Source organism: Acipenser ruthenus, chromosome 6, assembly GCF_902713425.1.
Source record: "Acipenser ruthenus chromosome 6, fAciRut3.2 maternal haplotype, whole genome shotgun sequence".
In the NCBI taxonomy this organism is placed as follows: Eukaryota; Metazoa; Chordata; class Actinopteri; order Acipenseriformes; family Acipenseridae; genus Acipenser; species Acipenser ruthenus.
The window spans coordinates 21,867,323-21,928,270 of NC_081194.1; the positions used below are offsets into that span (position 1 = coordinate 21,867,323).

The following is a 60,948-nucleotide window of genomic DNA, read 5'->3' on the forward strand; positions in this document are numbered from 1 at the left end:
GCAAATAGAACCTCAGAGTTACAAACCCCTTGGGAATGGAGGTTGTTCGTAAGTCTGAAATGTCTAACTCTGAAAATCAGTTTTCAATGGTTTAACACCCTCAATCTGGTGAATAATAAAAGGATACAGCACAGTAATGCAATACTCATGTTATTATTATTCTTTATTTCTTAGCAGACGTCCTTATCCAGGACGACTTACAATTGTTACAAGATATCACATTATTTTTACATACAATTACATTATATATATATATTTTTTTTTTACACATTATTTTTACATACAATTACCCATTTATACAGTTGGGTTTTTACTGGAGCAATCTAGGTACCTTGCTCAAGGGTACAGCAGCAGTGTCCCCCACCTGGGATTGAACCCACAACCCTCCGGTCAAGAGTCCAGAGCCCTAACCACTACTCCACACTGCTGTTATGGTTCTAGTCTATAAAACTGTACTATAAATGGAAAAAGGCTAAATTGAAGTTGTATTAAGATTGTAATTTGGAAATTTTAAACCCTACCGTCTCCGATTTTCACCAGACTTGGTTCTTATGGTTGTTTCAGCAAACAAGCTCAAATTAACATTTTTAGACTGATCAGGTCAAGGGGTCAAACGTTACAGAGAGGTCAAAATGTGGTTGATGGGTACCTCTCCCTCCCCCCCCCCCCCACCTCCCTCCTTTTCTAAGAAACCTGAATAATCTTCAGGTATCAAACTTTTAATTTGAATCAGATGACATGAGTAATGAATAACACATCATTAGTGGGGAGAAAAAGTCAACCTTTTTTGAATTTGTTGTGCAATTTCCAATAAAACGACACCTCCCACAAGTTTGTAAAGACTGAACATCAGCATTACCCCTTGTCTTGAAAGATTACTGAACATATGACTGTAACAAAACCCTTGTCCCACATGTAATCTACAACTTTATTAAGGAAATTGCCCTGATCTAAATACAGCAGTACATCGTCACATATCAAATACACTTTGCTCAACAACATGCACGATACATAATAAACCACTGCTCTAGCGTCAGTAGAATAAGAACATAAGAACATAAGAAAGTTTACAAACGAGAGGAGGCCATTCAGCCCATCTTGCTCGTTTGGTTGTTAGTAGCTTATTGATCCCAGAATCTCATCAAGCAGCTTCTTGAAGGATCCCAGGGTGTCAGCTTCAATAACATTACTGGGGAGTTGGTTCCAGACCCTCACAATTCGCTGTGTAAAAAAGTGCCTCCTATTTTCTGTTCTGAATGCCCCTTTATCTAATCTCCATTTATGACCCCTGGTCCTTTTTTCTTTTTTCAAGTCAAAGAAGTCCCCCGGGTTGACATTATCTATACCTTTTAGGATTTTGAATGTTTGAATCAGAGCATTAACAATAATAATCACAATAGCAGGCATTAAAATATTACAGTGAGGGTCTCACCCTCACATGGTGCATCAATGATCTTAATATTTGTGGATGAAAACAGTATTTTTATGTGTGTGTAAAAGCAAGCAGCTAAAGAAATGATCGACATTTTTATGTAGACGCACACTTCCATAGCTATGTATACATACATTGCATACATTACTGAGATCCACAATCCTGCAGTTTTTATATTTGTCGCTTAGTTACTAAATAACAGGAAGAAAATGTAACTGTGACAAATTAAGCATAATTATGAATGCACTGCAGATTGTATATTATGTGACAGAAACAACCTGAACGTTTAACCCGCTACATTTTTTTAAATTTAATATTTTTATAATTAAAGTTGTATGATGTAGAAATAATTACCATTCAATATTGATCCACTGCCGTCTTGCCTAGCACAGATTCAGCTTTCTATTTACCTTTCGCACATGCGGGAGTATGGGAGTGTCTACTGAACTACATAACCACACTGGTAATGTGATACGAAAAGCCGACCCTAAATCGGATTTGCATTCATATATATATGTAAAGGCCGGCCCTGGTCCTGGATTGCAGGCTCTGGGCCGCATCGAAACATCGGCCCTGGGCTGCCTTTTCTTTTTTGGAGTGTTCACATATGAGAAAAGGCGGCCCTGGGCCGCCTCAAATCGCAAGTGTGAATGGGGTCTAAATTTTTGTGAACGACAGCCACAAAACTGGTACATCATCTCTGTGAAAGCACAGGTGTAGCTACCTTTCAACTGGTGGCACAAAAGGGATAGTCAGGTATTTTATAGTAAAGTAAGTAGAGAGAGTTAATATGTTACTGTGTTAAAATATATGCATACATGTACAGACCTGTAATTGGAAACAGAAGACAGAATATATTTCCTTGATGATTTTCAGGCAAAAGACGCTTTAGACAATGGTGAAGTACCTGTTGGATGTCTCATGGTTTACAACAATGAGATTCTGGGAAGAGGAAGAAATGAAGTAAATGAAACAAAAAATGTATGTATTTATCTATTTATTTCATTTTCCAAGTGATACCTTTTAATGTTTACATTTTTGGTTGGTTAAACATGATTCTTTTGAGAACTAAGGCTACTAGAATTGTGTTTCTGAAGAATGCATTTGGAAGGAATAATCCATTTTTGTAACATTTGAATTAATATCTGACTAAAAACATTTAACAGTTTTAAGTATTTAAACCCCCAAAAGGCAATTCGGTGGCCACCGTCCCTTGTATGGCAGCTGTTTTCACCAATGTTTTTTTTTTTTTTTTTTTTTGGGTCAGACAGTCACATTTTTGACTATAATGTAATGATGAAGGCTGTTCAGTACAGGTACTTAGGATTTCCAATGAAGCCCAAAACCAACTCCAAACCAAGTAAAAGGACATTCACTGAAAAAATAATAATAATTAATGCAAGCATACATGTAACAATGGCTGGGGTCCATATTTAATCAACTGTTCTTATGTAATCTAATAAAGAAGGACAAATTAATCAAAATCAGTGGCATCACATTAAAAAAACAGCTATTGTCCATGGTTACAAACTACTTTATCCAAACTTTTTTCCATGTAAATAATGGCTTTTTAAGCCCAATTCTCTTTCTAAGCCCTGATGTTAATAAGTAAAAACATAAACCAGAAACTATTATATCAGGTATTGGAGATGTGAACCATCATAATATTGGCTGTCTCTGAAATCAGCTACAGTAAACAGCTGTGAATATGGAATCCATTATGTGCTGTTTAAAAAAAATGTTTGCAGACCACCAGATGTCTGAAAACCAGTTCATAACAAATGTTCTCCAGAAAAAAAAAAAACTGTAATTATTGTTGAGCTGATTAACATTTTTGCCTACAGTAATGTAATGGCAAATTTTCTAGATGTAAGATTTAGATTTATTTTCAAATTCACAATCTTAATTAATTAAAATAGTTAGACACGTAATGGAGTAGCACCAACTAAAGCAATGAAAAAAATACATAGGAGAACGAGCAATGTTATTGAGATGTTCTGTTTTCTGTTAAAGGCCACCCGACATGCAGAGATGGTGGCTATTGACCAGGTTCTGGAGTGGTGTCATTGCAATGACAAGGACCCTGGAGATGTGTTTGAGCGCACTGTTCTCTATGTAACCGTGGAGCCATGTATTATGTGTGCAGGAGCACTGCGCTTATTGAGTATCCTGAACACCCCAGTATTTTGCTTGTATGACATTATGTTTTTTCCAGCATTGCATTCTGTGAACCCATACACCTGATTCACATCTTAATACTTTATCATAAGAACAGGGCTGTTTGTGAACTAAGTTTATGAAAACCAAAGTATTGTGGCCAAAATAGAGAGGAAACCATGACCTGTGGTTATTCCTTGAATGAGAATAGTTGAGTGGATTGTTTGAAGCCATCCTCAAACGCTGCAGTCAATTCTAGGAGTATGCTGTTTTATATATAACTATTGCAATGTATGGAAAATTAAGTTTAAACCTAAATGTATACAGCTGCATTTGAGTTTTCTGAGGTCTGCTTAGCGTCACAGTGAAATCTGTATTTATAAAACAGTTTAGGACATTGAGAAATACTTCTTTTAGAAACGTTTATCAAGGAATTTTATTAGTTTCTTTTAAGGTTTGAATGAATTCAAGTAGAGATTCCAAAATCAGATCTGGTAAGAACATTATTCATTCGATAGTGTTGAACACAATACGTTATTAAGTGCTAGATCTTTCAACACTTGTATAAAAAACAAACAAAAAAAAAATGCTGGTTTCTTAGTCTAGTTTATAAGGTATGTCATAGAGATTTTATTGTATATCAGGTTACTTTGAAGGAGGTATTTCTCATAAAATGCCTTGCATGAAACTTCTAAATTCCAAGTACAGTCGTCATTTAAAGTGCAGTGTCTAGCAAAACAGACAGTTTGAAAAATAATTTGTAAAGGCTGCATTATCTGGAAACAAAGTACTATCTAGTTTTGCTCCAAATCGTAGTAAATACTGTAGTACTGAATACTTTTTTGTTACCATTTGGTTGGATAGAAGAGGGCTACAAGAACTGAGGCTTTAACAAAAGTAAATCCAGCAACATCTTGAAAGAATTTAGTTTGGACTGATGATCCGAGAAGGAACATTCTTCTTACAGAACATCTTATTACCTTAACTGTTTATTAATAATTCTGCTGTATATTTATGTCAATAAAATGACAGGTATGGAGTTTGTGGGTAGGGGTGTTTTTTACAATGTTACAGGGAGGAACATTCTTTAGAAGAACATCTTATTACCTTAACCCTTTAACAGGAATTCCACTGGTTGTTTATGGCTGTAAGAATGACAGGTTTGGAGGCTGTGGGTCTGTGCTGGACATCCCTGCTGATAATTTGCCACAGACTGGAGCACCATTTAAGGTAACTCCCCTTCATTTTAAGGTCTACTTATGTTCTCATGGAAAATGAGGTTTGATGGAAAAAATGCAGGGGAATTTGGCAGGGCTCAGATTCCCTGGTATGCCTCGCATACCAAAGTGTGGCCACCGTATCTATAATTATTTGCTGGGATTTTCCTTCAATTAACCAATTTCCCAAATTCTTAGTAATCTGGTCCGGTCTAGTATTTGATAAGTACATGTTGTTTAATACTCTTGTTTAATGAATCACATCAGCTTTTGTATTCCAGCCAGTGCCAGTATGATATATATGTATAGACTAACAACAATAACTTTATAATATTAAATGTGTGTTAAATACATGTTCACAATGATGAACTGCAACTATATCTATGTCTATATCTATATCTATAGATATAGATCTATCTATCTATCTATCTATCTATCTATCTATCTATCTATCTATCTATCTATATATATATACACACACATATACATTAAAGATGTGAACTGTACCATAAAATACTGATTTTGTTTAACATTAAAATGACACACTGTAGCAGTTTTATTCCAGTGGTCTTTAAAGTATCTGCTATATTTTATTTTATTTCAAATTGTTTTCCGTAACAGTGTATTTCAGGATATAGAGCCGAAGAAGCTGTGGAAATGTTAAAAATGTTTTATAAGCAGGAGAACCCAAATGGTAAGTATAATTGCTGTCATTGTATACATATTGATTTTATATTTCTATAGACATATGGCTTTATTTCATTTTGTTTTTTTATAGCTCCTAAATCTAAAGCAAGAAAGAAGGACTAATACAAGCACTCTCAGCACAGAGTCATCAAACAGACCTGTTTAACCAGCAGGGGGCTCCATCTGCTTGGGAATATAGCAGTTTTGTGAGGGAAATCGAGAGTAGCATAAAGAAAACATGTATACTATTGATCTAAACTTTATCAAGCAAAGGTTGATGCAGAGGCTTTTTTGCAACTAGGAATTCCTCCTAGATAATCCCTCCTGTTTCTCAAGTTTCATGACGTGCAACTACTTATGTTTTGTAAATGGGGTTGGAATTTTACTTTTTGAAAGCAACATCACATTTATTTTTTTAACATAGATTAATTCAACAAGAAAAAAAAATACTTTTATGTAATGGGTGTGTTTCAAAGAACCACTGCATTTATTTGTTGTGATTTTTATAGCTTATTATGGTCTTAAAAAGCCTGTGACAATTGAGAGTTGTTTACACTTGTGTACTTGCCCACTGCATCTTTTTAAAACAAATAAAATATATATTTTTTTGTCATTGAAGCTGGTTCAGATCTATCACATTACAAAGGCTTAGCTTTTCTCTTTTACATACCCTTATTTTGTACTTGTTTCCTTGTTCTTTGTGCAAAGAAACCAAAACAGCACCACATGTGCCAGTATTGCCCCCCACACCCCACATCACTTGCAGTGTCTGTGTGTCACCCGGTAAGGCAATTGCTGTGGCAACAATGTGGGTGTGTTTTGTGTAGATGTCTTTTGGGACACTTGGAATCACAGAGCAAGTGCAGTTCATTTTAAATGTGCATGCTATTGTTGGAGTATGGCCCATTACATTACTTCTTCAGAACCAGATCTCTGTGAAATAATCAGCAGCACTAGAATTGTAAACTGGAGAGGGGGGAACCATTAAGTAAAAGAAAAGAACAAGCAGGGGAAATTGACCAGATACACCCCAGGCTGTGTCTGGACAGCTACTGCCAAAAGTTTTGCATCACCTAGAATTTTAGGATTGATAAAAAAAAATTGATGAACATAATTTAGATATTTTATTTAACATCATGTAATCAAAGAAACTACTAAATTATATTGCAAAAGTCTACCGGAAACCATAATAGTAGTACAGTATTACATTTTGGATTTTGAAATGTCACATTTTTCAGTTTGTCAGTTTTTCGTTAAGTATATGGAAAACTACAGTGCAGTATGTAATTCTATATGCTAACGCAGCATTATTCAGCAGGTTTCATTCGACGTTATGAAGCAAAATTAGTTATTTGTATAGGATAATTGCAAAACTTTTGGCCATAGCTGTATTCTGATACAGTAGTTTGTATTTGGAAATCCTGTCACATTAAGATAAGCTATGTTATTTAACTCTTCAATTGCACATAGGAAACAACTGGATTTTTACTGCACACCTATTATGATATATTTTACAATCAGATGTCTGATTGTAGTAAACCTTGTAGTTAACGCTCTGGGCTAATTTAAGACAATGAATGTTATACAGAAGCAACCTAATCAAGACCTTACTGTAATTTGAGTAAGAATTCCAGATGCTGTAACTGTCATATATGTACGACCAAGGAACAATAAAATGAGACGGGGCTCAGTAATCCCTTGCAGATGGAAAGAACTGGGTTTATTAACTAAGTATATGCTTCAAGTATTAGGGCACCGTTTATACACTGTAGAACCATGAATATCAATTCAAACTTCAACTTGTGGTCAACCCAATTAACATTGCTTCATTGTTGCCATTTATTTGAGAAAGCTGTAGCACAAGATTTCATATTAGCTAGGCATTAAGAGCATTGCGATTCCTCCAGGGTTGAGGGTTTCAAAAAAAGGAGAAATAAACTAAAGTATAGGCATACGTGGGAAATGTAATATATTACAACTGATCATTTCCCAACAGTATTTAGATCACAAATATGATCATTTTGGATAAAATTGCAAATGACTTCTGAGCAAAGAAAAAAACATCCTGTTGAGTTATGAACTTTATAGATAATGAATTAAACAGTAATATATTTGGTAGACACTTGATTTAAGTAAATGTACTTTTCTTTTGATACAGAATTTAGAAACAGTAAAGATGTATTTATGGTTATGTAGCTTAACATTTAAGTGAAAGGTAAAACACATTCAAATGTATAGGCCTATACCAGTTGAAATAATAATTCTATATATTTTGTGTATTGTATGACTGACATGTACATTTGTAGTTTCCAAAGAGTATAGTGGCCTGTAACATTTGTGTGATGCTGCATCTAAAAAAGCTACATGTTTAAACATTATGGTAAACTATTCAATCAGAATGATTTCGGCCTCATTGGAAAACAATGATGTTGTAATAACAGTGCTAATTGGTAAGGTTGCTAAAATCTAGTTTTCAGCATTGGAGGTAAAATACCAGAAATGGACGACAAAGCAAAAAAAAGCATAAAGTATATTTCGGCAAATGATTGTGTCAAGATAGTTCTCAAAAAAAACTACATGCAGATGGAGGTAATTGTTTTGCACATCTTGTAATATGTCTTTGAAGAAAATATGATCGATCGCTATTTAGCTTCAGAATCACACATTAAATGATGGCTACTACAGAGGCTGCTGAACAGAACGTAAAATAAACAGCTTTCAGAAAACAAACTGGGAAGTCAGCACAGACAAAAAGTATTCCTGTCGGTTGTATCCAAGTTAAATCAGTACTACAGGTGCGATCTAGCACAGCCACCTCGCTTCAAACAACCTGCTGCTTACCTTTTAAACACAGTTAGAATTTTAGACCCAAATAGCCATGTTTTCTTTGTTTTGACTCAGTACTAATAAAATAAATTTATTAGATGGGACAAATAACACAACAACGACCGTGCTGCATATATTGACTTTATTACCAAATGACAGCACTCTGTTTTAGTAAGAAGCAAGTACCACTATTTTTAGGCTTTTATATTGCTCTGACATATAGTCTACTTAGGTTTATTTAATGTTTAAACAGGTCCGTGAAATCCTAATTTTATTCCATAACCTACCCGCGAAAAATACATACATTTAGCGTGATTTAAGTAGACCCCTAAGTATGGTGTATTAAATGTACTCTGCACAAAAAGATTCAATTAAAAAAATATGATCTCTTTAATTGAAATACTGTAGCAAAGAGATGTAAATATATATAGTTTTTTCCCCTAATGAATCCAAATAAGATAAAAGTGCTTTCCTGTAATCCCTCATTGTATACAAAGTTTATACAATGCACTCTGGCTGGTACTTTTGGGTTAGGTAAGTACAGTATGAAAGAACAAGTTTATCTTCGATGATATCTCTTGCTTGGGACTGTAATGTATTTACATATTCAGACCCATAGTATCACAAAACTACATGTACCCTGACTGGCTGAAAAAATATTTTGGCCAATCAGTCTATAAATAAACAATACAAAATAAACTTAAATAAAGTGTTACTGTTTGTGTTCCTTAAACCATGCTATTGCTCAAAAATTCTAAAATAATGTTCTTTGTTAAGCACAGGACAGATTCATAACCTAGATAAAAAAAACAAGGGCATTGTGCCAATACAGCACAACAATTTTAAAAAGAAATAGCCCAGCTAATTGTTGTTTTGTGTGTGGTGGTCCATCACATGATGATGTAGTTTGTAGTATTAAAGCTGCATCTCCCTGTTGAAGCCTCTTTAAGGCAAGAGAGTAAATCTGACAACCTTTGACAGAGGGCTGATAGTACTGTATGCAATCGGTTGGCAGGTATTTCCATGTCCAAGACTGCACACATTTCTGATATTTCATGGGGGAAAAGTCTTGAAAGTTTTTAATTATAGGAGACATTGTGATGAAAAGACTTTCCAGAAGGAATTAGATAGATTTACAGTTACAGATTTACAGCGTGTATTATTTTCTTTTTTCTTTGCTAGGTTTAGACAGTTTTACCTCAGGGAGATTAGGTATGATGTTTAGACTATAATTTAAAACCAAGCAATGCCCCTGCTGTAAATGACACTCTTGTAAAAAGATAATACTTCTGAAGTACTTTGGCAACATGGACTACCAGACACAACCCTTGCCAGAACAATAAAAGTAAAATCTCATAAAATAACTAAACCCAAGGTTAATAGACACTAATACAGTGATATATGGGAGTGATATTATAAATAATTCTTGGCTGTCATCTCAGTTTATCTTACCTAGACGTGGAAAATTCAGACCTTAGCCATTAATCGTAGTCGGCAATGTGCTTTTTCACTTTTATATCAATGAAAGTGATGTAACTTAGACATAATTTTATTGTCGAAATTATATAGCACCAATTATTTATTCAGAGCTACATTTCACAGTATGTGTGAGCTCCCTTTATCTATACATCTTGAGTAAGACATTTTTTTTATGTAGTTTGTCATTTTATTAAATGTAGGGGTTAGTATTGACAGTGGTGCATTTTAATTTATTGTATTTTATTTATGTGGGCCATTCCTGCTGAAGAGGGCCAAGGGGGTCGTTCGACCCTTTACATCAGTGACTTGCCTCAATTCATTATTTTTTGTTGGAAAACACTTGAAGCAAGCTTTAAAATGATACTATCATCATTTGACTAGGTCATCTCACGTGGATAAAAATCAGGCAAAGAAATTGCATTTTTGCAATCAAGTGTGTCATGAATTACACAGCTCTTCTTTTGCATGCACAGCAAGAATCTGGTCCAAAGTGACCAAAGCGATCAGTTATTTTAAATGCCACTAGTAAAACAAAGTAACACTGGTTTGGGGATCTGTTCTAAAAATAAATTACACATTTATTTTGTAATAGGTATTATACTATAACAAGCTGTTATCCCTAGTTCATATTTCTTATTTTAAATCAAACCAGACCAATCAATCAGTGTTTTGTTAGTTACAGTACATATTTTCCTGTGTACAGAATACTGTCCCATGCACAGAGCACATGGCATTGTTACATTTGTTTAATAGTAGTTCATGAGTACAATTTTCATTCGTGAGATCATTTCTCAGTGTAAGCTTGAGCTAATAACTTACTAGTATGGTTATAATACGTGTCCCTACAACTAATGAAAATGTATACCAGGAAGATAAAAGCCTAGAATCATAGTGATAGAATTAAAAATAAAGTTTGTGGAAAGTACTGTAGTAACAACTGGTCAAATGTGTCTTCAGCAGTTATGAATTCAATGGCACATTAGGTTGCTAGCTTCATTTTTAGCATTGACTTAGACATAGTCATCAAGAATGAAGTGTGGATTCACATGCAGCAGACAAGAAAAAAGGGTTGTCTGAAAAAGCTGTCAGTAATACCAGCTCAAGCATCAGACGCAGCATTATAATTTAGTTCATTAAGTAAATAATTCTGCAAGATGTTAATATTGCATAAGCTGCTTTTCATACCGTTTTGGTGCTCTGTTGGGTTTAGCTTTACATACAGTGGAGAAAGTTGAGGCATTTATCTAAAACCGTTAATAGATGCTCCCATTTTGTCAGGAGCTCTTTAATGACACCGTGTAACAATTATTATTTTTTTTTTTTTGGTTCCTAGGTAGTAAGTGTTATTTCCTAATTGCTTATGCCTCAAAAGTATAGAAAATGGCTATTATTCCCCACAAACTTTGCTTTTCTGACCAGGACAGTGATATTTTGAAATTTACCTATTTTCCAGAACATTCCAGATAGATTCAGTGCTGAGTAAACTTGGAGTAACTTCTAGAACTTTCCAGTAATATAAATAGTAGTATAAATACAGGGGCCTTAAGCCCACCAGTTCAGTTTCGTTCCAGCTGCCTAAGTGGATACATATCTGCATTTTTCTGAGATGGCATCAAGGTCATAGGAGACTTCAAAATGGTGGCATTCCTGATGGGTCCCCAAGGCGGTTTTACCAAGTTTCCCTGCTATCTTTGCCTTTGGGACAGCAGGGACACCAAGGTGCACTACCACAGGCGGGACTGGCCACAGCGGACCGAGTTCTCTGTGGGGAGGAACAACGTCAAGTGGGAGCCACTGGTGGACCCCCGGAAGGTGCTGATGCCACCACTGCACATCAAATTGGGCCTTATGAAACAATTTGTCAGAGCTCTAGATAAGGAGTCGGCAGCCTTCAAGTACCTTCATACTCGGAGGAGCAAGGCGAGCGCTTCCACCAGCATATACTGGACCTTGAATGCCGCTACCAAGGACAGTATAACGAGAACATGATGGGAGACTACATTTGGGGGCGTGAAAGTGATTTACAGTATAATCGTAAATCATGAAAAACTACTCACTTCTAAATCTTTTGTAGTCAATTGTATTACTTTAGTATAAATACATGTTAATTTGGATTCATATGTTGTTTTTTTCTGACTTTATGTGAATGAAAAGACGCAAATTCGCTAGTTTTCTCATTGGAAATAGGTACATTTCAAAATATCACTGTCCTGGTCACAAAAGCAAAGTTTGTGGGGAATAATAGCCATTTTCTATACTTTTGAGGCATAAGCAATTAGGAAATAACACTTACTATCCAGGAACAAAAATTGTGTTACATAGCTGTCTGTACTCAAACACATCAATCATTAATGGACAAATGAAGTCTTGATTCATCAGTTAACAAACAAAATAGGTGCCCAATGACGGAGCTGCCAGTTCTGGTATTGTTACCTCAGGTAGTTATCATGCAATTTGTCAGTTAAAATTCATGGTTGAGGGTTACACTAGACAGAGGGTCTAGATGGGGAAAGAAAATGTAAATATTTTTTTTGCTTCACAATTTATAGTGGGCAGGAAATAGTTTAGAGATTATAAAAGCAAGTGCTTATTGAGGGGGCATTTTGAAAACTCACACAGTTTAGTACCGAACCTGCAAGAACCTGTAACTGCATGCTACAGGAGCATCACAAAAGCAGAATCTCCCCTCAGCCTCAGCACTAGTCTCCTTTATGAGGATCAGTCACTGCAGCAATCTAAAATGGCTGAGACTGAGCGTAAACCACTGGCTGTGCACACCTCAAGCAAGTGCCTTAACCACTGCACAAAAGGACCAAACTTAGTAAGATTTATGTTCTTTTTTGGAGTGCTTTCCAATAACCATTTCCCTGTATAGATGCCACTATCAGATTTGCCCTAACCACCTACGTTCAAAAATGTAGTCAAGATACATATACACGAGGGGATATTTAGGCATATAAAAAAATTGGGATTAACTTCTAAGTACTCTACCAGATGTAGACTGTAAGCACGATTTATTTTTGAACATTTTCCCAAGTCTGCAAAAAAAAAAAAAAGAACTTGATGTAGGAAACTCATCTTGGATTATATATGAGCTGACTGACAAAGGATTAGTGATAAGGCATTTTGGATTTTTTTTTTTTATGTCAATTGAAAGTTGACAATCCTACCTTCTCTGTAGCATTGTACTTGACTAGGCAATCTGAAAGAATGGCATAAGAGATTTAAAAATGTCCTCCGTGAATAACACAATTTCTTGTATAGAAGTGTCTGTTAGCACAGGACAAGTTGACAAAAAAAACACTGACACGCAATCTTTAGAATAAAAAGCATTTTAATATTCTGAGCTTCACGCGGCTGGGCAAAATATACATGCAAAAACATGTACCGTGTATAAATAATCAAACAATTAACAGTAAAGGCCAATACCTTTGTCATGAACAAATATTACCGGAAATGGTTAAACTACCAGACATTGGTCTTTAGTGGCAAATGTTCATTAAATGCTTGTATATAACATGTTTTTTTTTTTTTTTTTAAATGATCTTATATTAAGCGTAGGGTACCAATACTTTTATCTGCAACTCTATGTGTGACATACATAAGTATGATCTCCACCATCCCAGTCGCCTTAGATATGCATCTCCCACAGGAGATAAAACACAAAGTGGCACTGTGGATCTTATTTTATATACAAAGCTTAACAGTCTCTGGGGATTTGTGGCTTTAACACGGTCAGATTTACACTGATTGTATCAGAGCTGCTTTAATAGAGCCGTGTAGTGTTACATATACTTTTTAACTAGTAAAAAGGTCACTTGGAAATGTATTTCGATCCAATTTTGTTCACTCACACAAACATGTATGGTTCTAAGTTTCCAGTTTATTGGAAGGCTTCAGTATTCAATACAATTAAAGTAGAATGTTTCACAACATTAGTGCAATACATCATACAGATAAGCAGCTTTAAACCCAGGCAAAGCCTTCTTGCTATTCCAGCACTGTACTCTAAAACTTTCCATAACATAACTTTAAAATTAAAATACTCTACCAAATCTATTAAAACACATTGCCTGTTCCTCTCTATGTGAAACATCTTCATGTAAAAAGGAATGTCCTGTAAAATGTATATTTCTGAGGGAAGGCTATTCTTTTGATTTGCAGTGTGAAAAGGCGTTTTAAGGATATTGTAGCAGCGTTGCCAACTTTCCCAAATTCTTCGCAAGACACGCAATTTCTAATTGTAATTAAGACCTGCTCGCGATCTTGCGATAATTCTCTCCGATCTCTGGCTTTTTTCTCCTTCTTGTCGTAAAGGCATGACTGAAAGACGTTAATCATGGCTGAAAATCCTAAGAAATTGCGCCATTACAGGTGCAAATACAACCCAGACTGGAGCAGTTGTTTTCCAGTAAAAACAAAGTAGACTTCAAGATGAATATGCATTCTGGCTTGTCTGTTATGAAGACATTTGCACTGGGAATTCTGAAGTGAACGACCTCAACATATTGAAACTTCCAAGCACGTAAATCGGACAGCAGCCTATAAAGCACAGCAAACTCTATTGTCTTCTTGCACTGAATGCTGATTCTAGTACAGTTATGTGTGTTGTAAAATTATTCCATGATGCTGCTCTAGGTTGCAATTGTAATGTGTTGTTTGCAATGTTTAATGGTCATTTATTATTTTTGGATTGTCTACTTTTGTTAGCGTGGAGCTCTTAGACACAATATATGGTTTTAAACCAGCTCATAGTGTTTGTTGAAATATTGGTTTATATTTGGAAAAATAGCTACTCGCTATTTGTATGCCAAATCTCTTGATGTCTCATGATTTCTGTAATGGAGGTGTTGGCAATACTGTTGTATCTGTATAAATAGGTTTCATAATAATTATCGATAATACATTGCAGGTAAACCATATTTTGGTTTAAAATATTTAAAACAGGGAAATATGTTAACTAAGACCCTATTCTATTGTACAGTGATTCATTCTTCAAATATACTGGAAGCAACAGAAACAAAGAAAATCAATTTAGGTCAGACCTTCCATATGTTTTTGCCACTCTTTTAAAGAGCTCTATTCTGAAAACATAGACAAATAAGTGGAGCACATTTCACTTCACTTTTCTTTTAAGCTCAGGTGTTGAAAGGTTTTGGATGTGTAGCGCTGTAAACTGGAATGTCCACATAGCCCCATCGATTCAGTCTGCTTTTAGTTTTTCTGCTTCTTGAACACCTGGAAATCATAAGAGAAAAAAGATATAAGATCAGAATCAATGGAAAATCCATGCCCTGAATACAGAAAAAAACACACACTCAGTTAAGTTAATTACATGCAAAATCAGAACATTTATTTTTAACTTACAAGTGTTACCCACTGAGAAAACATGAATATCTTCCTGGTTCTAATTTTGGTATGTTGTATGGTTTCAAAGTCCTTTGAACGAGTCTAAAGGCAGATGTATGTAGTGGAAAAATAAGCTGACAAATGTTTTTTGATTCAAAAACACTATATAAAAGAAAAGTATACCTCCAGTACAATTATATAAGCACGAGTTGCAACTGACTTCAGACCAGGCCTCAGTACAGCTCAGTGCATGTGTTTGTATTGGAAAACACAGATATCCACGGAGTCAGTTCAAAAGAGATGAAAAGACTAACAAACTTTTACAAGATTTTATATTTATACCTTCGTAAGCAACTGGTGATTCCACTCCCATTTGTCTTAATTCTGTCCAATGATAGGGGTTTCCACTCTATCATTGCACACTCCCTCTGCGGGGGAAAGGGGGGGGAGGTTGCGCTCTGTCCATGACACATTGCATACCACGTTGTACCTAGCAGGGCGCATCCATCTTGTCTTTCAGTTCGCCTCCCCATCTCACACTATCTCTGCTAGTCTCTTGCTTTTTGCTGTTTAGCTCAGACACCCATCTGTGACTTTGAGTCGTGTTAGGCTATGCAAAACTGCACGTAGCTGGTTTTGCCGATGGGAAATGAAAGAACTCGAAACTTGCACAATACTGCATAGAACCTTAATATAAAAGCATATTAAAGCAAATGAATTAGTAAACACATTAAAACAACTTAACTATAAAAGTACATCAAAACACAATCTAAACATATTGAAAAACCTGTTAATCAATAATCTATTGCATAATTAATACCTTATGGAGAAAGCCATTACTACACATACACGACTTGAGCGAGACACGAGTGAGGCGAGGCGAAACAATAGTACGGTGTCCATTTTAGGACATCCTCAGACCTCACCCCTCCTTGAGTCAATCGTCACCCTTCGTCGAGTCAATCGTCAGACATCAGACCTCACCCCTCCTTGAGTCAACCCTCAACCCTCCTCGACTCAATCCTCACCCCTCCTCGAGCCAATCGTCAGACATCAGACCTCACCCCTTATACTGTAAGTGTTTTAAAAAATACTTTAAAAGTTACGATGTGCAATTTCACTATTTGAATTTGTTTGGATTTAAATTGTAAGGCAAATCTTCTCAGCATACAGCATCAGACATATCTGTTTTTTTGTTTCTTTTTAAACAGTTTCGATGTATATTTTATTTTATTATGTGAAGCTCGTTTATGTGAAAAGCGCTACATAAAAATTGATTGATAACCCCGTCATTAATCATTTTTTGATTTAATGAAGTGTGTGTTTGTGTAGGGACTTTCTTTTCTATATTATGAAGTCTTAAAAAAAAACTTTTTCTACACATCAAAATGTAACAGAACACATCTAAATTACACATATAAACCAGGCCTATTGCATTATTGAACGGTTCCAAGGCTTTTCGCCCAGCACATAAAATCAAGTCCCCAAAACAATTTCCCCTTCCGATGAGAGGATGAAGTGTTCCCTATTATTATTAAACTGCAGTAGTTTTGTCCTGGAGAATAATTCCTGAAAGTGGGACTTTAATTACATAAGAAAATTAAATTAAATAAAAAATACTGTACATCAAAACTATTTAAAAAAAAAAAGTTATGTAACTTTTAAAGTATTTTTTAAAACACTTACAGTATAGATATTAAATGCTAAATAAAGGTAAAAATGCATGCATCAATCAGCAGCTACACTGATATCTGTGTCATCCAATGGAAGCACCAAAAGTTTTTTTTGCTCATTTGATTGGGTGATTCAGATGACTCTGTCCAACCCCTCACTCTCCCCGAAAAAAAAAAAAAAAAAAACTTGGACTGACGACTGACTCAAGGAGGGTTGAGGATTGACTCAAGGAGGGGTGACGATTCACTCAAGGAGGGGCGAGGTCTAATGTCTGACGATTGACTCGAGGAGGGGTGACGATTGACTCGAGCAGGGCTGAGGTCTGAGGATGTCCTAAAATGGATACCGTACAATAGGGTGAACAGAGTCTTCGAACGGCCTCAGCGTTACGTGTGGTGCGATGAACGACAGGTGTATTCACTCATATCGGAGGCGACTGAGCCGACAAAAGCAGCAGGGCGAACAGTGCGTTCAGACTTCAACGTTTTGGGGAAGAAGTCTGTTGCATCTATTGCAATGCCTTGCATGCTTTCAACAAAGGTGAGGGCGGACAGCCCTGACAAGTACCCCTGGAAATGGCGAATTGGGAAGAACATTTATTTCCTGTTAACACTGATGCCGAGGGGTTAGCATATAGAACTTTAACCATGTCATAAACTCTGAGCCCAAACCCATATAATCTAAAACCGACCAGAGATAATCCCACTCCAAGCAATTGAACGCCTTCTCTGCATCTAGTGAGAGTACAGCACAGGAAGCAGCAATATCCGTAGTAGAGTATAAATATGAAGTAAATGGCGGACATTATCAGATGCTAGCCGGCTCTTGAAGAACCCGGTTTTGTCCTGATGAATTAATTTAGTCATGCAGGTCTCGAGATGACGTGAGAGAACCTTAGCATATAATTTAGTCTCCGAATTAATCAGAGATAAGGGATGATAACTCGTACAGAGAGTAGGATCTTTATCATTTTTTAGTAAGAGGGAAATAACTGCGGTGTTGACATCTCTGTGAAAACAGCCTTTATCTACAGGAGTTTGCATCATGTTAAGCACAAGTGGGCCCAGCTTAACATGAAAAATAATTCAGGAGGACTATCGTAAATGCCAGATTTGCCCTGCTCATACACTGAAGTGTGTCTTTTAATTCAGTGAAAGAGAGGGGTGCCCCCCAAGCGCTGCAGATACAGTAGGTGAAAGGTGTGGGATTTGGAGGAAACGCGTACAGGCTTCCTTGTCGGCGAATATCAGATCTATAAAGGTCCGAGTAAAAGGAACAGAATGCCAAGTTTATTAGAGAAGGATCCGTTAAACTATCTCCCTGTGTGGATTTAACAGCTAAAATATCAGCAAAACGCTCTTTTTTACTTAATCTCAGAGCGAGCAAATGGGAAGGTCTGCTGCCACTAAAGTAATAGTTTTGTCTCACCCTGTGGATAAGAAACTCAGCCCGCTGTCTAAGCAGCATAGTGAGTTCCTTCTTAATAAGACTGTGATCAAGCTCAGTAGATTCTGAGGTGGAGCTTTGGTGAGCATGTTCTATAAAAGCTGGTTTAGTTTCGAGTTCAGAGATCCTACTGAGATGTGATTTATTAAGGTTGGAGGCGAATAGAATTCTCTCTGATGAATCCTTTAACTGAATGCCACAAAATGCGAGGGTCCTTGACCGAGCCAATGTTAAAACTGAAGGAACTCATCGAGTTTAAGTGCGAAAAGCTTCATTCTGTAGTAAAGTGGTATTAAAGCGCCATCTAGGGGCCAGCATTAATGCATCAGATAACACACATTTGCAATAATTTGCGTTATGATCAGACAGGGACATCGGCAGTATCTCAGCACTACATATTTCCGAGAAGAGAGAATTAATTGTAAAAATAAAGTCAATCCTAGAAAAAGATTTATGAAAATGTGTATTCTCTAGCTAATGGGTTAATCACACGCCAGATATTAACAATACCCAAATCTGTAGTGAATATGATGCTAGCCGCTGTGAGCTATCTTGCTGTGCAGTCAATCTATCAAAACTGTGGTTCATGACAGCGTTAATATCAGCACCGAGAACCAAAGAAAATTCAGATAACCTCAATAACAAATTGGTCAATGCAATAAAAAAAGCTGAGTCAAAAATAGCAGGGGCGTATACTGAAACATAAGCCGCCTTCTTGCCAAAAATAATAGCTTTCAGGTAAGACATCCTCCTAGTCTCATGCCCCCCAGAACCCAGACTTGTGATTCGGAGATTATGACGCAAAACTACCAGGGTACCTTTGGTCTTATTATCGGCGGAATCCTGTATCATGGCGAGATCTATTTTCTTTCTATGTAATATATCCAAACAGGCTGAACGTTTGGTAGGAGAATTTAAACCTCACACATTCCAGGACAGGACAGATATACTAGTCATGGGAATCGAAGACAATCTTGACAGTCTTGACGAACACGATATTGTGTGAATAAAGCAGTTACAGAAAAAGCATTACGAATATAAACAAGTGGTACAGTGTTAACCATCCCAAGGTCCTTCCCTCCCCATCCCATAAGGGCAGCAGTGTGGAGTAGTGGTTAGGGCTCTGGACTCTTAACCGGAGGGTCGTGGGTTCAATACCAGGTGGGGGACACTGCTGCTGTACCCTTGAGCAAGGTACTTTACCTAGATTGCTCCAGTAAAAACCCAACTGTTGAAATGGGTAATTGTGTGTAAAAAATAATGTAATTGTATGTAAAAATAATATGATATCTTTTAACAATTGTAAGTCACCCTGGATAAGGGCGTCTGCTAAGAAATTAATAATAATAATAATAATATAGCCCCCAGTATCTACATTCCCTTCCCACAGAACAGCACTGGAAAATAAAAAAAATCCAGTACCCACCATCCCAAATAGTATCTATCCGTGACTCTGGTAGACAGGGCAAGGTAAAGCTCTGTTCCCATCCTCTCCTCACAAAACAAACTAGTAATCCCATACAACAAGTATCGAATATAATTAGAATAAAATATTCAAAGAAACAACATATTTACCCCAGTGTTGTGTTGTGAAAATTATAGGTCCAAGCTTATGACACAGCCATGGTATCATTTTTTTCCACTTTTCTTTCCCCTTCATTTAATAAAAATAATAAAAATAACAGCAATCTTGGTCTCATGAATCGCTATAGCTCTCTTGTTGCTTTCAGCTTGGTTGCAAAGCGTAGCAAAATCGGATTTAAGGGACTTAAATTCCAAATATTGGAACAGGCCTCGCTAATGGCGAGGTCCGGATCAATCTTTTTTCCCCCCTTAGAGGGAGAAGATTCAGAGATAAGACTTTTTTTTCCGACGAAGTCGACATTCTTGGACAGTTCAGACATCAATACATATATTAAAGAAAGATATAGCAAGGGATTAAACCCTTCTCAAAGACCAAAATATACAAGGAGAGGCGAGGGGAAGAAATCCTAAGCTGCCATTGCTCTCATAGGTCACGTGATCCCCCGTCACGAAATTATTGATAATCATATCGTAAAATATGCAATTCGATGCTGTTCTATCTCAGACGGTTATAATGTATCCACTGTGGTAATATGAGGACATTTTTCTATTGTTAACTAATTAAAAATATACAGTGCATACACCTATTTATAAAACAAAAAAATACTATATATATATTTTTTTATATAAATTTAGTCATTGCCAATTATTTTTATTATTTTCTCCCAATTTGGAATTGCCAATTATTTTATTATGCTCAGCTCACCGCTACCACCCCTGCGCTGACTCGGGAGGGCGAAGACGAACACACACTGTCCTCCGAAGCGTGTTGCTGTCAGCCGACCACTTTTTTTCACACTGCGGACTCACCATGCAGCCACCCAAGAGCTACAGCGTCGGAGGAAAACGCAGCTCTCTGGCAGCTTACAGGCAAGCCCGCAGGCGCCCGGCTAGACTACAGGGGTCGCTGGTGCGCGGCGAGCCGAGGACACCCTGGCCGACCTAGCCCTCCCTCCGCCCGGGCGGCGCTCGGCCAATTGAGCGCCGCCCCCTGGGAGCTCCCATCCTCGGTCGGCAAAGGAATAGCCTGGACTTGAACTCGCAACGTCCAGACTATAGAGCGCATCCTGCACTCCACGTGGGGCACCTTTACTGGATGCGCCACTCAAGAGCCCTAAAAAATACTATATAATTTATTGTAAAATAGGCCTCATGTATACTTTTATTGTAAGGCACTATAAGGATATTACCATTTTCTGTGTTTGACCTCTATAGCCACAAAAGATGAAGTCTACTTTTGAAAAAACATGTTTATAAAGGAGCTGACACTCACATTTCGGTATGTCCCAGATGTAGCTGTTCAGAATGTCACCAAGAATATAGTACACATTAATTAAGGCAGTCAACATTGTAAAGAAGATGATCTTGGCAACAGGCCCAATTTGGTCTAGCAGAGGATAAACCCATACTCCAGTAACATGGTGGATCCAGCACATCCTAGAAGCAGACCAAATCAAACAAAACAAAGAGAAAAGTATTAGTTTGTTTCATTCTTCTGTGGTGCTTAAAATCAATTGATCCAAAAGTAGAGCCATGACTGCAATACTGTGGGTGTTGCTCTGACTGGACAGTGCAGTAAGAAAGATGCATTGGAAATTGGAAATTGCTGTATCAGGAGCCCTCTGCTCTGTTGGTCGGCACCTATTAGAACTCCCTGTGCTGTATTTGCTTAAGAGAGATGGTCCATTTACTCCACTAACATGAAAGTGTTTTTAAGCCTAAAGCCATTAAACATAGTCTAAATACAATTATAAAACAATGGTGTCTACAGGTTTTTTGTGAATTTGGACTAGAGCAGATATTATAAAGTGAAGTGGGGCATCCAACTTTTTAGGGAGCGGGTGGCAGGTGTTTGGATAACACAGTCAAAGATATTCTATACAGTCAGTTCTCATAATAATGATCTGGGACAACACTCATTTCCACATAATACACATTTTTAAGAAGGTCCCTGTCTTAATATAATCTTACTGTAAAATGCACTTCATAATACAAGCTCATTAAGAATCTATCACAATGTATTTGGGTAAAAGTACTGGGGTTTTCAGCTAGGGAACAATAAAGAAAGATAAGATTTTTCATCGTGTTACCTACTGTTTGATATTTTTGCTGAAGTGAGGCGTGATTAATGGGTGTTGCATCTGGCAGGATAACTTAAGCATTTAGCAGTAGCTATTGTGGAGGCACTATTGATCTTTTCTGATTTGTACAGATTTGTGAAGAATCAAGTGATTATGAAAAGGTATGAATTGGCAACATTGACAATGGAAGACCTTAGATGAACAACCAGAGCATGCTCCCCAAGCCTTCAATCTTCCCCTTGTTGGAACCACATTCTTAGGCATGATATCTGAAATAAAAGCTACTGATTTAGTGGGATTTCTGCTGCCAATATGGTTACTTAGACATTTCTACAAGAAATTTGATGAGACCACCAAAAATACCATAAATATGACATTAAAATGATGGAATTGATCCGTAATACAGAAGTATTTTGTATCCAATTGCTATGTTTGACTAGGGGAATTTAAATTACTATTATTTCATTTTTCTTTCATTGTTTTTCCCCTTTTGCTCCTTCTATTGCTGAGATCTTGGAGGGGTTTGACTGTTTGGGTGTCACATCAAGTTCTTCATGGTTGTTATTTATTGTGGTTTTATTGATGATGTTGATCTGAACAAAAGCTCAAGTAATGTTAACAAAGTTTTGGGTTATTTATTTGCACAGTACCACTACGCCTGGAAGCTTGACTGAATAGTGCCAGTTGAACAGGGAAATAGCATGGGTCATACATTGGCAATGTATGTTATTTTATTGAATCCATCCCACAGTACAGAAAGGAAACCACAAAAAAACAAACACCCGATGTCAAGGCTGTGCTTCAGTACAGTTGGAAGATAATTGAGTGATAATATATTGCACTTCATCAATCAATTTCTCATCAATTTCTGAAAATTATTTTCTAAAAGTCTAAGGATCTAAATTCATACATATCCCTTTCATATGGCTATCACAACACCTCCTTTTGTGTATTAAATAATCTCAAGCTTCCATTTCCTCTTTCAAATATGCTTTTTCATACACATTTTTTATTTGCCATTTCCTCCAGCACGTGGTACATGTCTACCTCATTAATAGCCCTTAATATTATCACATCAAAGCCAGCCAAGTACCACTTCACGAACAGTGTGCGTAAGCATGGCTGACCACTCAGTGTGACCTTGATTAACATCATTCACAGAGCATCATTTCCCTGCATTGTAATTTCTTTCACCCACAAAATGGGATACATACGCAATGGTCTCTTTCATAATTACTAGATTAACTGAAGTAGTGCTGCTGCTATGGTAACATTTTATGACTGCATGTGTTAGTGGGGTTATTTCAGCTAATGAGAATTTAATTCAAATAATAATAATAATAATAATAATAATGTATTTTTTTTCAGCTGTTTCTACAGCAGGTCTATTGTTTATGTTTAATTGTGTTGTTTGTGAATTTAGTGCAGCCTGAACTACTAGTATTTTGTTTATTCCAGGGAAGATATAATTTCATTTTATTACAGTATTTATGCACTTCATGGTATCTGGATATTATTTAAAGTTTGGGTGCAGATAAGAATAAATATCCTGAAAAACACCATCTTCTCAGGTTAAACTGATCCTGTTTAAAGCTTACATTTTTAAATATTTAGACACAATAAGCTTCCAAATAAAGATTACATATGACTTTACCTAGTCGCTGCAGTGCACCGTCTATGCCATACAAATAACAAAAATCATGTAAGCCATATGGGACTTGTCTTATTTGATCCTTTTAGTTTTGAAGGGATTATTTCTGAATAGGTTTGTCACCTAAAAATGAAACTGCGTAGCATAGTACTGACACTTCACGTACGTTTACGTCGACTTTCATTAAATGTTATGATGCTGTCGGGTAAAATGACAAGCGTGTTTAAAAATATATAATGCTGAGGTTTCTAAATACTTTCCATCATATTAAAAGCTTGGGGGGAAAAAATCCATTTGATGTTTTTGCCTGGACAAAAAACAAAATAAAACCAAAATAAAGTGTTGATACATTCTTCCTTAACACATTCCTAATGTGTGAGGTTTAGCATTCAGCTACTAAAAATATATGCATCAAGGGTACAAAGACAAAACCCAGGTCCTGGATCATGTAAAGGCCCACAGTGTGAATCTGGCACTGGTTACAAGTATAATCAGAAGTGTGTCTTAATAAATCCATGCAGGGCTCGGCATGAAGCGTGCAATTGATCTTACCATAATACGTATCCCATGGCAAAGCTGCAGACTGCCGCAAGCCCACACAGCCTACTGGGATAACGATGGTGTGTTGTTCTCATCTCAATTAGGATAAAAGGAAGAACTGTTGTGTGCTGAAAAACAAAGAGGATCATTCTCTTTAGTTAAAAAGGGCAGACACCACTTGAAGCCCCCAAATGACCTTAGCTTAGTTTTAAAAACAAAGAACAGTTCAATATAAAAGCATCTATGGCAGGGTTTCCATGGAACAATAAAAATAAGTCTCACCTTTTTCTCATGCTATTTTGGTAGTACCTTTGGGGGTAACTTGGATTTCTATGCAGTTAAATTATCCTTCCAAATGCAAACAACCTAATTAATATTACAATGCTGGAGGGTATATACATGTTTTGATCTGCCTTCCAATTTGGCCTTGCGCGACTACTGATATCGTGCAGCTTTCTTAAACTGGATTTACAAGACGTTTTTAGGTTGTGTTGAAGAACCTCAAGTGCAGCCTGCCACAGTTGGCCACCAAAAAAATCTATAATAATAAAGCAAGGGAAACAAAAACCCAGATATAGCGTTACACAAATACAAAAAAATAAAAAAATAAATCTAAACAAAAAGCAAAAAATTCCAAGAAAAGCGCAGTATACTATCCATGTATTATTTGCTAATAATTTTTTGACTGCATATATATTTATTATAAACCTATGCAATACGGTGATGTTAAATACGTGGGTCACACAGGCTCGCAGATTTAATTAACACAAGTGCTGACACTAGGGTACAAGCAATGGTAGCCCTAGTGTCACATTTAATGATTTCCATTACACGAGAGTAGATGTTAAAACTTCATGCTGATTTGAACTTGGCTCTCGCCAAGATAAGCACCAACTAAGACGTAGCTTTACAGTAAGCTAATGTGATCCATATGTGTCTCCATCCATTTACGTTTCCTTCCATATGATGATGTAGATATCCTTCTGTCTGGTGTTAATGGCTGAAGTGTAATGCTGGCTCCAGGGATCAGCTTATTTTGCCTCCCTGGCGCATCAGCACACACAACGGCTGCGATGCTGGCTCCGGGGATCAACCAAAGTGCGGCCTCCCCAGCGCATCAGCATGACAACCGTCTGGATTGAGCTAAGTAGGGTACATCTCTGGGGTTTTCAAGTGGGCACCTTCCATCCTCAGTGTTTCGTCGACTAGCCCACGACACCTCAAGAGGGCTCGACAGTGATTCTGGCATCCCAGCATCACCCCCCTCCGTCCCCCACTCAACTCAGCCCAGCTTACTTACCTGTCCCCAGCCAGAATCTTTCCGTCTCAACCACAGCCAGTTGCTGCTCCTCTCTGCTGCTTCAGATAAGTTCTTCACTGTGCGACGCAACTCTTGGCCACTGAATCCGACATCTCTGAGAAACCGGGTTGTAGAGTGTGCCACAAATCCTCGACAACCCACTTCCACTGGGTAAACCCGAACTCTCCATCCTCGCTGTTCCGCTTCAGTGGCTAGTTGAGCATACCGCAGTTTCTTCCTCTCATACACCTCATCTAAAGCATCCTCCCATGGCACTGTTAACTCTACCAGGTGAACAAGGCGTGCTGATCCAGACCACAAGACAATATCTGGTCGAAGGTTAGTGGTGGCAATCTCAGGTGGAAAAATAAGCCGTTGACCAACATCTGCCAGCATTTTTCAGTCTCTAGCAGATTCCAGTTGTCCTGGGCGAGGATTGGTTTTAACACCTTTTCTTGGTGGTTGCTCTCCTGGGCGGAGGAATGTTGTCTTTTGTGTGTAATGTTTTGATGGAACAGGTGACAACTTATTGGTCATGTTACGCTTGTCTTCCAATGCTAAGGCCAAACATCGCAGCACCTGGTCATGGCGCCAAGTAAACCGTCCTTGGCTAAGAGCCACCTTACATCCTGTCAAAATGTGCCTTAATGTTGCAGGTGATGAACACAAAGGACATGAGGGATCCTCTCCTACCCAGAGGTTTAGGTTCTGTGGTGATGGGAGAACATCATATGTTGACCTGATGAGGAAACTGATCCTGCTCTGTTCCATTGACCATAGGTCTTGCCAGCCAATCTTGCGTTGTTCCACACTCTCCCATCTCATCCATTCTCCCTGCTTGGCCTGGGAAATGGCCTTTATACACCTCATCCTCTCCTCCTGCTTTTGCACCTCGTTGACTACCAGCTTCCTCCTTTGAGCTGGGGCTGCCTTGTGCCATGTAGGAGGAGTTGAACTGAAACCAAGACCCCCTCTTCCATGCTGAACTTGCCCCATGATATCACCAATTCGAAGGGCAGCCTTTGCATCTTCCACAGCTTTCTTTGCCGCCCACTTTCTTCCAGTTTTCAACACAGGTGCTGCCTCCCTTACGCATTTATCGCGAGACTCTACTAATGTCATTTCCAGTCTGACCTTGGCACACTTAAACTCCTCGGTTAGAGCAGAGACTGGTAGCTGCAGTATTCCTTTACCATAAAGTCCCACTCTGCTGAGGCAGCGTGGAACTCCCAACCATTTCCTGATGTATGAACAACATAAAAACAAAGAGGATCATTCTCTTTAGTTAAAAAGGGCAGACACCACTTGAAGCCCCCAAATGACCTTAGCTTAGTTTTAAAAACAAAGAACAGTTCAATATAAAAGCATCTATGGTAAAAATAAGTCTCACCTTTTTCTCATGCTATTTTGGTAGTACCTTTGGGGGTAACTTGGATTTCTATGCAGTTAAATTATCCTTCCAAATGCAAACAACCTAATTAATATTACAATGCTGGAGGGTATATACATGTTTTGATCTGCCTTCCAATTTGGCCTTGCGCGACTACTGATATCGTGCAGCTTTCTTAAACTGGATTTACAAGACGTTTTTAGGTTGTGTTGAAGAACCTCAAGTGCAGCCTGCCACAGTTGGCCACCAAAAAAATCTATAATAATAAAGCAAGGGAAACAAAAACCCAGATATAGCGTTACACAAATACAAAAAAATAAATAAATAAATCTAAACAAAAAGCAAAAAATTCCAAGAAAAGCGCAGTATACTATCCATGTATTATTTGCTAATAATTTTTTGACTGCATATATATTTATTATAAACCTATGCAATACGGTGATGTTAAATACGTGGGTCACACAGGCTCGCAGATTTAATTAACACAAGTGCTGACACTAGGGTACAAGCAATGGTAGCCCTAGTGTCACATTTAATAATTTAGGAACAATTCAATAATTGAGAATGTTTATCTGGGTCGATTAGTTCTCTTATTAATAATATTTAATTGACATGTTACAAAGATCGAGGATTTACTATGAACACACATACATGCGCTAGACACAAGGAATGTTTAATCAATAGTAGTATTTCATTAAGTACACAAATAATAAACAGAAATCAGAAGTCAGTAAGTAAATCTTAGTCTCCAAGCACAAAGCTCTCACTGGACTCATGCCGGCTAGCAGGCAACTGAAATATGACACCGCCTGTTTCCTCACACACAAAGCAGCCACTGCAGCAGCTCAAGCAAGCTGTGACGTAGCTAGTAAATTGCTCACACACACGCCCACATACAAGCACAGCCTCAAATGAAATGATGCAGACAATCTTAGAATATATCACATTAAGCTTATTAATGGTATATAGATTAAGGATATGGCAAGTTTACTTTTAAATACATTCTTCATACAACAATATGAGGTAGATTACTTATAGTTACTTCATCAAGTTTCACTAAAAGTTATTTCACACGCAAAGTGTGCAAACTAAATAATTAACAATTCAATTCTATGTGAATGTGTTACAATTAATTAATTTAGTTCCATGAAAGGAAAATGCAACTGGAATTATACTCAACGGTTCCTTGAAGCTTAGACTTTTGGTCCACTGGTTTGGAAACTCAATCTGTTGAAGTGTCCAGTACAAAAGACTCTCTTCTCAGCAACAAAGTCTTCAGTCCTTGGTATAGGATCCACAACAGCGCCTGTCTGCTCTGTCCCCTTCACTGAATCTTTTAGCTACGCAGGTAGCAGGGTACAGTTTCTTTTGGATACTGTGGTTTTAGATGCACAGCAGAGCCAGACTGTTTTGTCTGATAACAGTCTGTAATTTTTACGGCAGTCCTCCAGCCGGGCCTCAGTCTCGTTGCTTGTGGTCGTTGACTCGCTTGCAGCTTGCTTCCTCTGCTTGGGTCTGTTTTCAGGCAGAGTCCCACCTTGATTCCGTTTTTAGGCAGAGTCCCGGAGTTGCAGCTTCGCTTAGCAGAGTGACAGTACCTTGTTTAGCATTCGACGTGGTGCGCAAAATGTTTAGTTCTGCTTGGCTATTTATAGTCTTTTCACTCTGCTAAATAGCCACTTTCATGAGATCATTTGTGTATCTTGCCTTTTCAAACTCCCAGTCCTTTGATGTTTTAATGTCCTTTTCCGCTGGGACATCGCTAGTTTATGTCTTCCTTGCGTCAATTAACGATTGTTGTTGCACTTGTGAATTATCTGTACATAATTCAACTGTCCTTTCAGCCTAATCCAGTCTAGGTGCCACCTAGCCCCGGTCACCTCGTTCAGTAGGTTACATAGTTCAGTATGTCTGCAAGAGAGAGGCCCTCTTCTCAAGACACAGCAGTTTGCCCTGTTTCTCAAGACACACAGTTTCATTAATTAATCGAGTTACATTTCTTATACACGTTCATGTATTAATATCATATTCAGGGAATATGTCCCACAATAAAGAAAACAAAACAAAGCTAAAAAAAAAGTTTGCCATACAAGGTGAGCACTAGTCCCAGTAAAAGGAACATCCCGCACCAGGAACCTACTACTCTAAGCAAACCCTCTCTACACTGGTTGGGATCAACATCCCCTAAACTGACCTACTTCTAGGCCCCCGGAGTCCCAGCATTCTCACAGCGACTCTGACATCTTCAAATAGCCTTTTCAAACAGCCTCGGCTGGGCAATGCCTTCACGAGCACCGTCTTGGAGTGGAAGGGTTTCGTGTAGTAGTTCTTCCCATGGAGCAGACGCTGTCCTCCTCAATGTAAACACAGCACCGTCTGTGTAGCATTGCGGTGCAGTCGTCTTGAGCTGTGGCGAAGAGCTCTATTTTCATCTCATCTGACCATAGCATCCGTTTCCAATCAAAGTGCCAATGCTGTTTAGCAAACTCCACGTGCTTACGTTTGTTGGTTGCTCTCAATAAAGGCTTTTTTCTGGCAACCCTTCCAAATAGCCTATTGGCATGGAGGTGGGCGATGACTTCGGGCATTGTGATTCCGCCCCCTTCCTGGATGGCTGGCTTCCGACTGACCCTGGAATGAAACTGCCAGACCAACCATTACAAGGCACTCTGTTCCTGTTAAACAGCGCCCTCACAGATCGGGAGGGAGATTGTTGACTAGGATTCATTCGCTGTCTGTCACATCTGTATAAAAGGAAGCCATTTTGTGTGTATCAGGTTGATGGGGGAGTAAGAAGGTGTGAGGAGTGTTTGAAGGAGAGAGAAAAAGCAGAGTGGTTGATGTACAAAGCGAGTGCTGTTTATCTTGTGTGCTGGTACAGGTAAACAGATAGCTGTCCAGTAAACAGTCCAGTTTACTTAGTTCTCCAAGAGGAGAGGTTTGTTTGTTTCATCTTATAAACTGTGTATATAAAAAGCGAGAGGAATGTGCATGTGCATGCTACGTCACATTCTCACAACAATGGAGAGTGAATTTGGAGTTTTTAAACTGCACGGACACCCAGCCTATTAGTACAAACAAGTACACACGCTCGCTCCCCAAAATTCTTAATACTGGAACACAAAAAGCTGACATTCAGTTTAAGTCAATGCTATTGTATGAATGAAAACAAAAATAGGGAGGCAGTTTCCCTTGAAAAGACAGCTCTTGTACACCCTGGCCCGAAGGAAGTTGTTATTGGAGTAATCTATTTTCATTACTATTCTGCCTAAAGGGATGTACTGTAGGAACCAACTAAAAGACAATAGTCCACTGTTTTATATGCAAACATCCTCTTCATTGCCTGTATTTATTTAAATAGATGCTTGAGTACCCAGTTATATCATATAATAAAAAAGTGTGCAAGGGCCTAGTATGCACAATGTCTTCTTAAAACCTTCATTGAAAGAAAATACTAATTTTATATGGCTGTCAATTTTTGTCTGCTTCAGCAGTGTGCATTCTATGATTAATACGGCTAGTTGTGGCCAACTGAAACAAAAGGGCCGAGCACCTATCCTGGTCCCCATGGCAATATGTAGTGTACACTTTGAAAAGGCTTTCAGTCTGACTCCAGGCATTTGGTTTAGATTTCCATCGTCTGAGTCAACAATAACCAAGAATGAGACACAATACCTCCTGCTCAGAGTGCCTCGAGTGATTAGTACAAAACCTTAGGGTTGTGCCTAATTTGGAAAACTGAGCCGGGTTTAAATTAAATACTCATATATTTACCACATCTGTTAAAGTCTGTAACACATTTTCTCTGCTACACAACTTGTTTTCCTGCTCTGTCTCTCCTGTTTGTTCCTGGTCACTGATTGTGCAGATCTCCATACAGTAAATACACCTATGAGTTCTTGCAACCAATGGGATGTTTAATACTTAATGCATTACTGTAATTGATAGTTTAATCAGAATCAACTTTATTGTACATTTTATCTGTTAAACATAATGAGGTATATCTTAGTAATCTATACAGTGGTGGATTAGCTCTTTAACTTCATCATTCAGGAATGATTTATTGACACACCTATTCACATAAAGATCATCATTTTCCCAGTGCTGTGTAACGATCAACCTACAGTAAAAATGTCTCAAAAGAGCGTGGTTTGGATTTGTTTTAAATATCTGAAGACAACAATAGGATAGAGTTGTGTGCAGCAGAACAGATTCCACTGTAAAACAAGGGTCACTAAAAGATACAGTAAGATTATAGAAGGTTTTTGATCACTAGATGGTTGCTTCCTTGAACCCTTTCAGCTACTTAAGAAATCCATCTTTCTTTCAAATATTCCTACATCATACCAGCATTACTTTGATGATGTTTGAAGAGTTGGTCTAATTGATCCTGCAATTTGTCTGTGAGTGACTGAAGTGCCAAATTCCGAACTTTCTTTACACATCAATTATGACTCGTATATTTCTAAAGGCCATGTGAATTTAGTGAATACTAATGAGATTATCACTGCAATATATATATCTTGATACATTGTATGTGATGTTGCCATTGGTTACCACTTTGAATCAACACTCCATCTCCTCAGAAAACCTCTTCAGCCTTTGACTTTAGTCTAATATTTGTGTTTTTTTATGTGCTATATAAAAACGTACACTGCATGGTTCAGTATTCAATAAATAGAGGATTCCACATGAATGTACATGGACTACTGTGGCTGGCTAGTTCACAAATTAGAATGGCTTAACACAGGACTCCATGTAGTTCATATAGTATTCTGTTTATATGACAAGCACAATGTATGGAAAGGAATGTGTAAACTTCAATTAAACAACTGCATTCTTATATCAAGCTACAACTACTGTTCTTAGCAATGGTGTACAATTTGATTGACTCACCCAGTCATTTTGTTTTAGGATTTGAAGCAAGTCAGATTCCAAAAGGGGCAGCAGGGTGGAGTAGTGGTTAGGGCTCTGGACTCCTGACCGGAGGGTCGTGGGTTCAATCCCAGGTGGGGGACACTGCTGCTGTACCCTTGAGCAAGGTACTTTACCTAGATTGCTCCAGTGAAAACCCAACTGTATAAATGGGTAATCATATGTAAAAATAATGTGTAAAAAATAATGTAATTGTATGTAAAAATAATGTGCTATCTTGTAACAATTGTAAGTCGCCCTGGATGAGGGCATCTGCTAAGAAATAAATAATAATAATTAAACACTGTATTAAAAAAAAAAAAAAAAAAAATTCTGAAATGTAATAGTCAGACTGCAATTCTAAAAGAAAAGATTCAGTATCAAAAGAGTGGAAAAGGAATTGAAGAACTGTCATAAAGCACACTTTTTTTCTTTAAATTCATGGGTCTGAGTCACGTGGTTTCAGAGACCCCCTTCAATGTTTTGCTTGCGCCCTATATTAGTTCATTTCTGTTTCTCACTGACAGAAAGGGCGGCAATATGCTTGAGAATGGTTTACAAACTAAGTTGCTCTAGTAATAGTAGAAATAAAAAAGACTGGTCTACTTGTCTATGCAGAAGATTTTATTGTTATTTTTACAAAGATTTAACTGAACTATGTTTTAATTGATAGCACAGCAGTGTGAGTTTATGTTATGACTCGAATATAACTCCTTGCTTGTATTTCTGAACCTTGCCTTGTCTTTGTATGATTTATGTCTCCCCTTTAGGATTTCTACACTAAAAAAAGATGAGTTTGGTATAGTTCTGTAAATGAGATACAACAGTTCTATTACAAAATGACCAACTGTAGGGGTATCTTCCCATGAATCGTAAAATGTCAATTAACAGTCTGTAAAAGCATTAATGAACTTACAACATAAACTAATTAATGTCACTGAGGATGTAAGCCCTTAGTTAGGACATTCCATGTCTGCAGGATGAATCATGTACTGCTACCCACAATTCATTTGAACATTTATAAAAAAACAAACAAAAAAAAACAAACTAAATGCAAAGCCAATAATTACCAGTAATTAAGACTTTTATAAATGACTATTATTATTTAGTCATTTAGCAGATGCTTTTATCCAAAGCGACTTAGAGACTTGGGAGTGAACTATGCGTCACAACTGCTGCTGTAGTCATTTACAATAGGACCTCGGTATTACGTCTCATCCGAAGGATAATTATTAGCAATAATAAAACATATAAGACTAAATCAAGCAGAAAAACTTTTTGGCTGGTGCTTTTTCAGTACTTCACTTTGTTTATAGTTTTACCTGAGAATTTTAGCATTTAGACGTTATGGATGATAATATTATGACATTATTATCTGCTTCCAACCAATCGTTAACCCAATGATTATTACTGGTTGGGAAACAGAGATAATTATCTGATTAATTACTCTGTAACAGAAATTGTGACCGATATAAACACAAGCATACATTACTTCTGTGCTACTACATATTAATCACTAATAATCTTCTGATGAACTTTGCTTCACACTCATTGTGACTGAGAACAAGGGCAAGTGCTATCTTTACTAGCCACAGCTCCTCACCCAGGCCAGGGTCTGCAATCTCTGTCAAGCATCCCACTGGCAGCTGTTTCCCACACTGGAAACACAGTTTTCCCAAAAAACATTTGTCATATATGAAAAGTGACAAACCAAACTAGAAATAGTAATTTCAATTTCAATGGAAGAATAAATGCTAGACTAAACACAACTATTTGAGATAGAGCTGGGACAAATACAGGATTTTGGGACAAATGTATATACTACAGTCTATATAAAAATCACCACACAACATTTTCATTGGGTATTTAAATTGGTGACAATTAAGATGACCATAATGTATATCAAGTAGGTAGTATCGGTAGATACCGTTTTTTCTGGCCAAAGGATAATAAGTTTAATCTTGTATTTTAACTTTACTTATGCAGGAGTGTATTTGATGTGTAAAATCTCACTGGATAATACATTTTCCTGTATACTCTTTCTTTATTTATTTTTTTAACGTTTCCATTATTATGTCTATTATAAGAGCAATATGCTGTTACAGAACTAGGGTAGGCTACCCCTAAATAGCCTCTTCTATATTGTGAAAATCACAACATTCTAAATCCTGGGTACCTGGTTGCCCTAATAGATTTCACAGAAATACTCTGCTGTGCAATACAACATAGCAATTCTAGCTGGCTATGAAATTATTGAATTAAGAATGTAATTGATCAATTTCCAGGTTATGAAGAAAACTCATGCAGCCTATAGTTTAGGGTGTTATGGTAACAGGTGATTGTCCCACTAGAAAATCCCTTTAAATGGATTTTGATAAACGGTAAAACATCAATACAATCTTGGACAACCAGGACAGCACTGATTGGGTGTCAGGAGTCTGCAAAGTGTTTAAATAGTTTTGGAGTGTTATGTAACCATGCCCAAATGATTTCAGCCTCAAATAACCAGAAATACCCATAGAGTTGTTTATGTAGTCTTGGATAAGGAAGATCCTGCCAAATGAAGGTCTGATCTGCCCATTAAGACTGAAACTGACTTGAAATATTTTACAGAACACATCAGGGATATCAAATATGTTCTACAGAACAGCTTTTTTGTTCCACCCCTGTAAATTTACAGTATATAAAAAAGCACAGGCAAACAATCAAAAGCCATTATCATCCAATGATCTTAGCATTACTGTCTTGGTGATTTCAGTCCAGTTGAGGGCATATCAATGTCAAAAAACACTACTACAAAGTAACGAGTAGAGACCAGTTTCTGAATAACAAGACACTAATAATAATAATAATAATAATAATAATAATAATAATAATAATAATAATAATAATAATAATCCCTGCCAATGAGCGGCCGTACAGTATTAAGCAATGTAAACTGTGTACGGCCACTCATCAGAAAGTGGTGCAGTTCAGTATCTCAGTGGGTATTTTTTTTTTTTTTTTTTTTTTTGCTAAATGCTCATTAAGGTGTAGGATGACCGTATGAAAGAGAACAGAATAGAGTGCTCTCTCAAGGTCGAGGATAGTGTTTCTCTCCATCACACATCCTCAAATTCATCATAGTATGAACCTTTATATTCCATGTCCTCTTAATATCTCTTAGCTGAATCTACCTAAATAAGTGAATCATGGAGGGTCTGTTTCTGTGTGCATAGGAACAGGGCTACAAGAGCTCCAGGAATCATTTGATTCAGGCTTAAAAAGGTTATCAACTAGAAATGTCCTTGAGTCATTTGAGCCTGGATTTCAAACCGGTCCCAGAGGTGGAAGAGGAGTACTTTTAGCTGAAGACACTCTACTGTATCTAACCATTTTCTGGTATGATAAACATAACTTTAGTTTACTAATATACTTTGCAGCTCAGATTTTAACTCTTATTTTAAGCCCTTCTGTGACCTCCCTTGATATCAGCAGGTAGCAGCCCACAAATTTGTTTTAACAGTCTATAAATGAACCACTTTCTGAAAAGCAGTCCAAAAAGATTTCTCTTTGCTGTTACGCAACTAGACATGGCTGTTTATTCTATTTTTATTGGCACAGCTACCAAACAGGACCATTTAAAGTGGTAACACGCCTGTTTGGTTGTGTAGTTATCATGGTCTGTTTTTTTTTTTTTTAATGGAAATCATTATATAGCACTTGCTAATGTTAATTTGGAACTGAAATATTTCCACTTTGTATCCCTTTTTGCTTGGGTCTGCACACACTGTGCTTTTTAATTATTTGTTTATTTAGCAGATTATCCAAGGCGACTTACAGAGACAATGGTGTGGCCAGTAGAAATGCATACAATATTAAACCTGCGTATTATATTATGTGTATGACAAAGGCAATACAGACACAATGCTTCTGCATTTTCACCAATGAGCTTAAATTATTCAATAGATCTCTACAATATTTATTTTTAATGCAGAGGAAAGAGTTACAAAAAGATTGGTAAAACAGCTACAGGTTGCATGGAAAGAACTAAAGTAAAAGAAAGAAGAGAAGAAAAAAAATGAACTGGAGGTGGACCTGTAGAAAGGCAGACCGCCCCCCTTTCACTCACAATTAAAGAAATGACACCACAGAACTTTGCCTATATTGATGAGGTACCAGATAGCCATATGAGGCAGGAATAAATAATAATAATAATACCATTGTCATCCCCAGAATCGGTGTAAGGTGTAAGTTTTTTTTTATTTATTAAAATACAAGAAAAATACAATTGTATTTCTCGCTTCAAAGTCAAATATTTATTTGAAATCCAATAAATACTCATCCATATTCCAAATAATAAACTCCCTCCTACTCCTCTACTAAACCAGCCTTTACCCAGGTTTGACTTACTCTCTTATTTACTTCTTTAGCAAGCTTACTCAGCTGTGGTGAAAGCAGACTAACCTTACTCTGCTGTTTACTCTGAGAGTGCTACTCTTCAGATACTCTGCTTTTATGCAAGCCACCCTATATTTTATTTAAGGTACCAAAATGCTCTAGAACCACTATTTCAGACCCACAGCATGCCACAAAGCAGATTAAAATCACTATTTAGACTGTTACAGAAGAAAACGATCCTCAAATAAACTTTAAAAATAAGATACTAATTTAGATCAATACTGCCCAGCACTTGGTGTCATGGCAAATCCCCCCGACACACACTGACAGCGAATTATTATTATTTTTTTTAGGAATGTTTTTTTTTTCAGAAACTTATATAAACAACTGCAATATTTTCCAATCTAAAAAGTAATAATATCAATAAAGAAACAGTCGCAGAAATTAAGGTATCTTACCTTCTAAATCTTTTTCATCTCTTGGTTGGGTTGGGCAGCTATTTCTGGCACAGTAAATGTGTTGAGCATGGGCAGTGTGCAAAGGTAGCAAAGAGCATGCGCAGTTCCCGAAGAAAGCAAAAAGTGGCAGGTGGCAAAAAAGGGCAGAACACTGTCTTTTTTGCGTTCGTGTTTTCTACGTGTTTACGGCAATATGATCTTTAATGACATTGACTCGTACATGATCAATCGAATGACAGCAACATTTCCATAATAGTATCCCACCATCCTCATAGATAAATCAGAAAATGTTTTAGCTCTGTCTTTTGTTGAAACATTGCATTTATGTTTTCTTCGGTGCAGCTGCCATGTTGAGTTTCAGCAGAGAAGTCACATGATGAATAAAGTCAACTTAGCTGGGTGTAGTGCAAATAAAACAACCAAAAAACACAGAAAACTGGATTTGCGAGGAGAAAACACAACACTGCAGAATTCCGTTCCCAATGCCTTATTCCGCGATTGCGGACAGTCAGTAGCCCTACAGTATGCAGTTCCAGCTTTGTATGACTCTGGGCAACTGCAATTTTTCTTTTCATTGAGATGAGTAAATATTTTTTTTCCATTGTCAAGGATGAGCTAGACACCCAACTATGCACCCAGATTTAAAGACAGGCTTTGAATGGAATTTCTTTAGTAACTTTTCCAGACCAAATCATTAGGAAAGCCACGAGACCTTACACCATTTTGTTTAAAACTGCTAAGAAACATTATCGTTTTGAAAAATGGAGTTTCAATTATTTATTTTAAAAGTAATCCCCTTCCACTTATGAAACCACATGAAATGGCTGGGTAGATGTCAAAATGAAAGCAGAATTTCTTTTAGAAGATGTTTTTTTTTTTTTTTGGTTTCATACAATTGCAGATTTGGATTTTATTTCATGCTTATTTTTCGGTTCACAAGTTGTGCGAGCAAAAACGACATCTTTCTTTTTTTTAACAACTAATGCCATCATAAAGTTATGCATCTCTGTTTTGTAAGTTTCTGAAACACTTCTTTGTAAACAACAGTTTGCGAACATCCTGCAGTTTTAAACACTATGATGTCATGTCCTGAATACACACACTAAGTTTCAGGGACTGCACACACAACCAGGTTCAGTTTCAAAATCTGGATGTCTGTTAACATTTCTAATTCTGAATCTCAAGTATAGTACACCATCAGCAGAACCGAACAAATCAGAAAAAAAAACTATATATAATCTCCCACTCCAGGTATGGTACAGTGGTAAAATAACCGCTTTATAAACTGTCCTTGGATAAGACATAAAATCCAAGGTCCTATTGTTAGTGACTCTGCAGCAGCAGTTGTTGATGCATAGTTCCCCTCCTAGTCTCAGTAAGTCGATTTGGATAAAAGTGTCTGCTAAATACCTAATTTATTAATAATAATATACCTCTGAATTTTTATTCTCAGCTCTTTATATTATATTTTTTTCAATAAGTATAATTTTAACACAGGCAGAGCAAGCTTGAATTTCATATTTAATAATTATCCACAATGCACATTTGTTCTCATTTGATGTACCTGGTTGAAAAATGACTGATAGATTGACTGACTGGTAGATAACTCAACTTTTTGTGTTTCATTATAAATCCATGATGCCCACCTGTACGCCACAGGAAAATTTGTTCTAAACTCTTCTAAAAAAGCAAAAGCAGGGTCAATCGAAAAATGTATCGTATGAAAAAGGTACAAGTGTTTTCACTGTAAACCAAATGTGATTACTTTTCAACATTAACTTTCTGTTATTTTTACCAGAGTTCTAGGTGGGGTTTGACACGATGGCCCCTATATACAGTACGGTAGTATTACACCCGCTTGCTATCAAAACAGGAAGATAATATCAGACTACACTTGTAAATCTCTTTTTTTCAGCATAATAATCACATACCATGAGAAGTAGCTTTCTACATGTTGCTGCATCTAAAAATAAAGAGGAATTTGGATTTAGAGTTGAACCTTACTTACCCTTTTATGCCCACCAATTTATCCACAGAATCCCCTATTAGTCAACTATATACTGCATCTGCTTAGTTTTAATCTTTTCCGTGCTACAAAATGATATTTTAGCTTGAGACTGGCAGTTTCTGCATAGCTGGGTCATTGTGTAAGTCTGAAGTAAGTACTAAGAAATTCTTTGGACTGCTGCCATTAACAATAATAAATGTCGATCTGTCAACCTACAGAGGCTGGATTTATGTGCAACATTTAATAGCACTGACATGACTACATTCATGCAAAAATGAAATTATGGACATCTTTTTTCAGATCAACTATGATTAAAACCAGAGGATAATGGTATGCAATGAATGTGGTTTTATTTGTATTTTGTAGAGATCACTCAAGATATAAGACTGATTGGGAGCCTTGTTAAGATGTTTTCTAAGACTTTCTAATACAGTTTCATTAGAAATAACCAAACTTTCCCTTTCTGCTCTAGTCAGGGCTGAAAACCTGATCTGTTACTTGTGCTAAAGAAAGTCCAAACCAAATGGAGAAGCAGTTATTTTTAACATAAGGAGAAGAAAGAACGTAGCACAGATTGCTGTACCCACAAAATTAACCTGCTGTGTCAGTAGCATCATGATCAGCACCATGAAATTGGGAAAGAAACATATCAGTAGCAACAAGCTGAATATACAGAAAATGAATGCTGATAAGAGCAAGCAATGGCCTGTAGAGTAGCTACTGAATATTTAAAATAGGCGAGGAGGAAATTATCAGATGTGTCACCAGAGCTGGCATGCACAGTACATTAATAGCTAATGGGTATTTCTGAGTGACGCACAGTGGCTGCTCTTGTGAAAAGGGTGCCATAGTGTATCACATTGTCCCAGCGTATTATTATTTGCAGCACCACAAAGGGAGAGTAGGGGTGTTTACGAGAGATTATCTGTCATAAAACACAATGCCTCCCATCTTTCAGCACTGTGTAATTTATATATATATATATATATATATATATATATATATATATATATATATATATATATATATATATATATATATATATATATCCTGTGTCTCTTTTCTTAAATAAAATATAAGAATGTTGAACAGACTTTTACAACAGCATGAAACAATAGGGTAGCTTTCCTGTCGCCTAGCATGTAACTTCTAAATTGCCAAATAAAACATATAAAACAGTATATGCCAAATGGGTTCTGATGCATCAATATGTCAACATACAATCAAAGAACCACCAACAAAGGGATATTTTTACGCATTGTCTTTGTGTTGCTCTAAATGTCATGTTTGAATGATTACACCATAGAGTATATAGTACAGTATATATACCCCTCTAATTTACAGCTGAAATTAGTTCACTAACAATTATTACAGTGCATATCCTATAACAAAACCTGACTGTGCTTGTGTTGTGGTGAACCTGCAGATATCAAAATTAATAACAGTTTGATGAATAGATCAAATCTGGATATACAGGTTCCAACATGTCCTCATGTTCCTCATACAGTGTCTTTAACTGTAGTACAGTAACTGCCAAGCAACAACCGGACTTGATATTTGATATCTCCAAACTGCAAAGGGAGTTTGGTGACACGGATAAACAAACAAAGGCGATATATTCTGACCTATTATGTATTGTTTTCAGCTGATGACGGTGGTTTTTAGAGGCTTTGCCTACAGTAAAACATTTTTTTTAAGTACTGGAGAATATATACTTAAAGTGCACTGTATTTAGAAATATGACTTGCTAAAAGGAGATGGCAGGTTTTTTAAATATTACAACATACACATCAAAGTCAATTTCATAGTAAATTAAAAGGGACGGCAGCCAATTCACGTGCCAGCTACATATATATGTTTTGTCTATCTGTTGTATGTATAAGTTTAGAATCATTTAATGGATTTCAGTTTCACAGCAAGCATATTATTGCCCTGGCCATCTAATGTCATCAGTTCTATCCTTTTCCAAGTAACTGAATCAGATACATTCCTTTGGATGGCAAAGCTCTAAAAAGAACACTGGATTCAGTCCAGTAAACAGTCAGGTCAAACAGCAGAAGCAGCAGCTGCTGGCCACAAGACACACAAGGAACTCTGGGCTTGCTCTGGCACAACTTGCAACAACCCTGACAGGCTATCACATCATATTTAGTGATCTGTATTTCTTCTTATTGCTTCAGGAATATGTATTCAATCTATTTCTTCCAGAAACAGAAGGGCACACCCAAGCACACCACTGCATTATCAAAAGTGTAAAAAAAAATAAAACCTTCATTTAAAACACACACATGATTTTAGAAAGTTTATTTGAATGCAGAGACAGACTATTGATACTGCAGAGACAGACTATTGATACTGAATGTATTTATTCATTTATTATTTATTCTGTTTCATTGCACTGATTAGCAACTAAATAACACAAACACAGCATTTCTTCTTATAGTAAGGATGTGCAGCCAAAACAATTTTAGTCCATGGAAATGCATTCAACGGAACTGGAATTGCAGCAGAAATATCAGAATTGCAGACCACCCAAGTGACCTGGATTTCGTAGGGTCAGACCCGCAAATTTACATTTAAACCTGCATTGATCTGTATTTCATTGCAGAACTCCCAAAATAAAACTTATATGCAAGATTACAAAACTTGGGAACCTAATATTAGACATACAAATGAATGGTGTTTCCATATTGCGATTGTGTTTCTTTATAGACTAGAATACAGTTCTGTTTTAGTTCGATGACAACCTTCTCTCTTAAATCTGTATAATATTAGGTTTTTATAGTACACAGGTGCACTCCACTTATAATGGCACGGGCAGCAGTGTGGAGTAGTGGTTAGGGCTCTGGACTCTTGACCGGAGGGTTGTGGGTTCAATCCCCAGTGGGGGACACTGCTGTTGTGCCCTTGAGCAAGGTACTTTACCTAGATTGTTCCAGTAAAAAACCCAACTGTATAAATGGGTAATTGTATGTAAAATAATGTAATATTTGTATAATGTGAAATAATGTATAATGTGATATCATGTAACAATTGTAAGTCGCCCTGGATAAGGGCGTCTGCTAAGAAATAAATAATAATAATGGATCCTGTTAGAATGGAGTTCCGTTTACAACATGTGTTTTAATGGGGAATTATTGTGGTTAAAACTGGCTCGATTATAACATATATACCGTTTAATACGTACAGTTTACCTGTTCCACAGACAGGTCTTTTGCATTTAATACGTACAGTTTAATACATACACTACCATTTTATTACGTACAGTTTTCCTGTTCCAGAGGTAGATATTTTGCACAAATAAGGTACATCCAGGACAGTAAATCACAGTCACTCACAGCAGCATTTTGTTTTTGTTGGCACAGCCGTTGTACAGTTTAAACGTTTTAATTTTAATTACATTTAGTGAAAATATACATTTGTAAAATAGTACTACTTATTACATTGTACGGCCCACAGGGGTGTGTTCTGTACAAATAATTAAATTGACGTTCTTTAGTAGTTAAGCTTTCTTGTAGTGTTTATATTTAAGGTACTTCTGTTTGCAGTTACAGACAGCATTTTGAATTGTGTTTACTTTGTTTATAAAGTACTGATTTCCATTGTCCCTTGGAGTTATAAATGGAGTGCACCTGTATAATGACTGATAATCAATTCTGATACTCACCATCCCATGGTTTAGCCACTGTGGTATGAAGTTGTCTAAAAGTCTTGGGTAAACCAGTTCTCTGTCATATAGGTACAGGGTCCAAAACATGGTCACCACAAACTGTAGTAAAATAAATACAAAAAATAAGAGATTAAATAAAGTATAATAGGATTATTTTTTCATTAAGGGCTGACACAGAGGATACATTCAATATAAAGTAACTACATTGCATCAGATATGTTTTTTATTATGTTTGTGTGCTAAAATGTCCCTTTTGTATCATGACTACAGTAGTTTTATATAAAAACTGTCCCTGAAACATACAATTCACCATATGGAAGAATTCTACTGTATAAAGATTTGTCTTTTTTTGTAACAGGCAACATCCACAAGTGGCTGAATAAATGATTTATTAGCTGTTGCTGCCAGATTAAATGGGATACATTACTGCATTTGGCCCTCTGCCTTGTCCTTACAGAGCACTTGGTGCCTCTTCACAGTTCTGGCAGTATTACGCTTACAACTGCTTCCAGGGCTTGGGATGCTTGTAAAGAAAGACTACAGGGACTTGCAATTTATAGTATGTTGTAGCGCATCCTCACTGCAAGTTAGGGCAAACTGCAAGGGGAGAGAGATGCTGACTGATGACAAAAAAACAGGGTTGATATTCCCCTTTAAAGGTAATGGGCTCTATAAACATACCATTAGATTAAGCAATGCTTTAAAACAGTCCTTAAAGTTTTGTGAATAAAGCCCATTGCTATCACAAACAAATACAAATGCAAAACAAAACAAAAACAAAAAAAAAGATGTCTGCCATGGTTGATGGTGCACAATACGTACAGTATCTTGATCATTTCACACAACAACAACTTTAGGCACCCAGAATGGAATGTTCTTTTTCTAGAATGCTGATGTCATTGTACTATACTTTTCTAGACTTTGGACATGCACGTTCTAACCAAATAAACACGTAGTTCAACTAATAAACTTCAATGGAATTAGAAGTAGTACAGCAGTGGTAGAATATTTGCACAATTTTTGCACATTAACAAAATCTATTTTGTGCTACGAGGGAATCTTAAGGGAAACATTTAACCAATAATTACAATAATTACATGTAACCATTCTCGGATGACAAGTAGAAAGATCCAGTTGCATTAGTTGTGAATCCAGGTGGGTTATGGTTAGGTACGTGTAAGTAACATTTTTTTTTTTTTTTTTTTTTTCAGAAACACCCTTTTTAAAGCAATTCACTTCCTTTTCATGCGTGACATCTGCAATATTAGCATAACCCCTCCTTAATTACCATAAAATTAAACCTACTGGCATGGCACTTAGAAGTTTGTTGTAAAGCCATGTCAAAATAAAAAAGGCCGGTCAAACGGGTATTTTTTTCTGGAATAATAGCACTACTATGATAGCATGCTACCTCTATTTTTGTTGTGAACACAGCCATGATGTTTTGAAAGGAATCATTCTAAAACAAAAAGGGTAATGTCATCAGAAGAAACATAAAATTGTATTTTTTTAAAATTACATTAAAACTCAATAATGGTAAAGTATCAGAAGAAACACTTTGACTTATAGCCCAATCTAACAAGCTAATTTCATTTTTACAAAGGTCAATATTGATGTTTTCAAAATGTTAATTTGCAAGCTAATAACAATACGTACAGTTCATATCGATTAGGTGTCCTCGGTTGACTCGACTGGTGGATCACTCGACACCTTTGCTTAATTCAACAGTCTTGGTCCCAAATTGTCTCCATATAAAATATATACATCCTGCCTCTTACTTTTTTAATTCGACACCACGCTTTATTCGTAACTCGACACTTATTACCGGTACCGAAGGGATACAAACTATTAATAAGACTAGTGGATAACTCGACACTGTCATTTCATGTGACGGATCGTTCATTCATTCATTCCAAGTGCAGCTGGTTACAGTGTCAGTTCATAATGAGTGAGAAGTGAAAATTAGTTCTCGTTCAATTGGCTTCAAAGCTCAGGTTAGTCGGGATAACAAGCTTGTCAGCAGAACTTTCAAAGCTCTTGTTTTTGCATGCAAAACAAGCGACAATGTTTGATTTCTGTGTGAAACTGTAAGTTGTTTATGATTGTTTTTGTTCACCGAGTGAATTCTGTATAATGTACATTCGTTAACTTTTGCTATTTAAGCCATCAAATTAGACAGTACAAGCTAATACCTAAAAGTATAGTCAGCAGTTTGTGCACAGTTTGTGGTTGGATTGTTTTCATAAAAATAACGCTGTACTTATGTTATTAATTCTTATTTCAATCAAACTATACACGTTGTATTGAGTTTATATATCACTGTATACTGTAATTGATTCATTCACTGCAGTTCTTTCAATCATTTTCATAAGTTCATTTAACTAAAAATAAACTTGTAAATACTGCACTACTGTGAACGTGTGAGTTCTGTTACTTATATGCATGTTAATGCCATGGCTCATGTGCACTCGTAGAGTAATTGTTTTCTTATAATTTCGCTTGGCTCCAGTGGAGGAAATGAGAAGAAAAAATACTGCCCAACAGATGCTGAAGAGAATTTAAATGGCAAATGTCAACAACAGTGCTTCTTTAAAGAGATAATACCAGGATAATCTGTAAGATACAAGATTAACTGTGCTTACACTGTGAAAACCTGTATCTGTTCAGAATTCTGTACAACATTCGTGACCACAGCATTGCTTTAGACTAATGCATGCAGGGGTCACATATGTCTAAACAAAACATATTCTTCTAATGCATTCTATTGATTCATAATGGAAACATTCTTCATTTTGTATCTGTTTCTGTACAGGGTTAATGCACTGTTTGTTTGTTCACCAGACACACAGTGGTAAGGATGATGTTGATTCATGTGACAGCTTTGCGGATCTGGCTCACGACAGGCCTGTTTGTGACCAATAACTTAAGCTTCATCCACTGGTAGGTCCTATTATGGATCTCCAGAGATGAAAGACAGGGGTCTAGACTGTTTGGCAGGCATCAATAATGAAAAAAGCAAATCTGTTTATTATTTTCCTAGTCCAGATTTCTATTTGAAAACTGAACACAGGGAAACAAGGATAAGGTCAAGAGTTCCCTGGATAAGTCAGGAATTGGTAAGGCACAGTGTGCTTGGGTGCGCTACTCTTACGAAAACAGAATTTCCTCTAACTACTATTGTTGTTTCTTGGGGAAATAATTACATGCCAACGAACCCTAGTCATTTTATGGGAATTAATGGCCATCTAGGAAAGTAGGTTGCCTGAAGGCTAAGACTTGGGTCGAGGTCATTATTGCTTCTATAAGTCATCTTAAAGAGGTTGTAGATAAGTAATGTGTATTTTCATTCACTATATGGATCTCAAGTGTGCAGGTTTGAAAGAATCACATGTTATAGCAAGCATTTTTTGTTTGTAAGCCTTTCTTTAAGCTAGTGTTACACTTCTTTTGTAATTTCACATGCCATTTACAACCTGCTTCCCAAATTGACTGACTGGGTAAAGGTTGATCAAATCAATACCTTGGTCAGTAAATATAGATAATTCCTAAATAGACATTGAGCTGTTTTTTTTGTTTTGTTTTGTTTGTTTTTAATATTTATAGTAACGATTTTAATTAACCAACCATCTCACAAGTGCTTTGGTACCCCAAATGTAATCCATTTACTACCAATGCAGAATGACTAGATGTCTTTCGTTTTATTCCTGAAAATGATTTTATTTAATGGAGACTGTCAAGACTACTAAAACTCTTGGAAGTGACTGTAGCATATAAAATACTCATTTGGCATTAGTAACAAATAACATCTTTGGTACCCATGCACTTGTGAGACGGATTGCTTATTCTATGTATATGAGGGGACCTTTGTCTGACCTTTGTTTAAGTGGGGCCAATAAATGTATTCATCTGTCCCAATACTTATTGAAGGGAAGTGTATATGAGATGTATCTTTTCAGTTCTGATGTACTGGACTGGTGATTTTATTTTTTTGTTTGTTTTTTTAAAGCTCTTATCCCACTGTTTTGGTTTTGTATGTTAGTAAGATATGTCACATGAAATTTGCAAAACAAATCTTGGTTAAAGCTGATACAATGCATAACTATATGCCTGCATGCCTTATGGAAATTTTATCGGAGTCATGTATGAGGATATGGATGGTAAGTTTGCAGTACAGCAACAGAAGCTGTGTGTATGTTGATCTCCGCTTCGCTTTATAACATTAAAGAATCAGTGATGTTGAAAAACACTCCGAATTTGCTGTGCTAGACATGTTTTTAACAGCTATACAGTCAGTTCATTCTAATATTTATTTTTACCTGTTTAATATCATGTTATGTGTGGTCTGTATGATTCTACATTATTGTTTCTGCTTAAATCAGTATTTGTCATCCTTACTTCCAGTGACTAATTCAGCAAACATTGAAAAGAGAAGCCTTTAAGTGTAGCACAGGCCTCAGATCATAATGATTCACCTGTGAGCTTTGCAAAGCTAATATGATCCTCCAACTTGCTTCACAAAATCATTCTTGAGGAGACTTTTCAGAGGCAATTTTTGGTGTAATAGTAGTAAGGTAGTATGATAATAACCATGGCAACTAATGATCGTAGGAGAAACAACAACGGCCTATTATACATAGAACACACTATAGGCTATTGAACAGGTAAGAAATTCTAGATTAGGAAAATGTATAGATAATAAGTAGCCCTTTAGGTTGACAGTTTAAAGTTAACTGGCACTTACCACTCCGACAGGAAATGCTAATACGGCCATCATCCAGTCACGTAGGCATATGAGTTTCTTTAGCTGTCTTTCCTGCTCTTGATTCTCGCTCCCTTTAGTCAACAGACTTGAAAGGTCAGTTAGTACACAAACCCCAAAGAAAACAGCCTGAATAACCTGCAAAGGAAAGAAGAAAACAACAATGTATACAAATACAATGTTTAACATACTTACAGTATACCTTATTAATAAATAGCACAGCATGTGAACACAGTGAAATGTTAATGTTCAATGTAAAAAAGTTACTATTTTTAGTAACATTTTTAATCAAAAGTTAAAAAGTATTAAATTGACACCTACTGTAATACATAAATCTATTTTAAATTAAATTGCATACACAGGTAAGCAGTTTCTAAGATTATTAAACTATCTGCATGTTTACTTAGCTCAGCCAATTAGATGTCAGTACTATGTGAAACAGTAGATCAAGACCTACATTCATAGTACAGGTCAGTAACTTATTCAAAAAGATCTTCAAGAAAACCTAAATCAATGTAGTGTTCTGAAGATATAGCCCAACCAATAAATGAATAACCATGGCAACTGGAAAAGGCTACAATTGGGTTTTTAGGTGAAACTTTTAACTACCACAATTTGTCGGGCTACAAATATGTAGTAAATTTAATACATCCTTTCATTTAATGGCTATGAAAACACATTTTAAAACATTATTTTGTTTACAGAGTTTTATTTTATTTTTTATATATAAGATAACTCTCTGCATCAAACATACTTCTAAGAGCAAAATGTTTCATGGTTCAGTATGTGATAATAACTTCAGGGAGAATTGCTTCACTTAACAAATGTATGTGGTTTTTAAATACTGAACCGTGAAGTATATGACATAGTCGCTATCTGTGAAATGTACTGTATCCTGTAAGGCTGTCCACACAATGCCTTTAAACCGTATTAGTTGCATTTAAGCCGGCTTAAAAGTGCTAAATACGGTTTGCGTCCACACTACGCAGCATTTAATACCGTACTCGTGAACCGGACTCGAGACCACCTCAGGAGGTAGTCTCGAGTCTGGTTCTAATTAGATCGCATCAGGTAGTGTGGTTTATCAGAAGTGTGGACGCTGTAATACCAAACTACATTTTTTTGTGTATCCTTTGCGGTATGTTTGGCGAAATACTCAGAAGGACTTGCTATCAGTGTGCACTCCGCACTAGGTATTCATTTTTATGCTTCAAAAAATCTGTCAGGACATCTCTGTTAAACTAGTGGGGAAAATAACAAAAACACAGCGTTAAATTAGGCGACTGCAAAAATGAAATGCAAGTTAAAAGTATGATCGGGGATGAACAAATTACGTAATTTGTCAGCTCTGTTTGAAATAAAATTAAGAGGACCCGAATTTGGCGCAGGCAAGATATGAAGGTAAAAACAAAGATTGTTTTGTAATGAACAGCTTTTTCTGAGTTTAATTATAAAACAGAATCAGCTCAATTTGTTTAAAGGGACTTCACCTGATTAAAAATAAAACCTGAAAACTTCAAGCCCTACTTGTGTGTGTGTGTTCAGATTTACTTTTTCCACAATACTTGTTATATTTCTTTTTAGCAATATGGACCTCTGTTAATATGGGGCATAACACATTAAAATAAAATACAGTGCATGGTGGGATACTATCGTATTAATTTCCACAGTTCGTTGCGCTGCTGGGAATTGTAACTAAACTATTCTGATGGTGTGTGTCGACGCATTAATCCTGACTAAACATGAAACGGTACTTCAGTGTGGACGCTTTGAGCTGGATTAGTTAGAGCGGTTTTGAGTACGGTTCTCGAGATCGGTTATGTAGTGTGGACAGGGCCTAAGAATGCATTCATCAAGGTCAATGCTTGTAAAATCACATATTGCTATGAAAGATATGAAGCAAGTTCTATTTATAACAACACCATTGTCGCATTCCAATAAATTTCTTATAAATGTTACAGACCGTTAGTTTTTGCTTCATATAAAAAAAAAAAAAGATTGTATATAAGGTCACCTCCATCTTCAACGATGGAGACTATTCTTTCCAGCAAACAAAGACACTGGAATGTTTCAATACTGACATCTTCCATATTAGAACATAAAGTGCTCCCTGCTGTTGTTACATGTGTTCTTTCCACAGACCTTGGGATCATATCTTTAAAGCTCTTGGAGATATAAAAACCTAAGCTAGACAATATGAGCCTAAGAATCAATGGTACGCTCAGAACTGCAGTAGCTATTTTAATTGCAATTGGACTTTTTATCATTTCTTTTTTCTAAAAGCTTTCCACATATTCTAAAAAAAATAAATAAATAAAATTGAACAAAACATGCTACCAAATCTGTAATACAAGGTAACATTAACATTAAATTAGATTATCTTTTTAAACTTCCATTTTAGACAAAGCTGTAAAAATACCAATACTCCAACAATAACATTGTGGTCCACACTAAAACTGAGGACCCTAAAAAGAACAGCAACAGTAATATTGTTAACATATACATGTTTTCTTTTTTTGAATGCACGTACTAACTGTACTAACAGCCAGGTACAGTTATTCATTAGTACAAGTTAGTAAGATTTCAGTACTCTCAATAGCTTGTGCTAATTAATGTTCTTAACTTGTTTAATTGTAATTAGATACACCTCATATCTCCATCACTGAAGATATGCATCTCCTTTGAGGGATTGTGGCAAAGTGGTGAGTGATTACAGGTGCGTGCAGTGCTACAGAAACAGACAATGGTTTCCAGATGCAAGGGTGTTTATTGAAAATTAATAACAAATGTCCAAAGCCTTAAGGCAAACACCTGTAAATAAGAAATGAATGGAATGATACAGTGGCATGTATCACTCGGTATTTGTAATCCCCGGGTTTGACCCAAAACCAAAAGTCCAGTTTACTACACCCACACGAAACACAAAACACAAACACAGATAACAGTGAGTGATATTAGTGCTTGTGGTGCTCCGTGAACAAAGGGAAGTGCTGGTTTGATGCTGGCTGAATAGCGACAGCTCCGGATCGTGTTTAGTAGTCTAAAATAATAAACAGACAGTTACAACAAACACTAACAGACAGGACAAAACTCACGTTTTTTCAGCACAATACACATGGGTTCCTTGTAGGTTGCATCTAACCATTTACCAAAGAACAGATTACTTTGCTACGCCCCTATTTTATTCCCTCCCTCATGACCCATTGGTTAACGAGTGCATCCGCTTCTCCAATCCGCGGATGCCACGCCATTTCCCGTCCGGGTCATTGAGCTCAGGTATCGTAGCTCCGTCTCTTTTCTAGCCGGCCGACTTCCACCTACCCACGGGAATAAATTGTCATGCCTTTCAGTCCAGGGTACTCTGTTCCCTCTACCTAGTGCTCTCACAGGTCGGGAGGGAGATCTAACACCAAGCGTCATTCTCTGTCACAGGGATATTAAAGCTTATAAAATTAGGGTTTTTACAAGTAGTCTGGGATGGACATAATTACTGTTTTTAAACATTTAAAATGATAAACAAACTCTTTGTTATTTATCAATTATACTACAGCAACATTGCTGGACAGGAATTAAGTTACTGTTTATTTTATGGCCAGTAAACCAACTTATCTGGAACACTTAAAAGCTGTTAGACAAGGTGTCCGAGTGGCTTACCTGGTGAAGCTGTGTGGTGTGCAGGGTGAGTGATACAGCGCAGGTTCGCGTCCTGGCTGTGCAAAGTCGCCGGTCTTCGCTGGGGATTCTGAAGGGAGTGTTGCACTGGCTCTGGTGCTCCCGTGGGTTATGAAGGTAAAACCAGGAGGGACTGTTTCTCTTCATCGCGCTACAGCGAACCCTGCTGGCCAGGCGCCCAGTGAGCTCAAAAGCAAACACCTGCAGCTCTGGCCTTTGTCCACCAGAGGTTGGTAGCTTGCTGATAGAAACAATAACGTAGAATCATACAGACCACACATATTAAATTGCTCTTGAGTTTCTGGGTGTAAAAGAGGAAGCTGGCTTGGTCGTGGGATTAGAGGATGCCACTGAACCTTCAGTCATCCTGAGCTGTGTGGGGAACTGCTGCGGTGAGGTGAAAAAATTGGACATTCCAAATTGGGGAAAAAATTAGGGGTAAAATAACTGGGCACACAAAAAATATATATAAAAATAAATAATTAAAAAAGACGTTAGACAAGAAACCATATTACAGAAAGAAAAAAAAAAACATTTACAGACTTGGAAAGTAAAATACAAAAGGGACACATTTTTACATTCTCTATATTCTATTTGGCTTGAATATTCACCTTTTTCTGAAGTAGCGATCAAAAAGTTATGTCTTTCAGCCAACACTCAATTCTGGTTTGTGCTGCCTGGGGGTGGGACATTTGTTGCTTGTTTTATCCGCAAATAAATCTCTTAGTATTTCTGAATATATGTAGGCAATGATTTAATGAGCAAGCGGTCTTACAATTATTATCCATTTGGTAGGGATGACGAAGGACTGGGATTTCCCAATACACTGCCAAGTTGCTGAGAACTGTGCTGGGATACGGTGACACTTCAGCATCTAAATGCTTATCTTTGAACAGTCTAAACATTTTTTTGTGACAGACTTGATCATAAATAAGTAAGTTGTTTAATAAATAATGATACACAATAGAATAACATGTTTATTTGACCTCTTATGAGCTAATTATACTTTTACTGATGTCAGTATGTAACAATGTAGCATAAGAGTTAATGACCATTTCAACCTTTTTAGCAATAATCAGCACATTTGTGCTTAGCTCTGCAATGACATGTGCCTACCGGGTTCCTTATCAGTTTAAAAAATAGACTGTATACGGTAAATTGTCTATTACCAGTATCTGCTTTTTATTTCAAATTATAAATGTAACAATCTTTCAAGTTATAAAATGAGAATTAAACAACCTAACTTACTTAAACTACTTAAAAATTAAACACCTGTATTGTTTATTTCTAGTTTTGTACCTTTACCAAGTGTAATGAGGTTAAATATAAATTAAAAATGGTTTCACTTTTCTTTAGGAAGGAACCCCGGATTTAGTGCAGTGATGTATTTATCTACTGTTTGTCTGTTGCATTTTTAAAATATAATCAATCTTTTCTTTGGTCAAACAGAACAATACTCTCAGACCAATAACCCAAGTCATTACATTATTGTTGTTTATTAACCAACCTCTTGGGTCTATAGTTTACATTGCTGACCACCACAAGAGTAACAATTGTATGTACACTTTACAGGTTGGGACTTCTAGTTTCAGTTCAAGGAAAAGGCTCTATAACCACGAATTTGACATTCAGTACATAGTGCAGTCTTGTCGATGGAGTTGGAGTTGTCACATGGTGCATATGTAAGAGCAATATTTAAAATGTCTGTACAACAAGCTAAACAACATTATGTGTGTTTTTTTATTTAAAATATAAGAACATATGAAGATTTAGAAATGAAAGGAGTGGATCCGTGCTTGTCCAGTTCCTAACATCTGTTTAATGTCAAAACTGTCAAGTCAGGTCTTTAAGAATCCCATCCATGCAGCAATTATTATTATTTTTTTTTTTAAGTTTAGTCGTCGCCAATTTTTTACCCCGGTTTTTTCTCCCTAATTTAGCATGCCCAATTATTATCTGTATCCTCGGCTCACCGCTCGCAACCCCTCCCGCCGACTCGGGAAACGGAGGCTGGAACACGCGTCCTCCGAAACGTGCTCCTGCCAAGCCATCATTTTTCGCACTGCAGATCCACAGCAATGCCACCAGACCTATAGTGCCGGAGGACAACACAGATCTGGTGGCTCCACTGCAGAACCACAGGCGCCCTATCGGCCACAGGGGTCGCTGATGCGCGGTGAGCCGTGGATTCCCCTGCCGACCTAAGCCCTCCCTACCCGGGCAGCGCTCAGCCAATTGTGCGCCGCCCCCTAGGAACTCCCGGTCACGGTCGGCTGTGACATAGCCTGGATTCGAACCTGCGATCTCCAGGCTATATTGCACATCCTGCACTCCGCGCGGAGCGCCTTTACTGGATGCGTCACTCGGGAGCCCCCCCCCCCATCCATGCAGCATTAACAACATGGCTAGACAACCCATTCCATACCCTCACCATTTTTTGTAAAGAAATGTCTAAGTCTGTCTCCACTTAATTTCCAACTGTGTTCTCTAGTCCTGGTGTCTATATTGCACTTAGTGTTACTGAACAGGTTGTAGGGTTTAAAACACAATAGATTACTTCCCCTAGCTTTCTGCTTTGTTGTATGTATTCCTGCAATATGTATTGTAGTGTGCTACACTTACAGGCTTCTGTGGCAGGGCTGAGGCCTGCCCCTGTAAATAGTATGTTTTGCTTTGGGTTTCTAAATAAAATATGATTGTGGTTTGATTGTAAATAAAATGTGTTAGATTTTGTAAAAAACAAAGTGTGTGCTGAATGGCAGGGCTGGGAGGTTTGACCTCACTGCCTAACTGATTGATGTGCAGCAGGTGGCCAGGTGTCAAATGCGTAATTGATAATCAATTAACCCTGGTCACCTTCCTTTAAAAAGAGGCTGAAAAGCCAGTATTTTTGTTCTTTTGTTTGTTTCTATTCTCTGTGTACCAGCATGAGGATTCATGACTGTGCGGATAACCAGGGAGTGGGAACTAAATGCACGACGGAGGACCATAGTGTGTACATGGTAGGGATTCACTTAGGGGATTTTTTTTATCCCACCAAGGTTTATTTCGTTTATGCAGGGAGAAGGTTCCATTAGCAGGACCCCCCTTTTAGTGGCGAGCTTGGTCACCTTTTGTTTTGTAGCTGTTTTTTTTTTCTCACTGTGCTTTGTTTTGGATTTTTGTATTTGTTATGTAGACGTGTGTGTATTTACTTCCGCAGTAGGGATACCATTGCTGGTACCCTAGTGGCGACCACGACCACTGCAACTGCCTGTGTTTAATAAAACCTGGACGCCTGAGCGACGTTTTCAAGACAAACCCTGTGTGTCTCTGTCGTCTCTCGGTGGATACCCACACAGTAACAGAACACCCCTGTTACAGCTTCTCTTTTAAATTTCTGCAGGATTAGTTACAGGTAGCAAGGATGGCAAATGCTGATCTAAGCAAAGAAGAATAATGTAGAATCATCCAGAACACCAACATGATAAACAGGTAAAACATTAGGATCATTTAAATGACATATCCCTTTAGTGTTACTTTCCCTGGCTTTCTGCTGTGTTGCACACGTTACTGGTGTAATGGTTTTTTAATGTAAGTTTGGCAGGGATGGGGTTAAATCCATCCCTGCCAACAACCACATGAGGAATGTGGCCATTTTTGAGTAGTTATTTTAGTTTCACATCGGTTATGCATCGGGTCTTCCTGTCAAAATGTATTCTGAATTCAATATATGTGAACTACAAGAATTTAGTGGTGGAGTACGCCAGATAAAAATACCCTTCACTCATCCCAGTCATTCTTTTCTTTTACTTCTCTTTCTTTGATTTTCTCCTTGTGTCAGTCCAAACACGTGCAGTTATTACTTAGGACTACTTTGCTTTTTAACCTGGTTTCAGCGGGTCTTAACACGGTGCTCAGTTTTCTATTTGCAACCCCACTGCACTGTCATCAGAATCACTTCAGCAAATATGTTAATGATGGGGCAGGCGCTCTAACGGGGAAAGACATGTTTTCAGAACTACACTGAAATGGTATATTTCCTTTTTTAACGTCTTCGCTCCATTTATGCGCCACAGAATCTGGGGCAAGCGCTGTTCGCGTTAGCAAGTGCATTTGCACTGTGAATACAGCCCTAAGAGTTTTAGTTTATAGACAGTAAGAATTTAAGATGTTTGTGGTAATAAAAGATTTTTAAAACATACTTTTCATGTCTTTTCCTTGAGAAACTATATAAAATAGGTATTAAATGAAAAAATGATTTCAATCAATGCTTTTTCAAAAAAAAAAATCAAATGATTTAAATCAGTGATTTAAATCAAGTTATGGCCCTGGTCCTACCTGGTCGCTCAGGCACATGATCAGAAGTGCGGGTACAGGTTTATGAATATGCAAAAAAAGCTCCATATAATGGCAATAAATAAATAAATAAATAAATAAATGCATACATTATTTTGGTGGGTTAGAGTGGAATAAGAACCAGTAATAAAACCTTAAGCAGGAACTCTGCACACTAAGCAACACAACAGCATTTAGATAAACGGACGATTTTTCTGCCTAGGTGATAAAGTGTTTTGTGCATGACAATGTCTTATGCACATTTCGAGTACAAACATAAATATTAATTTGGTTGGAGGTATGTCCCCTGTACATCTTGCATCCTCGCTCTAACCTGGCAGGGCAAGGCTTGTCATGCATATTTAAAATGAGCTTTTCAATGTGTAAATATTAAAATATCAGAATTTAAGATATGTTAAGGTTCAGGCTGATCAGTAGGGTCTGCTTACTGCAGCCAATCACCAAAGCTGCGAGTCAAAACTGATAATTCTACTGGCCAGCAATAACCAGTAAGTGTTGACAATCTCCAACATAGCCAGTCAAAGCTGATCGTTTTGTTTCACTTACAACATTCACCGGTTATTGTTGACTACCCCCAAACCACACTGGCAAACATTGCTAATGAAGTCATTTCATTTCATTTCAGTCAAAGCTGATAATTGGTTATTGTTAACAACCAGTTCTTTCTGACAAATCCCAGTACTGCCAGTCAAAGCTAAGATTTTGTTTCATTTTCAGTTATTGTTGCCCACACCTCATTGGTAAAAGTTATTATTATTATTATTCCATTTTTGCCAGTTGTACAACAACTGTCTGTATGAACAAAGGTTTTCATGTTGTTTTTTTTTTTTTCTTCTGGAAATTGCATCCAGAACCAAGCCCATTGACACTTTAAAGTATGCATTCATGTAGGAGATATTTTTCATTTGAAATTATTATTATTATTATTATTTATTTCTTAGCAGACGCCCTTATCCAGGGCGACTTACAATCGTAAGAAAATACATTTCAAGTATCACACTACAAGTAATAATACAATTAAGAGCAAGATAAATACAATGACTTTGGTTCAAGCAAGTACAAGTGTGACAAAATACAATTCAATAATACAGCAGATAACAGTGTCAGTGATAGTTACATCAGGATATGATTAAATACAAAATACTACAGATTAAACACTTGGCAGATTACAGTACTCTGAAGTACAGGATTAATGCAGTAAAATAGGGGGCAGATAAGAGCAAGTAAAGCGCATTTAAGGAAGGGTGATAAGTGTCCCAGGGGAAAAAAAGAGAAGTTCTACATCAGCTTCAATCAAAACAGCCGGCTATATATATATATATATATATATATATATATACTGTATATATAATTAGTTGTGTGTGGATGTGCTTGTGGTTTCCAGGGTTGGGATATCATTCTTCTAATGCACAGCTCTATAAATCGAGACCTGTAATCTGGACCAAAATAGTCTCTTGTATATTATTGGTTTCCTTTACCTCTGTTACAGCCAAGGAAGCAAAACACATATTAAACAGCGAGTGCCTTTTTTTCCAAATGACATTTTTTACAGCTGACAGTTCATGGGTCAAAATCCTCCTTAAATATGTACAGTAAGTACAATTATTTAAACCGTAGGAAGCAACGTGGCAATCATTATGTGAAAATATTCTATTTAAATTGCACCATACAGTATACTGTGTGTGTGCATGTTGTCTTGCTGGTTTTTGCACCAGTCTCCAAGACTCAGCATTGTCGTTTTGTTCAGAATTTGACACTGCTTTAATCTCTCCTGCGCATTGTCATGGAGAGCACATGTAACCGGACCCAGGAGTCAAAGCGTAGGCTATCTGCTTTGCAGAAGGAGTTTTACCAGCACAGCAGTTCACGCATTACTGAGTGGAACTACTTCCCACTGACTTCCATAGCATTGGTATCTGAAGGAATTATTCTGTTAAGATGAAACTCTGCTAATATCCTTCAGTGATACACAGGGTAATTCAAAGGGTTCACTGATCACCAGAGTTCAGTTATTAAAACATTTTTAGCTTCATATTATCCTGTTGCTAATAATAATAATAATAATAATAATAATAATAATAATAATAATAATAATAAAACATATTTCGGATCTAGTTGGCTGCTTATTTCTGCTCTTTTTTAGCTTAATGAACATACAGGTCACCTTTTTATGTTGACAATCTGTGTGTTCATTTGAATTCACGAAATGTCAACATTTCAAATACAATATAATAGATACTATACTGTACCATGGTACCTGTGATGTGGGTCAAGTAATCTGACACAGTTTCTTTGGCTCAACTTTTTAACTAATTTGAGGCAACTTTGCTGTATCAAGCTTGGTTGAAATGGTGGCACAAGTCTCTCCAAGTCTCCCCTGGTGTGCCATGCAGTGGCCTGAAACCTAGTGTGTGTTAAGTAAGTGAGCAGCTCAGTGAAAGAATCCATTTCACGGCACCCTCAGTTCTGCTCTCTCAGTGATCCAAATGAGCGGATAAATTCTCGCTCTGAGATGCTCAGTTACTTAACACACCCCTAGTGTCCTAAAGCCAATAAGTGGCTCCATGTTCCCACGTCTTATTTTTAAAACCTTGCTAAGCAATCTTTTATCTTCTCTAATCTTTTAAAGAGTTTGGTGCTGCCTCAAAGTTGCTGATTTAACAGAACAGATGGTGTACTTCTGGATAGTAACCTCTCCTTTGATGCCCAAATCTCCTCTGTAGTCAAATCCTCCTTCTACCACCTCTGAAACATCTCAAAGGTCTGTCCCTACCTTTCCCTCCCAGATGCAGAGATACTCTATCATGCATTCATCTCCTCTCGACTTGACTACTGCAACTCTCTCTATGGTGGTCTCAAAAGTGCACTACACCCGGAGAGCGCTCTTTAAGCTTCATGTAGCTCCCACAGTCACTCGCTTCAAATCAGCTCTCAAGGCCCACCTGTTCTCTCTTGCTTTCAATGCTCTTCAAGCCTGATATCTGTTATTAGCTGTTGTCTAAATTGCTATTTCTGGTTTTTCACTCCATCTTATTTGTATGATTCTGCAAAGCACACGCATCCACAATGTTTAGAATTCACATCCTAGCCTTGTATTTAATGTATTATGCCTGTATTTAATGTATTTGCATTGTTTTTTTTCCTGTTTATTTAATATATTATTCCCTGTATTTCACTGTATTTAATGTATTATGCATTGTTCCTCACTATCTTGTAAAGCACTTTGATGGTGGTCCACTATGAATGGCGCTATATATTGATAAAGATTGACTGATTGATTGAAACAGGAGAGGTAGAATGGAAGTCAGTTTGACATACGAAGGTTACCTGCCAGGGCCAATCTTTCAGTGAATTACCCACAAAAGTTTTGCTATAGTAGTTTACAGGCTCAGAATTGCCTGCCTAAAAACTCCACTTTGATGGGTGATATGAAGAAGTATCAGAGAACATTATTATACCTGTGCTATACATTTTTTACTATGGGCCTGCTTACCAATTTATATGTTGAAAATATTGGTGCACCATATATTTTCATGAGTCTGTAATCCATATAAAATAAATATATGGATTACAGACTAAAATATTTTAAATATATCCCATATTTTAAATATATAAAAAAGTGGCCAATTTCTATATATGAAAAATATCAACACTGTTATCTGCTCTTGAACTGCCCTGATATCAAATCATACTGTGGTTTGTATTTACTCTTATTAGGACTGAAGTCATTGTATTCTGTACCTTGCTCTTAATTGTACTGTAATCCTTGATATGTATTTTTGTATACAACTGTAAATCACCCTGGGTAAGGGCGTCTGCTAATAAATAAATAAATAAATAATAATAATAATAATAATAATAATAATAATAATAATAATAAGTGGGTAGTATAAAAAAATACAATACTAGCTCTGGGGGATGAATAAACAGAATCAAATTAAATGCATAGCCTAATACAAGCTGGAGATCCAACTACTTCTAAGAGCTAAAGTCAATGTTCTGCTAAGTAAGCACTGGCTAATTCTCTTTAAAACAGTTCAAGTATGTTCTGTATTTTAAAAAGACACATAAACCATGGTGGTCTTGAGAACTATAATTTGTTATGGAACCTTATTTTTCTATGGCATAACAGGTCTTTATTACAAAAAAAGGGTTCATATGTATATTGGTGCTAGTTGGATTGATGGTACTGGAAACTGAAATCATCTCTTTATCCACAGATTAAGGTCAAAATTGGCAGTGGTAATGCCAACATGTGTATATATCATTTACAGTTGTATCATAGTATACCACAGGAAACTTTTCAAATAGGCAAGGTGTCAATTGTGTTCTTTTTTTTATGTGCACCAGAACCCATTTCACTAAATTATGTTTTTTGTCTAATGTTCTACACCTATGAATATGGTAAATAGTATTAAATACCTTTTAAAATAGTGTAATTGGTTTATTTGTCGCTTGCAGGAACGTCCCTATACTCAGTATTAGATATTTTAACTATTAACTGTAGATACTATATGACAGTATTCGCATCCTTTAAAATAAATTCTACTAACTTACTGTGTTCAAATATAAAACTTTTGTTTTTCTTGTGTATGACTACTATATTGCCTTTCCAATCAGAATTCCTTGTCGTGTTACTACAAATGTAACCCACCACCCCACGAAGAATATGCTACTTTTGTTTAGTCTGCTAAGAAATACATAATAATAATAATAATAATAATAATAATAATAATAATAATAATTGAAGGGAACTCTTTTGTTTGGCATTGGTCAAGTTCACGTTATTTTTCTGAAAATGCCAGTGCCAAAAGTAGTAGGCTTAATTTCATCTTCATTTTTTAAACGTTTACGAAAATCATTCAGGTGAAATACGTCATTATAATCACAAACATTTGAACATGTTTAGTCCTAAATAAAACAATATCGAAGGGGATAAATCACAAATTCCAATTAAAAGTGATATCAAATTAGACTATGATATATATTTGGATGGGGGGGTGTCATTTAGAAAGAACGAACGAGCCTCTAATGTGCTTCGTGGGTAAACGTAAACGCAATACTGAATTAAATTGCAAGGGTCAAAACATGACTATGACTCAGATACCAAATACGCCTACCACAGGCCTGATTCCCAACATGAAGGTGGGTGGATGAGCAAATGGAAATGCAATTACCGGGATGTACATGCATGACTGACTGCAGAATAGAATAGTAGAACAAGGGAGACTTACCAGGTCTATGAATGTTAAAAACTTCCAGCTGCCGCCGTAAGTCTGGTGAGCTGGCATGTCAATGGCTTTATAATTGCAGAGGATGGAGAAATAGGATAGAAGGATTGCCAGCCTTAGAACCTGGGATGGGATGAGCGCCATTTTTTGTGTATCCTCCTGACTGAATACTGTTTAGCTGGGTTTCTCACTCAGTGCAAAGAGGTCGCTTGCCTGGAGTTGGGATGCAAAAATGATGAGGCGGAGGAGGTGTGCGTGTGGGAGCGTAGAGTAAAGGGGGGTGGAGGGTGTTGCTATACATTTTTTAAAAAATGTTGCTGTTAGGGGCTGCCGAGCATGCTTTTTTATATATATTAAAACATTTAAGCAAAGAGCCCATGCAAATAACTGATAATTGGTATCAGTTAATTGTCGTTTTTGTTCGTCTTTTGCTCTTTACTCGGGTACTAAATTTTTGTTTGCTTTCAATTGTTCGGCGAATTGATTTAGCCTACTTTGATGTTCTTTAGTGGATGGAAAAAATATATAAACACTGAAATCAATGCATGTTCTACATGTCTGATAATACGTATTATTGTATGCAAATCATTTCCTTGACATGTCATGTAATATGCTTAAAAACTGCATCTCCCTATTCCAGGTCTGTTTCAGATCTGAAACACTTTAGAGGACTGATAGCAATTCTGGGGACTTTGCTGGAGATTT

At 36.9% G+C, this 60,948-nt stretch overlaps 2 protein-coding genes across 7 annotated transcripts in view; one reads left to right on the forward strand and one right to left on the reverse strand.

Moving 5' to 3' along the window:
• adat2 (adenosine deaminase tRNA specific 2) overlaps positions 1-6,111 on the forward strand; it is a 9,394-nt gene extending 3,283 nt beyond the window's left edge. For all 4 annotated transcript variants that reach the window (XM_034016855.3, XM_034921803.2, XM_034016854.3 and 1 more), the window contains exons 3-7: positions 2,309-2,413; positions 3,446-3,596; positions 4,713-4,819; positions 5,428-5,500; positions 5,585-6,111. In XM_034016855.3, the coding sequence (XP_033872746.2) occupies positions 2,309-2,413; positions 3,446-3,596; positions 4,713-4,819; positions 5,428-5,500; positions 5,585-5,616 (468 nt within the window). In that variant the 3' untranslated portion in view covers positions 5,617-6,111. The remainder of the gene's footprint in view (positions 1-2,308; positions 2,414-3,445; positions 3,597-4,712; positions 4,820-5,427; positions 5,501-5,584) is intronic.
• Positions 6,112-13,273: 7,162 nt separating this feature from the next.
• aig1 (androgen-induced 1 (H. sapiens)) lies at positions 13,274-60,521 on the reverse strand. 3 transcript variants are annotated; one of them, XM_034017177.2, is made up of 6 exons: positions 60,247-60,517; positions 46,985-47,140; positions 42,241-42,342; positions 24,136-24,251; positions 21,125-21,288; positions 13,274-15,036 (listed from the first exon to the last, which is right to left on the reverse strand). In XM_034017177.2, the coding sequence occupies exons 1-6, from the start codon at positions 60,385-60,387 to the stop codon at positions 15,002-15,004; spliced, it is 714 nt and encodes a 237-aa protein (XP_033873068.1). In that variant the 5' UTR covers positions 60,388-60,517; the 3' UTR covers positions 13,274-15,001. The 3 variants fall into 3 exon arrangements, with proteins under 3 accessions (XP_033873068.1, XP_058881211.1, XP_058881212.1); XM_059025228.1 differs by lacking the exon at positions 21,125-21,288 and having other exon boundaries at positions 60,247-60,521; XM_059025229.1 differs by lacking the exons at positions 21,125-21,288; positions 24,136-24,251 and having other exon boundaries at positions 60,247-60,520.
• Between the last annotated feature and the right edge of the window lie 427 nt (positions 60,522-60,948).

Excerpts from the sequence above, each read along its gene's own strand:
- aig1 (XM_034017177.2), bottom strand. The coding sequence starts at position 60,387 with ATGGCGCTCATCCCATCCCAGGTTCTAAGGCTGGCAATCCTTCTATCC. Across the intron at positions 42,343-46,984 it reads TAGCATTTCCTGTCGGAGTG|TTTGTGGTGACCATGTTTTG; the intron begins GTAAGTGCCAGT and ends ATTTTACTACAG. Across the intron at positions 15,037-21,124 it reads CATCTGGGACATACCGAAAT|GTGTTCAAGAAGCAGAAAAA; the intron begins GTGAGTGTCAGC and ends TATGATTTCCAG.